The following is a 72089-nucleotide window of genomic DNA, read 5'->3' on the forward strand; positions in this document are numbered from 1 at the left end:
ATCAGGGAGAACATATCAACAATGAGTCTTCCAGTTTCAGTGAAGAAAGTCTACAGGTAAGGAGGAGGACCTTTGTGTTGGTGCTTTGGTAACATGAAGGTTTGACAAATACGGCTCACTTTTGATTGGGACAACGAAGATGCTTTCTCAAGTAAATATCCCATGGAAATGGGAGTGAGGGACTGACTGGAGTGGAATTGCAACATTTCATTGATGGATTTAGTAGTTATGGGAAAAAAGGACAGTTTGGCATGGGGAGATGACAACTCTATGGTTGGGATCATAATTAGCACAACAATGATGAATTATCTCTGGGAAAACATGGACTGAGGGGAGGAAATACATGGGAAGGTTAGATTCCCACAATCCAAAAATGTCAGGCTTATTTAGATAACTATCTCTGACTTTGCAGAAGACCTGAAGATGGTTTCTATCACCAGATAGGTCTTTTATTTGAAAATCTTTATCGGCCAGAGGTAGATAATCTAAGTATTTGTGAGGAGAATTCATGAGTGCGACATTAAGGGCTATAGGGGTTTCCATCATTGGTTCTTATGGATTCAAAGATGGAACTGGGGGGGAATTCTGTGAAAAATAGGCAAGACAGTAGGTTGGGAGGTTTGTATGGCCAACAAAAATGTGGAATAGACCTGAATTTGGCCCTTTCTTGTAGAATTTTAATTAGAAAACCAAAATTATAGGGCTTTAGTGCAGCTCGGATAAATACCTGTATCAAGAAGGTGAAAAGTGCCAAGATGGAAGGATGATAGGTTCTAGGTGGCATCATTGTAGGTTTCTTAACTAGGTGGTGGTCTAAAAACTCGAACAGTTTGACTTGGACGTTGTTTTTCGTGGGTGCATGGTTTACAACGTATGACAGTGAAAATGACGTTTTGTTTGTTTTATTTAACAGAACTGAGGTTGGCGGGTTCTTTTTTTTGTTTTATTGGGTGGATGATGTAAGCGGCGATGTGACATTTTGTTTTTTGTGGAGGGTGGTAAGCGGTAAGCGAACGCACCGCTTTTAAGGCTGGGCAGTTTTGGGCTAGGAGCGAGCGAGCATATGGGCTACACGATGGGTGGCAAAGGTACGAGCAGAAAACTGCCTGGTGATCGCGAGTTAAAGCGCGGTCACCAGGGGGGCCGCGATATCAATGTCCACCATTGGATGAAAAGGGATAGATCGGACGGCAGATGGGCGAGGGATATGGCGGAACTTTATATGTGGTGCGTCTGGTATAATTAACAATGTTTTAATCATATTGGGGTCAATGCAATTGGTCGAGGGTTGGTTCTTAATTAACGTAGAGGGTTAATTAATTCCATTTGGTGGGGTGGGGAACTTTGATTATTAACGAATTTCGGATAAATTCGTTAATCCCATTTAACTGTTGATTATGGTTGTATTCAACCGGGGGTGGTATATATAAATTGTCGGGGTTTTATATAGTTAAATAATACGGGAAAAGGGTTATATGGTGCGGGAGTTATATATTTATATATGTTAATAGTTAATATGACTATGAAGTGTAAAGCGCTAAGTTAAAACATTTCATGTATATATTCAAACTTAGGATAAAGATGAAAAGGGGTTTTTTCGGTGATATGGTGCATTATTCCTAAATAAAATAGGATTTTACTTGGGAAAAACTTTATGAAATAAAATGAATGGTTTATGGATGATTCTAAGTACTTAGGCTCTCAAATCATTGGGCCGAGGGTCCGGTCCCTCCAAAAGTCAGAGAAATGCTCTGAGCCCCTTTAATTTTTAAAGACCTTAATACTTTAAGGGGGAATTAGTGAAATCTTTAGGGAAAAATGTGAATAGAAGTTAATTATTTGACCTTGTCTTGCTTGAACTGCATCAAGTATAATGTCTGCCTTGCACTTGTGATAAAAGTAAAAGTTAACACATTTAGAAACATGATCCATCACAAGTATCAGTCTGCAACACCATTTACCTACCCTACCTACTTTAGCCTGGCATTGTTTCTTCTTTATTTGGGTGCACTTAGACTGGAAAACCCTTATTAATCCTCTTTTTCTTTTACATGGCAAATCTGCCTAAGTCTGCACTTATTACATCCAAGGGATTAGATTACATTGTTAAGCTATTTTTATTTACTCTACCTATCTACTTATCTGCCAAGTTTACATTTTTTGGTCTGATTTTTATTCTGTATTCTACAGCATGAAATTGAAAAATGAACGAGGCAAGTTTAAACAGTTTGACTCTTCATAAATTGTGGAAAAAGTTTAACAAGCTCCACACAATTGTTTATTGTACAAGAGTAAAAAGTAGTGGCATTTAGACTTGCACACTTTCCTCGTCTATTTTTGTTTGGGGTTCATTTCTTTCACTTTTTTTACCATTTTATTCTTTTCACCCTTTCATTCTTCTTTTAGGGTATACCCTCTTTACATTTTTTTTTTTAATTTTTTGATTTTTTGACAATATGGAAAACCTTTGCGACATGAAAAAGTATGAACATATTACAGAGCTCATCAAGTCAATCATAAAATATGACACCTTTTGGTATAGGAGCATAACATATTGAAAAGAAACTTACAATCTCTCCAACCTAGTTAAATTGGAGAAATTTGGCAAGGATCCCATCAAGTGATTATTGTCAAGTGACCTGCCAATTTAAACACATATTAGTAAATGTTGCAGAGAGATAATTATTATCTAATATAATATTCATCTACAAACCATGGCCCTTCGGGGCATCAAATGGGGCACTTATTAACGGCCAATCCTTTAGGTAAGAGGAATGATTCAACGACCAATTCTTTCTATAAGAGGAATAATCCAAAAGGAGATAGAAAGTTTTATAATAAGCATTGGTGTAATGATTAATATACAACATTTATGTATCATTCAGAAAATCTAATTAGGGGTAGGTCGAATTCTACTTACAGATTAACTAATGCAGTCAACAGTGCAATATCTTTAGGCAGCAATCCTGTGAGACTTCTTCCGGATAAATAGCTGGCAGCAACAAAGTATCATGAACTCTTACAAATTCAACTATACAATTTGACCTGGAAACAAATCAACGACTTAAGCTTACAGTTTCGAAATTCTTATGTCGGAAGAGTTATTATCACAGCCGATTCCTTCCCACTCGACCACATAACAAGGATCAGAAATCCAATCCTTCATGTGAAAACTCCTTTCGAGAGTGTCAAGAGTGTAAACTACAGTTTAAGAACTATAGGATTAGGCATTGAATGATAATTGATGTAAATTAAATATAAGAAGTTTTACTCGTTCAACTAACTATCTTGAGAATTTGTTGCCCGATTTGTGTAAAGATAGCCAGTGATACTCGAAAGTGTTGAGTATTGGAGGACGACTGAAGTTAGGGGATTTAATAGCTTTAAATCATATTGGATTTGATTGGGGTGGAATGGCTTCTCTAGAGTAGAATGATTTCACATGAGAGTAATGGTTTCAGAGCGCAGGAGATTAGTGCCTTGAAATTGTTCTTTACCAATTATGTCGAAGTAAAATTATTTGAATTCAGACGCATTGAGCATCTCAATATCTACAAAATATAGCTGTAACAATGATTTGGTCCCTTGGGGAGTTGATGCTACTATGGTTGAAATGGTGTCAGAACTATTTCCAACCGAAGCTGTTTGCATGACAATAGTACGAGCAAGGTCCTTCGTATCACTTGTTGAAATAGCGTTATGCGAACTTACACGTCGTAGATCTTTAATGTTTGTATTTAAAATTGAATCATCTACTTCCATGCGGTCAAATTGGTCCTGAGGATACCTGCATAATTATCCATACAAAGCTATTCAGCTTAATCTTTTGACAAAGACATATTCACAACTACTCCATAGCCGTAATCAAAACAGGTTTTTGCATATCATACTTTCTTTTCAGCATGTGGTAAGATATAAATTGACAAAGAGAGATTAAAACCTATTGCTATGAACTAGCTACTCGAGTATAACTAAATTTACATTTAAAGTTCAAAATGTTCACCCGACCGTAGAATTTCCACCAACATTATAAAAAAGTGTCCAAAACATTGTTCCTGGCTTAGCCTGTGCATACATACCATCTTGTAAACTCCTCAATTCGATAGCAGAGATAAAGGGATCATCACGCAAGGATGTTTTAATCAAGCAAATGTGAAGCACCTTGCCAGAACTGACCAATATTCTAATATAATAAAATGGAATATCTCCATGTGAGGCTGTGACGTTTTCACATTCAACATACCCAGTGTCTCAATAGAGACTTGGAAGCTTGACCCATTTTGGAATCCATCGTAAACTCCAATGTTGAACCACAATCTTAAGACATAAGGCACCTCGGGTGTCACAGGCATTTTATAGCAATACTTGATGAGGGGCATTGGAAAGAAGCGTAGAGAATGCAAGTAAGTACCATAAGAAGAGGCGTTCCCTATGTCTGTTGTTTGACCCACGTTTATGTAATCAACATTAGTAACCCATGTTATATTATTTTCTGCAGTGTGGTTTGTTTTCGCTCCACAACTGATGCTAAGAAATCATGCAACTACGCCAAAAAATAATTAATTAAAAGGTATCTTTCCTAAAAAATTCAACAAACATTTTTAAATAACAACCTATCAGATGACCACTATATAGATTAGAGAAAATGGAAGCACTCCACGCTCGCATTCATGATCCCCTTCTTTAATTTAGTCCTCCAATACTTGGTTCAACACTAATCGTTGTCAACAAACATAAGAGTAGTGCGAATGGTGCTAGCCAATTGCCCAATTTTCCGTGACAAATTTTGGCCATTGTTCCACCAATTTTTAAAAATTTCTAAGAGTAAATTGGAAGGTGCTTAATAAGAAGTGTCATTTATTTGATTTCCTGACAACGCTTCCTTTTCCTTCTCTGCCTTATTCTATCTGTAAATTGTGTAGAAGGTGCTTAAGCTTGTGTAGAAGGTGCTTAAGCTGCTTCTCTTAGAAGAGTGTTATTTTCATCTTGCCCAAATTTCCTCTCCCTATCTGCCTTCCCGTATTTTTCCATTGAGTGCATGTGTGACATGTTTGTAGAGGTGAATAATAAAGTGGAAGGATTCTTTCTTTTCTGTGTGACTTCTCATCTGCCTTCCCGTATTTTTCCATTGAGTGCATGTCATGTCTGTGTAGGTGAATAATAAAGTGGAAGGATGGATCCCTTCAGCCTTCGAATTTCCCACGTAAATTTTTTATCATGGCTAAATAATAGGTTAAATGATTTGACTAAGGTTCTGTGAAAATTTATGGCCACTAATTTTTTCGATTGCCCTTTTTGGGGCTAATTTTTTCGGGTGCCCTTCGGTGTCCAAGGTTGACTGTTATGAAACCAGCTCAAAAAAAGATAGGAAAGATAGATCAACGCCTTAGAATTCAGCCTCTTCGAGGGGGCAACCTCCTTTACATTACATAAATGAACAATTATTGGATGATTCAAATGACAAAACCTCTTTTCTATATATAGGAGTCTAAGGAGTCACAATATAATCCAGCCGACCTAACAATAATAATATAAAGCCACAAAAATAACAATATGGGGGCAATGGGGGCACAACAATATAAATAAGGGGTATAACTACAATGATAATGGGGTAATCACTAGTATTATAGGGACCCAACATGCCCCTCGCCTTCAAAAAGGTGTTGTCCTCAACGCTTGAGTAGTTCTGGATACTTCTGCATAAAATTCTCATCCTCCCATGTGGAATCTTCAGCGGATAAGTTCTTCCACTTGATAAGGTACTCTGAGATTGATCTATTTCGTAGTTGTCGAGTTCTTGTTACTATAACTACTTCCGGTTCCAATATAATTTTTACTTCCTCGTCAAGTTCTGGCAATATTGTTTGGACTGGGAGCTTGTCGCCTATAACCTTCTTTAAGCATGAAACATGGAAAACTGGGTGCAATAGAGAAGCTGCAGGAAGCTCCAATTTGTATGCCATAGTACCAATCTTTTGCAACACCTTGTACGAACCATAATACTTTGGTGATAATTTATTATCCTTCTTAGCTTGCTTGAGGGAGATTTGCTTATATGGTTGTAGCCATAGTAATACCCAATCACCTACATCAAAACTTCTTTCACTGCGATGTTGATCTGCCTGTTGTTTCATTCTATTCTGTGCCAACATGAGGTTATCCTTTAAGAGTTGGAGGACTTGTTGTAATAGACACGGTGTCTTAATTGTTTCAACTTTATTTTGTTGGCAAACCAAACATTCTGCCACAAACTTTTGAATATCTGATTTAAGGCCATCCCATAAAAATTCCTTCTTAACCCTGTGGTAAGTTTTTAAAAATCCTGAGTGCCCTCCTAAGGGAGAAGTGTGCAATTCCATAAGAATCTTTTGTTTTAGCTGGGAATTCTTACAGAGGTATAAGCGATCTTTGTACCATAACGAATCATTTTGCTAGCTAAATGTATCAGACGTACTGGAATCTTGTTGTAGGTTTCGAATAAGTGCCCACACTTCTTCTTCATTCTTCCATTCCTCCCTTGCTTCATTTATCCAATCTAGTTGGATGATAAAAATAGCGCACAACAATGCTTCCACATCCTCATCCTTTCTTGAGAGTGCATCTGCCACCACATTTTGCTTCCCTTTTTTGTAGATGATTTCAAAGTCATAACCCAACATATTTGTGAACCACTTTTGTTGCTCTTCAGAGGATAATCTTTGTTCTAAAAAGTATTTAAGGCTATCATGATCCGTTTTTACCTTGAAGTGTCTTCCCATTAAGTAGGGTCGCCATTTCTTAAGTGCATGGAGTATTGCCAACATTTCCTTCTCATAAATAGCGTTGCTTAAAAACTTTCCCTTGATTGGACGACTTTCAAAAGAAATGGGTCTTTCATCTTGCATTAGAACAACACCAATTCCATTTCCTGAAGCATCACATTCCACAATAAATGTTTTTGTGAAGTCCGGTGTAGCTAAGACTGGTGCTTGGCACATTTCCTCTTTAATATGTTCAAAGGCCTTTGTTGCTTTCGGAGTCCATGAAAATGCATCTTTCCTTAATAATGTCGTTATAGGTGCTGCTATTATCCCATAATTCTTAACAAACTTGCGATAATACCCTGTCAACCCAAGAAATCCGCGCAGATGCTTTATGGATGTGGGGATTTTCCATTCCTTAATGGCTTTAATTTTGCTAGGGTCTACCTTAAATCCTTCATGAGATACAATATGACCCAAATATTCCACCTCCTGGACTCCAAAGAAACATTTGGATCTTTTTGCATATAATTGTTTCTCCTCCAATAATTGTAGCACCCTGTCAACATGTTCAACATGATCCTTCCAAGACTTGTTGTAGATAAGTATATCATCAAAAAATACTAACACAAATTTTCTAAGGAATGGTTTGAAAATTGAATTCATCAAACCTTGAAATGTTGAAGGTGCATAGGTAAGGCCAAAAGGCATGACCAAAAATTCATAATGACCCTCATTAGTTCTAAATGCCATTTTCAGAATGTCTTCAATCTTCATTCTGATTTGATGATATCCTTAACGAAGATCCAACTTGGTAAAGTAAATTGATCCACACAATTCATCCAGTAATTCATCAATGACAGGAATGGGGAACTTATCTTTAATAGTGAGCTTGTTGAGCTCCCTATAATCCGGACACATGCGCCATGATCCATCCTTCTTGTGCACCAATACTACTGAAGCAGAGAAAGAACTTTGACTCAGTTGAATTATACCAACCTCTAGCATTTCTACAACCATACGTTCAATTTCACTTTTTTGGACATAGGGATATCTGTACGGCCTGATGTTTGGAGGAACACTTCCTGGAATCAGATGAATAGCATGATCATTATCATGCATAGGTGGGAGACCTTTGGGAGTCTCAAATACCTTGGAATGATTGTCCAGGACTTTTTGGAGATATGGAGAAATAGATGATTCTAATGTGGAAACATCTAGCAAACATAATTGTGCAATTACACCCCTTTGCTCCTTTTTTAGAAGCTTTGTCATACCATTAGAGCTGATTATCTTTCCTGGTTTCCCTGCAATACCCCTTAATTCAACTTCCTTTCCTTCTGTAGAAAATTTGATGAAAAGTTCTTGAAAATTAAAATCTATTGTACCCAAGGATTGTAGCCATTGGACTCTTAGTACAACATCAACACCTCCCATTGGAATGGAAAGCATTGGGCTAGTCAATACATATTCTACCATGGATAGCTTGATATTATAGCACTTTCCAGAGAAATTTATTGTTCCTCCATTTGCAATCATCACTTGACACTCTGGTGTATAGGAAGCAATTCAATTCTTTTGCTACCCTACAGTGAATAAAATTGTGGGTGCTTCCTGAAACAATCAACACTATTACCTTTTTCTTCTTGATTTGTCCTTCTATCTTGATGGTTTGAGGAGTGGTAATTCCCGCCAATGCATTACAAGATATGGTCGGATTTATTTGTTCTTCATCTAGGTTTTGTTTCTAGAGCATATCCTCTTCTTTTGACCTTTCTTGCTCCTTTTCTTCTTCCTCTTCACAATCTATGTAGAATAATTTCTTCTCAGCACACTTATGACCTTTAGTGTGTTTGCTATCACAACTATAACAAAGCCCTTTTGCTCTTTTTTCTTCCAATTGTTGTGGTTTCAACCTTATAGATTGTGGAAGACTAAGGGCAACTGCACTTCCGTCTTTATAGTTGTGAGTGGTATGCTTCCTGGTTGCCATAATTTTGCTTTCCATTTTTCTTGCTAACCTGAATGTCTTATCTAATGCATCAGGTTCCCAAAGGCGAACATCATGTTGGATATTATTCTTTAAAGACCCTATGAACACATCAATCCTATGCTCCTCTGGAATATCTTTTACCCTTATGTTCAATTTTTGGAACTCCTCAATGTGCTCCATTATTGAACCCTTTTGTTTGAGACTTATCAATTGGCTAAAAAAAGTGTTGCTTTTTGTATCCTCATAATGTGCTATCAATTCTTCCGTAAAAATTGCCCAAGTGATAAATTGTTTACAAGAGCAGAGCCATTGATACCATACAAACTGATTTGGTTCCAAATATAAAGTTGCCATACGTACCTTTTGTGTGTTTTGCACATCATTGAGATCGAAGAACTGCTCCATCTGTAATATCCATATGGCAGGATCCTTGCCATCAAACTTCCTCATATCATTTTTTGGAATATGGTGGGTCTTTGATCCAACATTAGAGTCTATGGAATCATGATTAACATTTATTTTGTTCACATCATGAGCTTCCTTTACAACCTTTTCATCATTAGTAAGTATTTCTTGTAGAAAATTTGTCAAATCTGTCTTCAAATCTGCCATGTCTGTCTTCACAATCTGTCCTCAAATCTGTCTTCAAATCATCCATCTTAGCTTCCATGCCCTTTATCTTAGATTCCACGCCATTTATCTTAGATTGCATGCCATTTATCTTAGCTTCTGTTAGCTTTTGTGAGCGTGACATTTGTTGCACTTGTTCTTGTAATTTTGATATATCATGTAGCATTTCTTCTTCTTCATGAGTCATGCTAGAGCTTTCAGGTTCCTTACTAGGTGTTTGCATTTTCTTTTCTCGGGGCATCAGTTACCGATAATAATGCTTTACTATGCCGTTTCAATTCCTTCAAACCAAGCTTATGCAAAAATTTAAAAAAAACTACAAACATTTTTTCACTTTGTAGAAGCCTGATATTGAATCTGATGTATCTCTGTAATTTCGTATCATCCAGTTCTGAAATTTTGACCTATAGTAGGCTTCTGAGTCCTCTTTTCAATGCCACAAGTCTGACCCAAATTGGTTTCTCCAAGGAAGAGTTATATGAAATCTCCCACAATGACTTGCTTATAGACTAGTTCAGTAGAGCAAACTTGTACGATGTGCCACGAGTCATTGTTTTGACCTATGGATCTGAAAAATGTATACATGAAACTACAGTCCGTCCTCTTTCTTTACCTTCTTACGAAATTTCAATCCAATCCTCAGAGAGAAAGTTATGACGATTTTCCCCAGGTCACCTGTTTTGAATGTAAATCAGGAGTCTGCAAAAAGACCAACTTCCTCAGATCATATCTCCGAAAATATCACGTGAAAAGCTCTGAAATTCGGACCCAAGGTTCAGCGCGATTTCTTCTCAAATGGGTTTTTTTGCGACTTTTGAAACGTCACAGAAAAAAATTTATAGCGAAAATGCCACGATGACCTGTTTGGAGCAGCGAAACCCTAGAATCCAAAGCTCTGATACCAAATGTTATGAAACCAGCTCAAGAAAAGATAGGAAAGATAGATCAACGCCTTAGAATTCAACCTATTCGAGGGAGCAACCTCCTTTACATTACATAAATGAACAATTCTTGGATGATTCAAATGACAAAACCTCCTTTCTATATATAGGAGTCTAAGGAGTCACAATATAATCCAGCTGACCTAACAATAATAATATAAAGCCACAAAAATAACAATAGAGGGATTCTATGGGAACATTAATAACAATATGGGGGCAATGGGGGCACAACAATATAAATAAGGGGTATAACTACAATAGTAATGGGGTAATCACTAGTATTATAGGGACCCAACATTAACCTTTTCCACTTTTTCCAATGTCCCCCGGTGTAAGCTTAAGCTTTACTACCTTATAGGAGGTAGAAATTCCCTCATATTTTTATAACTTTTTATTGAATGAAGCAGTTATTTTAACTAAGTACCCTACAACCTTTTTTATTGCACTTCATTTTATAGAATTCATAAATTCACGAGAATTTTAAAGAACCATTTATATAATGAGGAAATTAATTAACATTTTATAAATTATTTACTAGATAATGGTAGTTTTTTTAATTATAAACTATCAAACGATTGTTAAAAAACCTAAAACTCCATATATTCAAAGCTTCTCAATCATATCCAACTTTTGGAACTCATAAAACTCCACTATAATGTGTAAGTTAAAAATTTCTAAAACTCTTGTCTTCGCTCGATAGTCCTGGTTAGTGCATTTAACCGCTGTTACAAAGGTTCCTAAGGAAAGTGGTAAAATACATTACCTAACCTCTTGGCAAGTTTTTCATACCCTCAATATTATTTCTTCTACTTCATGTTGTCAGCTCGTACCACATTTAAAGTTTGGACACCAATAGTATTTCTTCTTCATCGTGTCAGCTCATGTACCGCTCATATACCACATTTAAACTCTGGAGCTGCAATGCTACTTTGAGAATATTCGATAAAATTAAAAAACCTTGTGCTCCGTCCAAACTATATTGTCAGCTTCCTTCACTTGTTTTATATTATCCTACGCCTTTTATAAAAGTTTCACAGTTTATAGAAATACACAGGCATCAAGTTGAAGTTATTAATTTGAACTCAACGTCATATCCTATGTTCTACACGTAAAACCAACTGTCAAATACATGAAGTGGAAGTACGTCCTATGGATGTCAAAATCCAATCTCGATAGAGACACAAGGAAAAACAGGATAGAGGTAACATGGCAGTATAAACATCAAGTGGAAATACTTCCCATGCGATGTCAAAATCCTTGTTTAGTGGGCATTCACTATCACAAGAAAAGCAGAATCCCATAGTTATATGGGCAAAAGCTATTCAGATCCATTTTGGGCAGTATTTTGTTTTTAATTTTCAAAATAGACCAATGACAAAGAACCAAAAGGAAAAAATTAATATGTAGAGCATTGAAGGGAGACAAAGTTACTCGAAGGAAAATTGACTTTATCACACTAACCCAAAAAATGGTTAACAAGGGCCTAAGTAGCTAAGAGGAAGGTTCATCACGACAAATTGTTATTATGAATATAATTTATATAAAATAATGTAAATAATGTAAATAATAATAATAATTACGCCGTAAGGCGTTCCCTTTGAAATCAACTCCCCTTCTTGCCCCTCTGTCATTCTTATGCACCGTCAGATTATATGTTAGACGATTGAGAAAAGCTGAACCGTTCGATCACAAAAAATAGTTATGAATTCATTGCAGGTAGCTTTTCAATGCGGTTGTCGAAAAGGGGAAACTGAAGGAAGCATACGTTTAGCCAGAGGTGATTACCAAGAAGGGATATGACGGAGCCAAGGCTGACATCTGGTCCTGCGGAGTCATATTGTTCGTGCTCCTGGCGGGCTACTTGCCTTTCCACGATGCGAATAAGGGGATTTCAAATGCTCGCCCTGGTTTTCCTCTGAAGTCCGGTGTCTGGTTGTCCGACTGCTAGACCCTAACCCTCTGATGAGGATCACCGTTCTGCAGGTCATGGAGGTTTCTTGGTTTCACCGGGGCTTCAAGCACCTGTAGGCTGACAACGATGTCGATGTCAGACAACTCGAAGATGTTGGCTCGACCTTCCCCTCCCCCAAGCCAACCTGCCAGAACGCCGACCTGCCTGAACACCTTCGACATAATTTCCCTCTCGCTAGGGTTCAATCCCTCTCGGGCCTGTTCAAGGATGATATGGATCAACGACTTACTAGAAAAAGGGAGAATGATCCAGATACGAAAATCCAACTCTCAAGAAAATTTCACGTCAATCAGAGTAAGGTACTTTCGTAACTCTTCTCAAGATTACATAAAATTGTGCTTTGGGGATGAATCCTGCTTCCTACTTGTAGAGTCCAAGGTGATGTAAAACATGGAAAGCATATAAAAAAAATTCATTCTTGCTTTGGTGCCACATGATGGACCAACATATTTTCTGCTTTAAAATGCATATGTTGTGGCTGGAAAATGGAATGATGCAGCAAAAATAAGGAGAACAACGAAAAACACGTCCCTGAAGAAGGAACCCACATGCAGTTGGATCGAAGTTAAGGATCAGGAGGAGTGTTGCCAATCAATTATATTCAGGAAAGTCACTGAAATCTAAATATTTATTATATTATTACATTGCAAATAAACATTTATTTCTTGCAAGGGAGTGTCGTTTTAAAAGTTGTTGAGATGGAAACTAATCACTGACTGGTAGGCATCAAACTTCTGTTGAATATGCGGCAACAATATATTCTACAAAGAATTCTGATGTATGTGTTTCCTTTCTCAGCAATGTTCACATGAATGTTTGATTTCATCTATGAGGACATTAGTGAATGTGGTTTTTGCTGATGCATCCAATTGGGCGTGGATGATATAGTTTGCTATGAGAAGCCTATGCTACAATCTGAAGTATAGAAAATTTCAAATTCAAATAGTCATTCAAAGTATTGTAAATTTTGTTATCACTCAGGTTGTCCTTAAGCTCCGGAAAAGGATACGGCCGAGGTAACCACAAACCAACTTTGGACTGCAGGTTCTAGCCCACCTGCAATCAGAGAGGGCTCTCTCTTTCAGATTTAGCTTTGTTTAAAATGATTTTAGGCTAGTTATTGAGTTCAGGGGTTTTTGTTTTGTTTTTGGTGGGAAGGATGATGTTTTCAGGTAGAGAGGCAAAGCATAGTCTAGTAAGTTTCAAACCATTGGGCGTGGAGTCAAGGAGTCGGACTGCTGATGCGTTTTCTTGGTCACAAGAGAAATAAGGAGCAAGGTAGCTGCTCATGAAACAACACTTAAGCTTAAAAGGATGGAATGAGGGATAAGGAATGAGAGGCAACAAAGAATCTCTCACTCAGCTTAAAAAGGGGGAAGGTGAATGAGCTCTATCTAGGAGCAATTAAGAATTCCTAGACAACTGTCAAAGATGAATGGATTAGGGGAAATATGAGCCAGAGGGAATTCATATTTATGACTGATCCAGAGGAAAACATAAAGAAACAGCAGAAAATGAGCATAGAGGGCAGTTAAACCAATTCTAGACTATTCTTTCTTTCTGCTATTTTAGATGGTATATCAATGGAAAAAACAGAGGTAGGAAAACTTATTGAGTCATGTTGCAGCACAAGAATTCCAAATTCACTTCTTCAAACCATTAGACACAGAGCAGACAGTCTTTCCTCCAAGCCTTTCAGCAGTCTTTGATTACAGAAAACATATCAGGTATACAGTGCGAGTCTCCACTGAAGACTATCAACCAACCGACCCTTTAAACAATACAGAGGGTGGTATATATAGGGAAGATTTATCCAAAATTATCTATTACAGCCGACCTAACAGGTCTGAAAGAAAACTGACTATTTTAACCTAATCTTATCCAGAAATAAATGCAAGAAAATATCTTTGAGCTATGCTGGGGGCAGCTGTATCAAAATGAGTTAATGTCTGTCCTGGTGGCTCTGTGTTGTTCATCTGTCATAACTGTGCATTGGTCTTTGCACCCTTGTTGTTCGGCGGTATTGAATGCTTTTGACGGTGATTTGAGAGCTCTGATGGGCTTACACCTCCTGATTTGACTTTCTGGGGAGCTCATCAATGTTCAGGTGCTTCGAGCCCCTAAAAAATCTTCGGCTAATACTCTTTGGCTTCTCTTATTCCTCTGATACTCTTTGGCAATAAATCGATGCTGTTCTGATGTGCTGTGGGTCTAATCACAAGTTAATGGCTGTTGTTCGACGTCCGTTTCCTTCAAAACTGCTTTCTGCTCTTTCCTGAGTGCCTCGCAAAGAAAAACGGCTCTTTTGGCGCCTTTCGGGCTTCCTGGGGGCTGCATAATGAAAAGATTCCCTGAAGATTCCCCATTCTGGCCCAAAAAAATCTAGCGATGAGCGCCTAATCGCTCATTAAAAACTGCCTGAGAAACTGATCCCGGGGCCCCGAAGTGCGATTTTCGCCTCTGCGCCAAAAAACTAATGATGATGTCAGCATGACATGATGTTGTACGGCGGGTGACGTCAGCGATGGCGTCAACATGATGACGTGGTGGGATGACATCAGCATGATGATGTCATCCTATAAGGACGGTGACGTGGCATGTACGGTGGCAGGGACACAGTGGCAGGACACGTGGCAGATGACTCGGCGGTACGATGGCGGGGCAAGGGGGGTGACACGGCGGATGACGTGGGGCTTACGTCATAGGGGAGAAGGCGGTAAACGGTTTTGTGGCGCACCACCTTTGGGGGGGGAGCAGTTTTGTCAGAGGGGGCTCCGCCACAGCCCAGGAGATAACGCATGGTGGGAGGTAGGCGGGAATACTGCCCATCTCCCGGACGCTAAAGCTCGGGCATTTTGGAGATGGGACGGCCCGTCAGCCGTGGATCTGCCGGGCGGATGATCTAATGGCTAGTGGCGCTAGTGAGTCGGCGGGGGTATACGGGCAGGGAATATTCAAGGAATATTCCGAATTTCATATGCGCGCGGTGGGGTTTAGACCTAGGGAATGGGGGTTTTTGGGTTAAAAATGCGCGGGGTTAATGTATTTATGCAAAAACTTTGGGTTAGGGGCGGAAAAAGGGGGTTTTGAGGGTTTTAGGGCTAGGGAAGAGGCTGTTAGCATGACCAGGTGTCATCTAACCCCTGTGATGACTCGGATGGGCTAAAAACAGCCCCGGATGGACCGTTTTTTCCCGGACTTATAAAAAATATGGCTATATTGCCAGGGAGGAAATATTCACATAGGGGAATTTTATATACAAAGTTTTAGTAGGGGAAGGGGGAAACTGATAGGGAGTTATATAATACTGTTAGTAGTTAATATGAAGGTGATCAACAAGCGCTAAGGTCGGGGACCTTAGGCTAAATTTGGGAAAAAGGACTTGTACAGAAATGGAGTCCTTGAGTGAAGCAGATCTTCACCAAGGCAACTGATATGGATGATGATGAAACTAAGAGGAATCAAGCAGATCTTGACCTCTTTGGGAAGTTAGTAAGTGACTCGGGGATTTAGAAGAAGGGGGAGTTAGTGATGTCCACCTTTGAGCCCTTTTGCATGAAAACTGCCTGCACTGTGATAAAACACTTTGTACCACAAAATTGATCACAAATTATCATTCTGCAACCACACAGCTACCTACCCAGCCTACTTTTCTAACATTTTTTCTTCTTTTTTGGGTGGGTGCACTTAGACTTGCAAACCCAGATTTACAATTTTTCTTTTGAATTTTTCCTATCTAAATCTACACTTATTTCTGCCAGGGCCCAGATTAAACAGTTGGGTCCCTTTGATTCTCTACCTATCTACAAAATCTGCCAAGATTAAACTATTTGGACAGATACATTCTCTATATTCTAAAACAGGAAATTGAAATCTAGGGAGGCCAAGATTAAACTGTTTGGCCTTCCCTTTAAAAATAACTCATCAAAAATGGAATACAGTAGTGGCCTTTGGACTAGCACACTTCATGGCTTCTTGTGGAAATATGGAACACTGCAGCCTGCAAAGTATGACATATTTGGCATGTAAAAATGACAATCATGAAAGATGAATACCTGCTGCAGCAGGAGGCTAACAAATTTGATGAGAGATTCTTGCATAAGATTTCACTTAAAAAGGCTTGGATTTCTTCTCTGAAACTGTGTGGGTGCTATTTTTTTGGGGTCGGGGGAAGGAGGGGGATTATATGCACCATGATTGTATAGCACTGAAAAATTAGTCTGGTTCAATTATCCTTTCACAATGAGAAAAGCTAGGAACCATTGTGATTCCATATGTGGAAATTTTGGTACTCTGTTCCATATTTGCTTATTTTTTGTACTCTATGCCTACCGAGTTGTGGTCTAGCCCAAGTAGTAAAGTGATTGATTTTATATTAAGTTAGATGATGCTAAGTGTAAATTTTGAGTGACTTTTACTATAGATGTGCCCCTCACAGCCTTGGAGGAGGCGCCTTCAAGGCATTCTTCTCCCTCAATCATGTAAATATTCCTTTTGCAAGAGAGTTCAGTTCTGTCTTTGGCTTAGTGGATTTTGTTTATTGTTAGGTGCCTTATTTCCTACAACCTCGATTGAAATTTTTTGGAAAATTATCTCGATAATAATTTCCATTTGAGAACTGAACTAGTGACAGAATGCCTATTTTTAATGTTGTTATAGATGCATGATAATATTTTTTGAGTTCTGATGTTTCTCATGAGCATTTGGATTCTTGAATTCTAAGTTTGGCATGCCTTTTATGGGAGACAATAAATTGAGAACTGTTTCATACCTTTGCTTGTGCATTACAATGCCTTGCGACTAATATATTTTAAAAGGTTATGATATTTGTCAAACCATGTACTTCTCCATTCTGCACTTGATGCTCATTTCTGTTATTGAGTCCTTCCCAAAGGAAATATGAATTTAAGTTGCTTTGTTTGATTTGGTGACTCATATCAATTTTGTTGAAAGGGAATTTTCCAGAGGCCAATCATGATTCCGACTACAAACTTAGTTACATTGCAAGGATCAAAGGATGACGCATTTGTTTTTTGTTTGTCTCAACTTGCTTAATTTTGAGAAGCTTGACAACATGTTATAGAAAGGATCAAGAGCATTTGCAGGCCTGCTAAAGTTTTTCTGTTACCAAGTCGCAACAAAAGGGAGCACATTTTTAGGTGGTAAGGCACCCATCAAATCGTTGTATTTAAGGGCCACAAAATGCCATTAATAGAGGCACGATTTCACTGGGGAAGCAACAAGCAAAACACAGTAAATTTTAGCAAAAATTAGACGTGGAAATTGGTATCATTTCGTTGGGTAAAAGGTTCATCGAATCTGCTGTTTGAGGGGCCATTAAATGGCAATCATTTTTGCAATGATTTGTAGAGAAAACTGGAAGAGACACAAATAAAAACTAAGTTCGAAAATAGATAAGAAAATGGCTAATCTAAGAGGATCAGAAATGTGCCAAAAATATGAAATTTTGTTCAAGTCAATTTGGCATATGGTTTATTTGGGTTTCAAGTCTATTAGGTGTATATTGTGCATTGGTGAAGCTCACCACCAGGGAACCACCCCCACGCAATTCCACTTTTGGTCTTTGTCATTCCACTTTTCGAATCTCAGCCAGCAGACTGAGAGAGCCAACAAGCACATATCCAGGTGTTGAAAAATCAAAGCATGTCACCAAGAATCAAACATTAAGTGCATGCCAAGAAAGAAGAAGTGCACCCACGAAGAGAAATCATGAATAGCAAATGTACATCGCATCCAATAAAGAGATGAACGCATTTCCATATATACGTTTTAAGAAATATTTTATTGTTGGAACTTGGTAGGTTCATGCTTCTTCATGAGACCAATATAAATGTATTGTTTCAACGTCATTGGTGGTAGATTTATGCAACATATTTGATCATTTAAGTTTAACAGATTTTCCTTTTCTTTTCCTACAAAGAATTTGCTCTTTATATGTGCTGGAGTTATCGGGATATTCTTTTGGAACTAGGAGGCATGCAAATTTATATTTTTAAATCCCTAATTATCCTCATCATTTGAAAATTGTTCCTCTACATCTATGCTCAGAGAAGACAACTTAGGTTCAGAATATTTGTAAGACAGAAAATGCAAATTTTATCAAATATGGAGGTAATAATAAACACCCTGTGGTGTCAGAACAATGTTTTCTTGGGTTTCTTTTGAACAATAGCATTAGAGAGCCGTATATTGGTGAGGGACCTTTAACCCAACGCATCAGTGGCTTCATATAGGTGTGATTGGGGGTGCTCATCTTTGTAGGCAGAAGAAAATAATGTCATTGATAGATTTGTGGTTATTGCTTTCAACAGAGCTCTCTAGAGTGTTATCGATCCCAGGTCTGACATTTACAAAATGTGACGCAGCTCTTAAAAATGAGGTAACATTCTCTGCATTTTTAGAAAATAAATAAAAATTGAACACTTGTTTCTGCAATGGCAGAGTATGGATATGTTGTTTGCATGATATCAAGGGAAATATCTTATTCATATGATGTATTCCTTACCTTGCCATGCTATTTGTAATCCTGTTGTTAAGATACTTAATAGTTTTCTTATGCATAACACTCATGTGTGAAATTTTCTAATAGTGATTTCTGGTCAAGTTTCCTAGTAGATCTATTTGTACCCTGAATGGCAGTCACTATTTTATCATAGAAATTTATACCTGAAAGGAGCTGATCTTACATTCATAATAAGGCCTCATGCTAATTGGAGATTAGTCTTGAATCCTTACAAATTTCACAATTTAATTTATGTCATAATGGAACCATTTTTACACCCAGTTTGATGATTTAATGCACTTGTTCGAGATATTCAACTTGTTTCTTCAGATTGAATGCGGTTGTGGAAAGTCATGCAGTCGTTGTCGATGATGGTCAGTGTAATAACTCTGTTGTATTTGGCAACAATGTTGAAGATCCAGTAGTTGCTCTTAATGTACAAGGCTGGAACAACTCTTGATTTCGTTTTTGGGAGGTATCATCTTTTCTTCTCCCCATAAAGATATAAGCTATGGAGGATGAGTGGATGGCTATAATGACTTTGAATGTGTAGTAATCCTCTGGATGGTATTTATTGCGAGAATTTCATGCGCTTGAAAAGGTTTCCAAATCAAAAGACAACGCAACTTGGATGTACACATTCTTAAGGAGAAGGCCATAATGAAGGGTTCATCTTCCTCATTATCTGTAGTAAAGATCCTCTACATACATGCCAACGAAGAATTTGTTGCTATTTTGTTGAACACATATCTAGCCTATCCTTTGGTAGCAATTAATGTTGGAACTTGGCAGGTTCATGCTTCTTCGTGAGACCAATATAAATGTATTGTTTCACTGTGGTTGGTGGCAGATTTATGCAACGTGTTTGATCATTTAAGTTTAACAGATTTGCCTTTTCTTTTCCTACAAAGAATTTGCTCTTTATATGTGCTAGAGTTATTGGGATATTATTTAGGAACTAGCAGGCATGCAAATTTATAATTTTAAATCTCTAATTCTCCTCATCACTTGCAAATTGTTCGTCTTCATCTATGCTTAAAGAAGACAACTTAGCTTCAGAACCTTTGTAAGATGGAAAATGCAAATTTTAGCAAATATGGAGGTAATAATAAACACCCTTTGGTGTTAGAACAATGTTTTCTTGGGTTTCTTTTGAGAAATAGCATTAGAGAGTTGTATATCGGCGAGGGACCTTTAACCCAATGCATCAGTGGCTTCAGAAAGGTGTGATTGGGGGTGCTCATCTTTGTATGCAGAAGAAATGAATGACATTGATACATTTGTGATTATTGCTTTCAATAGATCTCTCTGGAGTGTTATCGATCCAAGTCTAGTATCTAGAAAATGTGACTCAGCTCTTAAAAATGAGGTAACATTCTCTGCATTTTTAGGAAAGAAAGAAAAATTGAACACTTGTTTCTGCAATGGTAGAGTATGGATATGTTGTTTTGCATGATATCAAGGGAAATATCTTATTCAACTAATGTATTCCTTACCTTCCCATGCTATTTGTAATTGTGTTGTTAAGATACTTAATAGTTTTCTTATGCACAACACTTGTGTGAAATTTGCTAATAGTGATTTCTGGTCAAGTTTCCCAGTAGATCTATTTGTACCCTGAATGGCAGTCACTATTTTATCATAGAAATTTATACTTGAAAAGTGCTGATCTTACATTCATAATAAGGCCTCAGGCTAATTGGAAATTAGTCTTGTATCCCTACAAATTACACAATTTAATTTATGTCATAATGGAACCATTTTTACACCCAGTTTGATGATTTAATGCACCTGTTCGAGATATTCAACTCTGTTTCTTCAGATTGAATGCAGTTGTGGGAAGTCATGAAGTCATTGTCGATGATGGTTAGTGTAATAATTCTGTTGCATTTGGAAAAAATGTTGAATATCTAGTAGCTACTCTTAATGTACAAGGCTGGAACAATTCTTGATTTCGTTTTTGGGAGGTATCATCTTTTCTTCTCCCCATAAAGATATAAGTTATGGAGGATGAGTGGATGGCTATAACAACTTTGAATGTGCAGTAATCCTTTGGATGGTATTTATTGTGAAAATTTCATGCGCTTGAAAAGGTTTCCAAATCAAAAGACAACGCAGCTTGGACGTACACATTCTTAAGGAGAAGTCCATAATAAAGGGTTCGTCTTCCTCATTATCTGTACTAAAGATCCTCTGCATACATGCCAATGAAGAATTTGTTGTTGTTTCGTTGAAGACATATCTAGCCTGTCCTTTGGTAGCAATTCTTCATGCACCATTGAAAGAAGCTTCTAGATGTAGGGAATTGGTGATGTAACATATATTCATTATGTGAGTAATAAGGAGCGGAACATAGAGTTTACCCAAAGAAGTTGAGGAAGAGGAAGCCCTAGAAGAAATGATTATCAAGGCATTCATGGATTGGAGAAGCAGGTCAAAGATGGAAGCTTCTAGCTACTTAGGGTGTTTAAACTCCCATGAATGATTTATTGGATTGGGGATGTTGTAACATTTTCTTGGAAAAATGATACAGTTAAAATTTTTGAGCATTTCCAGAAATCCACCAGCTTTATTGGTTGTTCTTATTCTCATAACAATTGGTACATGGCCCAAAGATTTTTTCACTATATTCTTTGCATCATAGTCGAGCTATATTCAAGATATTATAGGGTTGTATTACTCAGCGATTATCAATGGCATACCTTAGTGTTAGTACTATGACAGGGGCATTATTACCTTTTGTTGCATCTATCACACAATGTTTTTAATTGCACCAACAAAAGTCATTGAATTGTAGTCATAACAATGCTAGGGTTCTGTAATGAATGTGAGGCATATATGTTCATAGAAATGAGATGGAACAATGAATGGATGGGAAAGCAATATTCTATTTGCACTTCGTTTTATGATTGTGATATTGTCAATGGAAACTAGATTAAACTTCCTCATTGGTCATATCAAAGATCTCCTAGGAATATGTTTTATTGCCAAATAGAAGTAGATATTCTATACTTCTAATTAATTAGTCATTCACCAGTGGAGAGAACTCAAGGATGGATCTTCTTACAATCCTTAGTTTTGGTATTGAATTCACTGGTTGAAAGGGCATTTTCTAGAGGCCAATCATGATTCCGACTGCCAACTTAGTTACATTGCAAGGATCAAAGGATGACACATTTGTTATTTGTTTGTCTCAATTTGCTTAATTTTGAGAAGCTTGACAACATGTTATAGAAAGGATCAAGAGATCTGCAGACCCACGTACCTTAGTAATTGTATATATGTTAATGCTGAATTGAGATATTGGGGCTGTGAAATTCAAGCTGGAGCTCACGTATATGGTACATTCTACCCAGCTTCCCCTTCCTATAGAATCTAGATCAATCAATATATCAAATGATGATACGTTTTTCCTATAGTGACTGCAAGTGTCTCTTTTCTGTCAATGGATTCTACAATAAGCTAGGACATTGCCTTGAAATATTTGAATGCAGATGCCAAAAATCTGCTTACAATGAACAATGACAATGGGAGAAACACATCACTGGTGATATTTGATCAAACCAATAATGAAAATATGGCTAAGTTGTGAGCAGAGGCAGATGTGTGGACAACCAGGGTCCGGTAAGATGAAATTAGTGAAGGTTGAAAAAAATGTAATATGCAAAGATAGAGAGGTAATATCACAAATTTACAATTGCATACATGGTTGATAGAGCCAAGAGGTTTGTTTTTGCTGGGTGTTTTGGTGACCAAAATGCAGTATAAAAAGAGGACGAATTCACTAGGATTAGATCCATGATTTTGTTGAGAATTTACCAACCAAGTCGCAACAAAAGGGAGCACATTTTTAGTTGGCAAGGCACACATCAAATCACTGTATTGAAGGGCCACGAAATGCCACTGACAGAGGCATGATTTCGCTGGGGAAGCAACAACCAAGACACAGTGAATTTTAGCACGAATTAGTTGTGGAAATTGGTATGATTTCGCTTTGTAAAAGGTTCATCGAATCTGCTGTTTGAGGGGCCATTAAATGGTAGTAGTTTGTGCAATGGTTTGCAGAGAAAAATGGAAGAGACACAAGTAAAAACTAAGTTCGAAAATAACCAAGAAAATGGCTAACCTAAGAGGATCATAAATGTGCCAGAAATATGAAATTTTGTTCAAGTCAATTTGGAGTATGGTTTATTTGGGTTTCAAGTAAACTATGTGTATATTGTGAATTGGTGAAGCTCACCACCAGGGAACCACCCTCACGCAATTCCACTTCTGGTTTTTGTCATCCCACTTTTCAAATCTCAGCAGCAGACTGAGAGTTCCAACAAGCAAATATCCATGTGTTTAAAAAACCAAGCATGTCACCAAGAATCAAACACAAGTGCATGCCAAGAAAGAGTAAGTTCGCCCAGGAAGAGAACTCATGAATATCAAATGCACAACGCATCCAATAAAGAGATGAACACATTTTCATATATATGTTTTAAAAAATATTTTATTGTTGGAACTTGGCAGGTTCATGCTTCTTCGTGAGACTAATATAAATGTACTATTTCAATGTCGTTGGGGGCAGATTTATGCAACATATTTGATCATTTAAGTTTAACAGATTTTCCTTTTCTTTTCCTACAAAGAATTTTCTCTTTATATGTGCTAGAGTTATCGGGATATTCTTTAGGAACTAGCAGGCATGCAAATTTATATTTTTAAATCCCTAATTCTCCTCATCATTTACAAATTGTTCGTCTACATCTATGCAAGAAGACAACTTAGCTTTAGAACGTTTGTAAGACAGAAAATGCAAATTTTAGCAAATATGGAGCTAATAATAAATGCCCTGTGGTGTTAGAACATTGCTTTCTTGGTTTCCTTTGAGCAATATCATTATAGAACCGTATATTCTTCAAATTGGTGAGGGAACTTCAACCCAACGCATCAGTGGCTTCATGGGATTAAATGTTCATTTTCCAATGGTGGCAGATTTATTCAACATATTTGATCATTGAAATTTAACAGATTTGCCTTGCCATCACATTCATCTCCTCCAAATTCAACTGAATTTCTTAATGTTGTCTCATTTTCTTCCTGCAATCCTTCAGGAAAGCTTCCTATTTCCACCACAATCTAAGTGAAGATGGAATGGTAGCATTAAGAATTTCTGAAGTGAGTTTGCCCTTATTTTCTTATCATTTTGGGAAATAAATTGGGGTTTATTAACATATTCCTAATTATTCACTGGATATCTTTGTACACAAAGCAAGTTCGTTTGGAAGGGCATCAGTCTGAATACAAAGAGCAGTTTGCCTTTATTTATTAACTCTTCGGTTAGGTTGGATAAAGAACTATCTAGAAGATGGAAGCAGAATATTGAAGAAACTAGTTCTGTTTGTAGATTTTGGGAAATCCTCTAAAGACCCAGGATTTGGCATGATATGGTTTATAAACAAATATATGCTTCTGCTAGCGTGAGAAGAGCAGGTGGAGGAGCCATGCTTTGGCAGCTGATGGCAGAAGGAATGAGCTCATATAGAGATGGTATGATATTGTCTTGGCTCAGAGTCCTTCCACAACATCTAACACCAATATGATGCATGTTCACTGAGGAGGATGCACAAAGACTTTATTTGTACAAATTAGTCCTCATGAAAATGACATGGGAGAAACTCTTTGCTCACTGAACTTTTCCAATAGAGTTCAAGGATTAGAGCTTGGTCCTACTCGGAGGTAGCAAGATGTAAGTTTTCACTGTAGCATGGTCCTTGCCTTTTCTTGATATTTTTCTGCCTTTCAAAAATTGTCAAAAAAACATTAATTAAGTTATATGCTATTGCCTTACGACGTTTCCATTGCAACATCTAGTGCAATTGATAGTTAATAATTAATTAATAAAAAGATATGTATTTAAAGATATGATTGTTGGTGAAGAGGTATTTGCCTCGATATATAAACAGATTTTTGCTCTTATTTTTAATCATGTTATTCATTTTTTTATAATATTTAATATATAATTATTTGTTTTACAATGAATGTTTTTCTTAGAAGTTTTCTAAAGATTATTGTTGTCTATACCAACTTTGTTCGTTACTCAGGAAAATTTTATGGAAAATTATTTTAAAGTTTAAAAACATTAGCGAATCTCATTAGTCCCTAATATGTAAACCAGGGAAAATTTTAAGAACCCCCCCTAAATTTATAAATATAATAAATGGGCGAATCTCCATGGTATATAGGAAAAATGGAAGGCGATTTTATCAATAATATAATATGTATATATAATTTTTTGGCGAATCTCTCACTAGGCATGGCGAATATTTACCTCAATTATAAAATCTTGTAAGATCTTGGCGAGTCTTTCACTAAATAATAAAACTTTGTAAAGTCCTAGTGAATCTTAGCATAGGCTACATGTTGGTTTAATTCCCCCATTTAAATAGGCTACATTCGAGGTGAATACCATGGGTCAATACCATGTGCCATTTTGGTGAATACCATGGGTTAATACCATGTGCCATTTTTATTTTTATTAATTCTAATATTAGGGTTAATAATGGTTTTTTGCATGGTATTAATAACAATCTAGTCCATGGTATTTGTCCCATAGTATTTTGGCCATAGGTTTCACCTAAATATAACCCATTTTTTGAGTGTTCTTAAATATAAGGTGACTTATGGAGTAAATATAAAAAATGTTTTATTTGTTTACCATACCTCTCGTTTATTTATATTTTTATTAATTTACCATACCTCTTTTACAAATATGGTATTTGGCCCATAGGATTCACTTAAATAAAACCTCTTTCTTGAGCCTTCATAAATAGAACGAGGGTTATGGAATAAATATAAAAAGAGGTTTTATTTATTTACGATACGTCTAGTTTATTTATATTTTTATTTATTTACCATACTTTTTGAGTAAGTATAAAAAGACATTTTATTTATTTACCATACCTCCACTTTACTTATATTTTTATTTGTTTACACCCTTACATGTATATAAGGTGACTTATGGAGTAAATATAAAAAATGTTTTATTTATTTACCATACCTCTCATTTATTTATATTTTTATTAATTTACAATACCTCTTTTATAAATATGGTATTTGGCCCATAGGATTCACTTAAATAGAAACTATTCTTGAAAATGGGCAAATGGATTCACTTAAATAAAACCTATTCTTGAAAATGGGCGAATGGAAGGTTGTAAGTCCTAATTTCAAGGGCTAAATTTACCTTTTTTACCCTCTCCCTTAAAATAAGGTGGCCTATTTGAGGTGATTTGTAAAAATGTACTATGATACAAAATATTCGCCCACTAAAAATTTAAAACCCCTTAATTTCGCCAAAGGGCGAACATTCGCCCCTAAAATTATCCTTGATGTAAACTATAAAATATTTATTGATATATTTGTAAATTTATTCAAATTTATAATGATTTTATATAGAGTCTCTCTATATTGTTGGCGATTATTAAGGTAAATTAATTTTATATTGTGAAATATGGGCAAATCCGTTTTAGAAAAAATGAAAATTGGTGAATCTTTCTTTTGAAAAATCATAGAAAAATAGCCTACCTGCAAATACTAGCCCCTAAATTTTTTGATGTTCATTAAATTGGTATTAGAGCATTTATTTGAGTATATGAACTTTGTTTTTTACATTGGTATCAGAGTATTCCCCTGAATATATGAACTATGTTTATTACATTGGTATCAGAGCCACATTCTCTAATCCTTGAACATTGCTCATTGAAGTTTTTGTCTATGCAGTGGTTGTGGTGATCAAACATTTCACTATAAAGCTTCTGGAATTTCTCTATTTGTAATTAGGCCTTTGGCCATTATTTAAGAAAAATAAAAAATAATTATATATTTAAATTAGAAAAAAAAAACGAAATTAAAAAATTAAAATATGTAATTTAAGAAAAATAATATATATATATATATATATATATATATATATATAATATTAAAAAAAAAATAAAAAACAAAATAACATAGTGACCTCCCGAAAGTTCATAGTGGGATTAATAGCAAATATTATATAAAAGAGCCTCGTCAGCCTCATATGCAGCCATCCAAATAACGACCATCTACCCGCCACCACTGTAAATTGATCGCTGCCCGTAACCATGTCACCACCTCTTTATATCGACAACCATCATCATTGGAGCCAAAGACAGACATTACACAGTCACCGCCATTGACCAGACAGAAAACACTAACCCTCTGTTAATAGATTTTGGTGTTGCTCACAGTCCGTTGATCCATTCATCCCTTTGCCAACCACTTGCTCTCTCTTCTAGCCACCACGGCGTTAACCCGTGGTGTTCTCTTCTTTTGCTCCCTGTCATCGAACAACCAACGGCCACCACTACAGCCATAACCTCTTATGTAACTTATTATCGCCTCGTGCTCCCCGCCCCAGTCCACCGTACATCATTCCTTCTATTATCGTTTCTGCTTGAGCCACCCTTTGAATGCTGATTTTTTTTATCACCACCATACAAATTTGATTAATTAAACAACCATACATATATTTATTTGTAATGGTGCATCCGTACATTTTCGACTTATTGGAGGTTATAATAAATTAAACAAATTATTTAGTATCATTAATTTGAGGTTATAACTCAAAGTTGAGGGACCACTATTCCAAGATTCTTGACCACAATTAGAATTAAACTAGCATTTGCACCAGATGTTGCAAAGAAAACGCCGTAAGGCATAAAGTGCAGAAATCCATTATCCATGTAGTGTGTGCATTATTCAACAAGGTGGATCTCTCTAAATTTGTTGCAAACATTTATGTTGTTGCATTGCTAATTTATTTAGAATCTACTACTACCTCCTCTTCTTGGAATATTAAATTTCTTATCACCCCATGATGACAATCCCTCTAATTATTGGAATCACAATTTTTTCCAGTTTAGTGGGTTTACCTTCAACCTAAAGAAACATGAATTTGAGTCACTCAATTAAAAAGAAATTGCTAAATTGCTATTTATCAGGTTTTGAGTAAAAACAATTAATAACTCATATTTACAACCCTTGAAATATTTACAACCTTTTAAGTCTTGTATTTATAACTCATATTTATAACCCTTTAAAATGAAACTAACTATCTATATTTAATAATAAAAAGAATCTTCTTTATAAAACTGACACTCACATGCTACTCCTATTGAAAAGGAATCAATACTCTTTGATAATCAAGGAAAGCATTATACTTGACCTGAGGGAACTCAGTGGGCAAAATTATCAATAACTAGTTAATATTGATTTGCATCAATTTCTTTTGGTCCAACCAGCAATTAAAATCCATCCCCTGTCACTGCAACAATAATACACCATATATCACCTTCCCATTAAAACTGAGAATGAGCTGCAAGTAAACTATGAGAACGTGGATGCCTCATAAGCATGGAGTTAAGTTTGATCCCTGAGCTTTTCTACAATCCTCAACTGTAGAAATATTGAAATTTTTAAATAGACTCTGGCCATTTCATAAGCAGCTGAGTTGAGAGCAGAGTTTGTCTGTTGCCCAATCATAGAGATGTCTATATGAGTTATGTCAATGTCTAAGTAGAGCTGTTGAATATGGAATGTTGGTGTAAGTCCTCATCTCTGTCCAACTTATGTCAAATCAAGGATGCTACATAGGAAGAAAGAATTGGTTAATCGATTGTGGATGATGGAATTTTTTCTAGAAAATGCAATATCTCCTTCATTGATTTCAAAACTCCATTGCTTCACTTGCACCTATCTTATCAGGCTTTCATATTGATAAAACAATGTAGAAATTTTCGGTTGAGTTAGTTTCAAACCATAAAATCTACCCCAACTTCATCTAATGGGCTTGTAATATATCCTTCTTTCCCACATTTTCTTGATTATAAAATAATGTCAAAGTAAAACGAGAGTTAGAAATATTTTTCAACAATAGTCACTTGCATCAGATGATTATTATCTCGCTTGGTTTTCATCCTTGTGACTTAATATGGATAGACCATTTTCTGCAAGATTAGGAAAGCCTACTGTGTCTTTGAAAGATCAATTTGATTAATGAAGGACATAAGTTAAAAATGCAGTGATCATCCTGTAAACAAATATATATACTCTATATATATCAAAGCAGCAGATTGAAGGCACTGAATTTGCCCATTTCAGACTCATATATGATATATCTATTCAAATGTTTACATAAACCAATATTTCATCCACAGTGGCTAAGCATAGTATATATCAAAGACTGAAGGCACTAAAATTGCCCAATTCACTCATATATCTACTCAAATGTCTACACAAACCAATATTTCATCCAGAGTGGCTAAGAGTATATATCAAAGTAGCAAACTAAAGGCACTGAACTTGCCCATTTGAGACTTATATATCTATTCAATTTTTTAAACAAACCAATTTGTGATCCACAGTGGCTAAGAGTATCTATCAAAGTAGCAGACTGAAGGCACTGAACATGCCCATTGCAAAATTCAGAGTCATATCTATTCAAACTTTTACACAAACCAATGTTCATCCACATAGGCTAAGAATATATATCGAAGTAGCAGACTAAAGGCACTGAACTTGCCCTTTTCAGATTCATATATCTATTCAAACTTTTACATAAACCACTGTTTCATCCATAGTGGCTCGTGATTTTCAAAATATTTATGTATGCCATAATAAGCACTTCACGAATCAACTAGGAATTGAAGGCACTTGCACAAAGAATATAATAACAGAAAACCAACGTATTCTTGCACAATAATATTATTGATGATAACACTATGCATAAATTGCTATTGCTTTGTTGTAAGCCAAAGCAGGATCTTGATCTTCCTTGGCACAGATGTTACTGTCAAATGGACTGAGATGAATTTTTGCAGCCCCATTCCTCAATCCAACTTTATTCCTTTTCAATTATGGGGCCATGAGAATCTGATAGCAGCCAACAGCTTTCTTCTTCTCCTTCTCAACCATCTCACCACCATCTTTATGCTTTTCTTGATCTTTTCCCTGTTCCTTGCATGCACTACTGTTGAAGGCTTGACAGTAAGATCACTGTTCTTGGGCATCAACAACATTATTAGGTTAAATGGATAGTAATTTTCCCACAAACGAAGGCCTGGGTTCGATAGGATCCCCATCAAATCTCTGAAACCCACAACCCCCCTAGTTGCAGGGATGAATCTGTTCATTTTGTGAAGATCTACTCCATCAAGAATCAGGGTGCCAAGGTTGAGAATGCCCTGTGGGTGACCAGAAGGACGACGGACCTGCAGTTCCAAGAAACTCATCCCACTGAAATCTGTGCTCCCGCAGCCCTTGAGGAGAGTGGAAAGCAAGACCCTCACAGTGCCTAACAGGGTATCCCTAAGGCAATATCTCCATCATCATAGCAGAGGTTTCACAGTGAAGAAAATTCTCTTCCACTCTGAATATGGCCTTGTCGTTCCAAGTAGGGTTTGCACCCCCTATTCTGTCACTTTGCGTCATCAGTTTTTTCTCAAAATTGATCCATACAACATAGTAGGTCTGCATCATGCCAAAAATATGCATCTCCCTCAAATCTTGAGCTGAGATGTTGTTAAGCTCCAGTTGTGTGTAAGCTTCCCCCATGATGTAGAGTGAATTTACTGCACAAGGAAACACAATATTCAAAGACCACCCTGATTGAAATTACAGGAGAAGAAACGCCATGAATGAAATCTTTTGAAATCTGAACATTGTACAGAACTGACTTATAAGACAAAACTCATCATAGACTCTCTAGCTCATGATGATGAAAGCAGATGGAAATCAGTGCAGAAGGACACCCCAAATGGTCATGATCAAAGCCAAGAAGCAGAAAAACCCATCCATAGATACAACAATAATGGAACAAACAAAAACAAATTTATACCAAATCCATTTGTTGTTTCATTTTAGAATTTTATTGTTGTGATTTCCATTTCAAAACTCCATTACTTCACCTACACCTATAGTCTCAGGCTCTCATATTCATAAAAACAATGTACAAAATTTTGCTTGAGTTAGTTTTAGATTATAAAATCTACCCATTTCAAAACTCCATTGCTTCACCTGCACCTATCTTCTCAGGCTCTCATATTGATAAAAGCAATGTAGAAAATTTTGGTTTTTAGTGTTAGACTATAAAATCTACCCATTTCAAAACTCCATTGCTTCACCTGCACCTATCTTCTCAGGCTTTCATATTGATAAAAACAATGTAGAAAATTTCGGTTGAGTTAGTTTCAAACCATAAAATCTAACCCAACTTCATCTAATGGGCTTGTAATATAGCCTTCTTTCCCACATTTTCTTGATTATAAAATAATGTCAAAGTAAAACGAGAGTCAGAAATATTTTTCAACAATAGTCACTTGCATCAGCTGATTATTATCTCGCTTGGTTTTCATCCTTATGGCTTAATATGGACAAACCATTTTCTGCAAGATTAGGAAAGCCTATTGTGTCTTTGAAAGATCGATTTGATTAATGAAGGACATAAGTTAAAAATGCAGTGATCATCCTGTAAACAAATATATATACTCTATATATATCAAAAGCAGCAGACTGAAGGCACTAAATTTGTCCATTTCAGACTCATATATGATATATCTATGTTTACATAAACCAATATTTCATCCACAGTGGCTAAGAGTAGTATATATCAAAGACTGAAGGCACTGAACTTGCCCATTTGAGACTTATATATCTATTCAAATTTTTAAACAAACCAATTTGTGATCCACAGTGGCTAAGAGTATCTATCAAAGTAGCAGACTGAAGGCACTGAACATGCCCATTGCAAAATTCAGACTCATATCTATTCAAACTTTTACACAAACCAATGTTTCATCCACATAGGCTAAGAATATATATTGAAGTAGCAGACTGAAGGCACTGAACTTGCCCTTTTCAGATTCATATATCTATTCAAACTTTTACATAAACCAGTGTTTCATCCACAGTGGCTCGTGATTTTCAAAATATTTATGTATGCCATAATAAGCACTTCAAGAATCAACTAGGAATTGAAGGCACTTGCACAAAGAATATAATAACAGAAAACCAACGTATTCTTGCACAATAATATTATTGATGATAACATTATGCATAAATTTCTATTGCTTTGTTGTAAGCCAAAGCAGGATCTTGATCTTCCTTGGCACAGATGGACTGAGATGAATTTTTGTAGCCCCATTCCTCAATCCAACTTTATTCCTTTTCAATTTTGGGGCCATGAGAACCTGATAGCAACCAACAGCTTTCTTATTCTCCTTCTCAACCATCTCACCACCATCGTTTTGCTTTTCTTGATCTTTGCCCTGTTCCTTGCATGCACTACTGTTGAAGTCTTAACATCGGGATTATTGTTCTTGGGCTTCAAAAACATTATTAGGTTTAATGGATAGTAATTTTCCCACAAACGAAGGCCTGGGTTCAACAGCATTCCCCATCAAATCTCTGAAACCCACAGCCCCCCAGTTGTAGGGATGAATCTGTTCATTCTGTGAAGATCTACTCCATCAAGAATCATGGTGCCAAGGTTGAGAATGCCCTGTGGGCGACTAGAAGGACGACGGACCTGCAGTGCCAAGAAACTCATCCCACTGAAATCTGTGCTCCCGTAGCCCTTTAGGAGAGTGGAAAGCAAGACCCTCACAGTGCCTAACAGGGTATCCCTGAGGCAACCCATGCAGTATATCTCCATCATCACAGCAGAGGTTTCACATCGGAGAAAACTCTCTTCCACTCTGAATATGGCCTTTTCGTTCCAAGTAGGGTTTGCGCCCCCTGTTCTGTCAATTTGTGTCGTCAGTGTTTTCTCGAAATTGATCCATACAACACAGTAGGTCATGCACAACAGATTGCATAGCATAAACGGGACACATTATTGCAGTAGTTAGTGGAATAGCACGAAAACATTATTGCAACAGGGCGTGGAAGAGAATAGGAAGAGCAGAAAGCGGAAACAAGAAGAACATAAATGGTCGTGGAAGAAAACAGGAAGAGGAGAAAAAGAAATGAAGTTGCACGACAGATGTCAACCATATGCCAGTTGAAGGTGAACACCAGCTGTCAAACATAGAAACAAAGTGTAAACGAAAAGCTCACTCAAAGGAAGGCCTATTGGCCTAAATATTGAAATTTTTAAGAAGACTCTGGCCATTTCATAAGCAGCTGAGTTGACAACAAAGTTTGTCTGTTGCTGAGTCCCAATCATAGAGGTGTCTATATGAGTTATGTCAATGTCTAAGTAGAGTTTTTGAATATGGAATGTGGGTGTAAGTCCTCATCTCTGTCCAACTTATGTCAAAGCAAGGATGCTACATAGGAATAAAGAATTGGTTATAATCGGTTGTGGATGATGGCATATTTTTCTAGAAAATGCAATACCTCCTTCATTGATGGTCTCTTTTGAGGGGAAGCAAAAGCACAATTCAATGCAATCCCCACAGACACTGAGATTTCTTCCCTTCCTTCAACCTCTGGTCGAAGAGTAGGATCTATGATGCGCAAAAGGTGATGCTTGTCATCAACAAAGTTTTGACCCCATGCTGCAAAATCCTTATCTGATGGTGGCTTCCCAGTAAGAATCTCCAGAAATATAACCCCAAAGGAATAAACATCCCACTTTTGGTTGTGTTTGAGAGTTTTCAATGCCTCTGGGGCCTGGTAAGGAGATACAAAGTTCTTGGATGTGCTTGGACTGCCCAGCAAATCAGGTGTTGTTTGCAGGCTATCGCGGGAGCCAGTGGAGCATTTGCTCCCTGAAAATATACCTTCAAGGTTCCTTAGGTGGATAGCAGAGCTACTATACTTGACACTGGCAGTGTCCAGTAGCTTTTCTAGCCCAAAATCTACTATGTATGGCTCCATGTCAAAGCCCAGAAGGATGTTGCTTGGCTTAACATTTCCATGAACAAACTTCCTTTCATGAAAACAGGGATAGACTCTGCACAGAATCTGAACAAGATTCACTGATTTGTTATCTTTAATAAATTATTATATGATGCAACAAAGATGAAGAATCCCAAATAATTTGAGACATCACAGAAAGTTGATTCCTATTCCTAAACTTCTCGTTTTCACTTTCAAAGTTATATTTCTTGAAGTTGGAACCAAACTCTATATTCTAGCTCTCCTTGCTTATATAGAGATGGGGATCTTGTATAATCGCTCTTTAGTTCTTTGATGTAACAACCTTCGTTCACATCTATGATGCTTCTGCCAAAAAAAACCTGCAACTTTCACTTTCCTTCATTTTCTTATTCCTGGTGTTTGTATCCTTCAGAAAATATAGAAAAGACTTTCAAGGTCTACAGTTCCATACACAGTCATTCTAAAAGGCATGGAGAAATCAGCCTCACTGGTGATGGCTTCAATTTTAGGGACTTGAGCAATTACCAAGCCAGTGGGATACTTCTGAATACGCCTGTAGAGTATTTGGAATAGTAGCAAATGAAAATTCACTATAATATCAAATGCCACCAAGGTTAGTTGATAACAATCTAGCAGAGATAGTCCCAAGGATTAGCTTGGTTAGAAGATGCTTTAGTGCAAATGCTCAAGGAATTCTCAATATCAAATGTAATTGAATATCTAGTGGTTACCAACAGTAGCTAAACATGGGAAAAGTGTGGAATCCATAAGGAACTCATTATATGCAGGCTTGTGATTACCAACAATAGCTAAACAGGGGAGATTGTGGAATCCATAAGAAACTCATAATATGCAAAACAATAACAATACAATGTAATTTTCCCATCAATTCAATCCATACTGTTATGATGCAACACAATATCCCAATATTGTAATGTAATTAATTGAGTCATTATGATGTGTTCAGTCTCCAAACTGAAGTAATTAATGCAGTCATCAATAAAATATGGCTTACAAGGAATATGGTATAACGGACCTGTTCAATATATAACAGAAGAAACATTCCATAGAAACTGATATAAATACTACAGCTAATTGTTCTCCAGCTAAGTAAGAAGATGTTATGTAGAATAAGATACAAATACAAGCACAGGGTCACTTGTCTTATTTCATGGTCTTCCTAAGAAGGCTTGTGAAGGAAGCTGTGTAGCATTCTCATGGTTTTGATAAATTATCATTTGTTGCTGAGATGAACATGTATATATAAATATTCTAACTTGAAAAAAGAGCAGTTTCTTCTTTGTATATGCAAAATATAGCGGAACCAATAAATCTAATTTTCAATATTGATTTGCATCAATTTCTTTTGGTCCAACCAGCAATTAAAATCCATCCCCTGCCACTGCAACAATAATACACCATATATCATCTTCCCATTAAAACTGAGAATGAGCTACAAGTAAACTGTGAGAACGCGTATGCCTCATAAGCATGGAGTTAAGTTTGATCCTTGAGCTTTGCTACAATCCTCAACTATAGAAATATTGAAATTTTTAAGAAGACTCTGGCCATTTCATAAGCAGATTAGTTGACAGCAGAGTTTGTATGTTGCTGAGTCCCAATCATAGAGGTGTCTATATCAGTTAGGTCAATGTCTAAGTAGAGCTGTTGAATATGGAATGTGGGTCTAAGTCCTCATCTTTGTCCAACTTATGTCAAAGCAAGGATGCCACATAGGAAGAAAGAATTGGTTAATGGATTGTGGATGATGGCATTTTTTCTAGAAAATGCAATACCTCCTTCATTGATGGTCTCTTTTGAGGGGAAGTAGAAGCACAATTCAATGCAATCCCAACAGACATTGATATTTCTTCCCTTCCTTCAACCTCTGGTCGAAGAGTAGGATCTACGATGCGCAAAAGGCAATGCTTGCCATCAACAAAGTTTTGACCCCATGTTGCAAAATCCATAAGGAACTCATAATATGCAGGGTTGTGATTACCAACAGTAGCTAAAGAGAGGAGATCATGAAATCCATAAGAAACTCATAATATGCAAGAGATTGAAGGGCTATCTTTGTAAAAAAAAAAAAAAACAACCATGCAGAAACGAATTGAACGACATTTCCTACAGATATACATGAAATGGAAAAAAGAGAACAAGACAACCCACCATAATAGGCATTTGCCAAGCTTCCATGTGGAATGTAGTCATAAACCAACAGTTTTTCCTCTATACCCCAATAGAAAGCCCGGAGGCGAACAATGTTGGGATGTTTAACCCTACTGATTGCTTTAGCCTCTGCTTCAAAATCCTTGTACCTTTCCAAACCACCATCACCAAGTCGCCTTATTGCAAAAGTCAGCCCATCTTCTAGAACTGCCTTATACAATATAGTATAACCACTCGCACCCAATATATATACAGAGGCTCTGCGTAGCTCATCTAATTCCATGTCAAGATCTCCATTTAATGTCACAATAGTTCCTTGTTGTTGATCTCCATTGTCCGAGACACTTCCATCTGAGCTCTCATCAACTTTTTTAAGTCAGAGACATCCAACTCTACCCGAATTGGAAGAACAATCTCCATTGTCATCCAACTGGATATTCCTCGTATTAGGCCCATCCTCTGACTCCTTCTTTCTTCTTATTCCCTAGTAACGGTACATAAAAACTGCACAAAGGAGGCTTATCCCTGCAAAATCACCAACTACAATGGCAGCTATGGTGCCTTTACTCAGACCTTTTCCCTTTTTGATAATAGGCATGGCTGCAATTGGTGAAGGTGAGCTAATTTTTGGAGGATCCGAGAGTGTTGAAGGAATTGAACATAAATTTGTCAGCATCATTTTTCTGACGCAAAAGAGCTCCAAACTATGGAATGGGTCCAGTCAAAGGCACAAGGTTACCCCTGGCGTAAAAATTGCAAACGAAAATTCGTAGGCGTCTTCAACAACACCCAACACGAATTTGAAGAAAAATTTAGACAACGGAAATGGATTTCTCAATGACTTTTCTTCCTCTGGGCGGATTCGCCCTCAACTCCTGCAGATTCAATCACAAAAACCATTTGGACGGCAGATTCAATCACGAAAACCATTTGGACGTAGCAGTCATCGTCAGATGATTCATCTCTGACCTTATTTGATCCGGATCTCATTTCTACATTCAGGAAAGCCATGGATAAAGTTTTCCCTAGAGATTCAATGGAGCCCGTTTCATAGGTCTGTTAGGCAGCATGGGAAGCAAGAGCAGAGAAGATGAAAAGGGTACCCCAAGAAAATCTTTTAGGCTCCGATCTAGAAGCATTTAGGCGAGGGTTTGCAACTATTTCAAATATCGTGAATAGTTGCAACCACTCAACTACCTTCCCTTGAACGAACGATTAACAATATTCTAATCGTCTAACACATAATCTAACGGGACACAGGAATGACAAGTGGATTTTAGGGAAGTTCACTTTAGAGGGAAACACCTTACGGCGTAAATATCTAAATATTGTCTTCGAAATAATATAAAGGGCAAGTAAAAAGAAAAAAGAAGAAGCAAAAAGTCATTAAAATATCAACATTAAATCACATTATAAAATATTTAAAATAAAATAAATATTTAATTCGAAATAATATAAAGGGAATGTAAAAAGAAAAAAGAAGAAAGAAGCATAAAAAAGTCATTAAAATATCATCATTAAATCACATTATCATATCAAACATAAATTAAAGAGTTAAAAAAAAAGAGATGAGAAAAATCGAAAAAAAGAAAAAAAGAAAAAATTAAAACCTATAAAACTTTAAAAACAAAATATTAACTAATTTCACTACATATATAACAAAATTTTAAAATTTCTCTTGAATATATAGATTTATAAGAAAAATAAATTAAAAATACAATAATAATAATAAATATTTACCACTTTACTTGGTTCCAATGTATTAACTAAAATTACTTTATCTTATCTAAGAATTTGTATTTCTTGGACATGAGGAAACATGTTAATAACCCCAAACGTAGAGATGTACCAATAATGAAACCCTAATCTTAGTTCAAGGGTCTCCAAGGTCCAGAACCAAAAATACCTTGAAAGTATTAACTAAAATTACTTCATCTTATCTAAGAATTTGTATTTCTAGGACATGAGGAAACATGTTAATAACCCCAAACCTAGAGATGTACCAATAATGAAACCCTACTCTTAGTTCAAGGGTCTCCAAGGTCGAGAACCAAAAATACTTTTCGTTCAAGGGTCTCCAAGAATTTGGTTTTTTTTTTGAAAGGTCTAAAAACACTTACGATTCCCATCTATCAAATCAGACACTTCGTCAAAATAATAAATAATAACAATTTTCTGGCAGTTAAGTGAACGGTAAATCTAGCTGATTGTTATGGAAATTTAGGTTATATTTAGAAAATATGTGGTAAAGATTTTTGTAAATCCAAGTTATAGTTGTTAAATTTCAAAATTTTAAGTGTCCTAGATGTTTTTGATGGTGCTGAATCTATTTCTACTGATGGTGCTGAATCTATTTCTACTATCAAAAATAAAATTCAAACATTGCATCTACAAGATTTTTTGAAATTATTTTGCCCAGATTCCTACCACTTTTTTCCATCCAAACAATTCCTCCGCATCCAATTCAAATGGAAAAAGGCACAGCAAGGCTATTTAAACAAAAGGATCAAATGGACAAAGGCACAACAAGGCTATTTAAACAAAAGGATCAACAATTCTAGGAACAATGTAATAAAATCAGTTTTTCTTCAAAGAATGTAATAAAGTCAGTTTTTCTTCAAAGCAATTTACATGCTTTTTCTTTGATTGCGGATTATCAGGAGGACAATCTTATTTTCTCTATATTATAAACTTTGTGACTGGTTTCTATATGTTCAACAGAACTGATAAATTATATATCTTTCATACACACAACTATGAACCTTTATAAGAGTTCTTATACCATATTATTATTTTGACATATGTCAGCTGGTACTATGGCCATATATACAACATAAACATGTTTTTAAGGTGGTAGGGTACTAATAACTGGGCAGAAATTATTGCATCTCCGGTTTTTTATACTTGTTTCAGTGGCTCAACATCAAAGATATTCAGGTATTTGGGGATTTAAAAGTTGCATTCATTGGATAAAAAGGCTCAATTGCTTTCGGCCTCTAGTGATGTCATACAGGTTTGATATAATCAAAATATCATTAAAAAATTCTTGTAGTGTCTAAAATGTTTCCAAGCCCCTCATCAGATTGTTGAGCATTCAGACGATAAACACATCTTTTACCTAAAATAGAATACTTTTGCACACCCTAATTTTCACCACAATGCAATTTGATTTCTTCTCTATTTGAAATCAGAAAGAAAAAGACAGAAAGATCTTCGGATGGTACCTTCACTGGTCATGGAACCCATTATCATCATGAACCTTTTAATACATGCTTGACATTCCTTTTTACAACCCTTGGGCATTAATTGGACACTAATTCCAAGAATCTTGAAAATATTAGCTAGAAACATTGTGAGTTTATTAGCCAGTGGTGAAATAGTGGCATAAAATCAGGAGAGGATAGAAAATTTCATTATCCAACACAATTGCACTTGCTGAATTTTACCAGCCACTGCAAACAATGTTTTATATCTGAAAACACATCATTATCATGCCAGTAAACTATATATGCATTAGTATAAATTCTCTTTTTAGCTGCTGCTTTTTCTTCAGATATGGTAGTATGATTTGTTGGTTACATACCCTTTTTCAGTTTTGTAGTGACAAGTTAGTAATACCTCTCTGTCATCAAACGCTCATGCATTGTAGAAAACAAGAGCCTATAATTTCTTGAATTTATTCCTGCTTCGGCTAACCAAAGTGTTCTGGACAAGGGACTGATATAAAAAAGTCACAAAAAAGCCAAAAATGACACAGGGAATGTTAGGCCATTAAAAGTGTTTTTGACCTGCTTCTTGGACAGCAAACTCCATGGGATGACTTTAAAATCTGTTGATCCAATTACTTCACTATTAAAGCACCATGGCCTGGCCCAACACCAATATAATCGATTGGTATTCCAAGTAAACTCTCAATCCTTTCCACATAGAGGCAAGCAGTAGATGGTAAGTCTTGATAGCTTCTCACTTTAGATATATCAGCCTGCCATCCAGGCAGATCTTCATAAATAACCTGCATGTGACCACGTTATATTAGAATTGGGTACCAGAGAAGAGAAAAATGCTTTTATCAAAATTTGAGTTTGAAATGAGAAACTTTCTCAAGGAAACAAGATTTCAAATAACCTTGACATGACATAATGTTAGAAACAAACTGCAAGGAAAAAGGAATATTACATATGCAGAATATTATCTACAAAGATACAAATAAAACTATATATTGAGAGAGACTCAAACTGGTATAAAATTAATAGTTAGATCCATGAAATTTATTATTCAAAAGAATGTAAAAATGTGTTGTCAAGAACAAATTGAGGGTCAAAGGTTCAAGAGGCAAAAATTATGGGGCCAAAGCCTCAATGCAAACAAGCTTTCTGTAAGTTTTAGCGAAATAATTCATACATATACAATGTAGAGTACTAAAATAGTGGATTTCTGATTTTTTGAAGGTAGAAATTGCAGCATAGAACTCGATATAATGATCATCGTAAATGAAGCTGTCTGATTAAACCTCACAAGGATTTGAAGCTTAAATAGACAGCATCAGATAGGGATGCTCAGACTGCTCCATTGTGCTTTTCTGAATCTGCAACATGGTCACTTCTTTGGTATTTGTTTTGAAAAGGTGTTGATTACATATATCCTTGTGTCACCATCAACCTCACAACAGGAGGCATTTTCTTTTGTTATTACAGATGTCACTGCTCAATTGTGTCTTCGGATTCTCCAATTGTTGATTATGGGTTTGAACCATATATGTATTCGTATAATCTAAATATCAAAACACAGGCCTGTAGATGCCGGCCTGACATCTAGTCACAGTACTTTTTCACTTATTATGCCTGACGTTCCCCTTTTTCAACTGTTATGCATCACAAAATGTTTTTCAAGATACTTGCAATACTCATACATAATAATTACAGAAGCATACTATTTTAAGTTGCCCGTTAAGTAATTGAGATCCATGGCTCTGAATTAAAAGGAAAGTACCTCTACTTTTTGTAGAAGGTCAAGGTCCGCAGGAACTAAAATAGTGGATTTGTGATTTTTTAAAGGTAGAAATTGCAGCATAGCACTCGATATAATGATCATCGTAAATGAAGCTGTCTGATTAAACCTCAAAAGTATGTGAAGCTTAAACAGACAGCATCAGATAGGGATGCTCAGACTGCTCCAATGTGCTTTTCTGAATCTGCAACATGGTCACTTCTTTGGTATTTGTTTTGAAAAGGTGCTGATTACATATATCCTTGTGTCACCATCAACCTCACAACAGGAGGCATTTTCTTTTGTTATTACGGATGTCACTGCTCAATTGTGTCTTCGGATTCTCCAATTGTTGATTATGGATTTGAACCATATATGTATTCGTATAATCTAAAGATCAAAACACAGGCCTGTAGATGCCGACCTGACATCTAGTCACAATATTTTTTCACTTATTATGCCTGACGTTCCCCTTTTTCAACTGTTATGCATCACAAAATGTTTTTCAAGATACTTGCAATACTCATACATAATAATTACAGAAGCATACTATTTTAAGTTGCCCATTAAGTAATTGAGATCCATGGCTTTGAATTAAAAGGAAAGTACCTCTACTTTTTGTAGAAGGTCAAGGTCCGCAGGAACTAAAATAATGGATTTCTGATTTTTTAAAGGTAGAAATTGCAGCATAGCACTCGATATAATGATCATCGTAAATGAAGCTGTCTGATTAAACCTCACAAGGATGTGAAGCTTAAACAAACAACATCAGATAGGGATGCTCAGACTGCTCCAATGTGCTTTTCTGAATCTGCAACATGGTCACTTCTTTGGTATTTGTTTTGAAAAGGTGCTGATTACATATATCCTTGTGTCACCATCAACCTCACAATAGGAGGCATTTTCTTTTGTTATTACGGATGTCACTGCTCAATTGTGTCTTCGGATTCTCCAATTGCTGATTATGGATTTGAACCATATATGTATTCATATAATCTAAAGATCAAAACACAGGCCTGTAGATGCCGGTCTGACATCTAGTCATAGTATTTTTTCACTTATTATGCCTGACGTTCCCCTTTTTCAACTGTTATGCATCACAAAATGTTTTTCAAGATACTTGCAATACTCATACATAATAATTGCAGAAGCATACTATTTTAAGTTGCCCATTAAGTAATTGAGATCCATGGCTCTGAATTAAAAGGAAAGTACCTCTACTTTTTGTGGAAGGTCAAGGTCCGCAGGAAAGGATTTCAACACATTTCCATCAGGCCCTTTATAGGCTATCCCAAGCCTAATTCGAGATAACCCAGAAAGTATGTCAAGCTTTGTCAGATTAAGTGCTGAGAAACCATTGATTTGATAAGAATATTTAAGTGCAACCAGATCTAGCCAACCACAACGACGAGGCTGGCCAGTTGTGGTGCCATATTCATGTCCAGCTGATCGAAGATCTTCACCCGCTTCATCCAAGAGTTCTGTCAGGTAAGGACCTGAACCAACTCTTGTTGTGTACGCTTTAGCCTGCAGATCAAAACCGTGGTTAGTCATCAGTAAATTTTTAAAACTTTCTTGATGAATCCAATTTTCATTAGAACTTTAACCTGCATGAATTTGCATATGCAAGTTAATAAAAAATCATCTCACATACCACACCAATCACCAATATATTTTGGAGCAATACCAAGTCCAGTACAGATTCCACCAGCAGATGGATTAGAAGAAGTGACAAATGGATAAGTTCCAAAATCGACATCTAACATGGTCGCCTGGCCGCCTTCAACCAAAATCTTCTTCCCGCCTCAAATCACTTACCCGAATACCATTCTGGATTGCCTTGCTTGCATAGCAAGGACCAATCCTTCTTTTTTTTCATTCCAATTAATGACCCTGCAAGTTCTGCTTCTCTCATTCCATTAATAGTTTGATGGAAATCAAATAGTAAATGAGCACGGTCAGAAATCAACGGTCTTCCTTTGCAAGAAACTCCATTAGACTTAAGCCAGTCTATATCTTCAAATAGTCCTGGAAGATGCACAACGACTCCATTCCCAATAACGCATAGGGCTTTCTCATTCACTATTCCAGAAGGGGCAAGGTGAAGAGCAAATTTCTTTCCCTCGCTATTGTATATGGTGTGACCTGCATTTGCCCATCCCTGCAATAAAGATGTAGTATAATAGGTAAATATACTTACCAGTTAAGATGGATTTAACGACAACGAAAAAAATGGAGGATGGGTGAGTACCTGAAAATGGGCCACAATATCATAGCGCTGTGCTAAAACTTCAACGAGCTTGCCCTTTCCTTCGTCACCCCACTGAGTTCCCAGCACTGCACACACTTGACTCAGGGATTTAAAAGGATTTTTCACTTTCTCTGCCTCAACAATGGCGTCGGCCTCCTCGACGCTGGCATTGCATTTTATCCTTCTACTCTGCAGTACAATTCGACCTTTAGCCTAATGCAAGTTCACAGAATGCGCAAACCCTGACTGCAACCCCTGCTGCCTCTTCTTCTTATCCTGTGAAAATCCATGCAAATTCGGAACACAGAGATCGTTAATCAGCGCAGATGCCATTTATTCCCACAGACCGCGGATTGAGCAACCTTCAAAACCCCAAATCCTTGGCTGATGCTATGATCCAGTGCAAGCAGATAGCTTTTTTTTATGTTTGAGGGTAATCCAAAATGGAAGGGGCTGAAACTGAAGGATTTGAACAGAAGGAAATAGCTAAACATTCAGGAAAGCCATGGATAAAATTTTCCCCAAAGATTCTATTGTGTCAGGCAGCACGGGAAGCAAGAGCTGAGAAGACGAAAAGGGTACAGGCAAATCTTTCAGGCTTTGATCTAGCAGCATCAGCATTCAGGCCAGGGTTCGTGAACAGTTGCAACCTCTCAATTACTTTTCTTTGATCCAACGATTAACAATCTTCTAATCGTCTAACACATAATCTAACGGCACACAAGAAGGACAAGTGGATTTTAAGGAAGTTCATTTCAGAGGGAAACGCCTTACGGCGTAATTATTTTTATAAAAGGGTTATCTTTTAATTAGAATATCCACTTAAAGTAATTAAGAAGATTTCTCTCTTGAATTTTTTATAGAAGGGAATTTTTATTTATAAAGTGAAACATGGATATAAGAGAAAAATTAAATGGACTCTAGTAAAATTAAGTGGATTCTAGTTATAAGTGAAATGACGACTAGTTTAAAATCAATAGAAAATATAAATAAAGTTTGAGTATTGTTTAAAATTAAGGCCAAAAAAGGAAAGAAATAAAATTATTAGGAAAAGAAAAAACAAAAAGGTTAAATATATGTCAAGAAATTATAAAAGTGATTTTGAAAAACAAATTCAAGAAAAAAACAAAATATGAGTTCCACATAACAACCATTATTTTGGATTAAATATATGTTTTGCATAGTATACATTGAATATCTATGAAGTCATAAAAATTGTGAATTATGTTGTTTAACATGTCGAAAAATATTTAATGTGGAAGAATGTTAAGATGTTGTATGGATGCAAATGATAGAATGAGAAGAAAAACTTGCAAAACAAGAACAAAAATTAACAGAAAAAGACAAGAAAATTTTGTGTCTAAAGGACCATAGCAAAAAATTACTTGTGAAGATCAAGAAGTCCAAGGAAAGAAAGAAAAAATTAGAAGAAGAAAAAGAATGTGTCGAGAAGAAATTTAACGAGATTGTATTAGAGAAGGAAGAAGAAAATTTTCGCTTAAAAGTCCCGAATCAAATGTTATTAGAACAAATCAGAGATCTAAAAGATGAAAGAATAAAAATCAAAATATCGAAAATAAGATTGATGAATCAAAAACCAAAAAACTTTTACTTCTAAGAAACCATAATCAAAGTCTACTTACTCAAAGTAAGAAACTTAAGAATGATAAGAAATCATTAAACAACAAATTAGAAGAATTTATCACGAAAGGAGTGTCGAAGCCTTTAGTCCACGTTGAAGAAAAAGATATGAACGTTGATCCAATCAATATCACAACTGAAGAAAATGACAAACCAGTTGAAGGAGAAACATATACAGATGTTGTATTTTAGACAATGGAAATTCCAAGTGAATATTTTATAACCAATTCAACAACATCAATAACTGAAGTAAATCAGGAAATTCCCACACACATGATAAGGGAAAGTCAAAACAGAAGAACTCCTTATTGACATATGAATCACAATACAAGGCCTTTAAATCAATCTATGTACAAGTATCACTTAGAACATAAATAACAAACTTATGTTCTGAAGAATATTGATGTCAGCACAATAAAAACTGATGATAACAACCTATCCTAGCTATCAGGTAATTGCCATGTTCCACAAAAGATTAATTTAGGATGGTTCAATCCATTTTCAATGCAAAAATTTTATTTATCAATTAGAAGATCCTATCATCTTGTATCAGTGAAGACGACAAATCCAAGAATTCATAGAAGGTACCAAAAAATTACAAGACAAGAAGCAAATGGCACACCTTAACAATGATAAGCTTTAAGGACAAAGTTTTTTTGAATTGGAAGGCAATGTTATGAATATGATTTATATAAAATAATACAAATAATGTAAACAACAATAACAATAAATAATGATTAATTAACTAGTAATTAGTTAATAAATAGGTATGTCCCTAGAGACATGACCATTGGTGAAGAGGTACCTTCCTAGGTATATAAGTAGGCCCTCACACTCATTTGTAATCATCCCATGAATTATTTTATAATATTTAATATGCAATTACTTGTCCTACAATGGATGTCTTTGTCTTCAAAGTATTCTGAAGATTATTACTGCATATATGAACTTTGTTTATTACATTGGTATCATAGCATTCCTTGAGTATATGAACTTTGTTCATTACAAAAGCATGTGTAAATTCTATTTTTTCTTGCAATTAACATTAGTCATTTGTGTTTGTAAGTAATCCTATATACTTTCAACTTCCAATTTCTCGTACTTTTATTTGAAATAATAATTGTTGTATTAGATTTAGGTTGTTTAGCGTGTTTGTGTTAAATTAGTAATACACAATTAAAATAATAACTGAAATATTGAGATGATGAAAGTGTTGGCATTATGACGTAGGTTTGGCACTATGGCACAGGTGTTGTCCTTGATGGAAACTCACTCTAGCGACAGATCACAGTTCAGGCACTCAAAAAGAAGAAAAAGTTATATACGTGGTTCACCTTGACGAAGCCGCATATACACGTGGGTTAGACGTTCCGAAGTCGCGTATGCGTATACATGCACTTTCACGCAAGGAAAAGCGCGTACATGTGGGAGAACTTATTTTTGGTCCGTGGTATTTAGTCCTTGGTATTTGAACCTATGGTTTTGGGCCATGGTATCTCGTCAGAAGTGTTGATCCTAAGTATTGAGTCCATGGTATTGTTTTGTTATGGTTTTGGACCGTGGTATTGTGAAAGGCCTAAAACTATAACAGGGGAAGGAGATCACTTAGCAAAGGATCATCTGAATTATTGAATATCTGATAGAAGTGCTAGATCTGGAATATTGGTGATTGTGTTATGGTGCAGATCTGGATCTGAATGAAGGAGGAACCTGAGCGCAAAGAGAAGGATAAGTTCTATTGATGGGTCATAATCTTAAGGCTTGAATAATAGTATCTTTGTATGATTTTGATCCGTTATATGAGGCACATGCTTGATCTATAAATATGGTAATCTGGGTGAACTAATGTCTGAATATTTGAAAGAGTGAATTATCCTTTATAGATCTGTATGCAAGTTTAGTAAAACAAAGGCACGTATACACGTTGGTTCTATGAGTAAAAACAATGTATACACAGGTTGGTCCAAACACAGAAGCGTATGCAGGCAAGTTTCTGGTTATTGAAGTAGCGTATATCTTTTGAGTTGTGTTCTAGCTGCTTCTGTTTATTGCTACAGTGTTCTAGGTTCAGAATTGGGTGTGTGGTTACTGTTACTGTGTTCTGGGTACAACTGTCAGAAAAGTGTCTACTTGTTTCAGTTCTAATTGGTGAAAAGGAGATTGTTTGATGCAGAAATTCTTGATGATTCATCGATGTTCATGGATCCAGTCTGAAAATTTATGAAACGTGGTCGCTGGAAGTAAAGAAAAGGTTGTAGCCTTCTGCAGGTAGTAGCCTGCGTATTAGTATCCCAGCTAGTACAAGAGCTAAGGGGGTTGTAGCTCCCTTCCAGGAGAAACTGGAGAACGAGAGAGGGTTGTAGCTCTCTGCAGGTAGCAGCTTGCAAACTGGTAAAAGACTACACCAGTACATAAACATTGTAAAAAGAAGTTTCTAATTAAAAGAAGATAGAGACGAATTGCAGCAGGTGGTTTTCACCCACATTGGGTTTCCACCTTATATCTTGTGTTCTTGTGTGTGATTGTCTTCTGCTCTGTTTCACTGTTTCTGGTTACTGTTTATTTGATTCTGATACACAGATTAATGATCAACATCTGTAAGATAAATTAAATTATAAGTTTGCATGGTATACGCGGGTTTCCTTATCTGTAGTTGCGTATATACACGATTTTCACTAACTGAAGTAGCGTATATGATCTGGGTTTGAAAAAGAAAATAATTGACTTGATAATACTAATTCACCCCCCTCTTAGTATTATTTCAAACAATTGGTATTGGAGTAGGTCCTTCTGAAGAAGCTTGATCGCTTGAAGGAAGATCTATCATCATGAGAAACTACGAGAGAGAAGCATCGATCAGGCAACCAATTTTTGATGGGACCAACTTTGTCTATTGGAAGGTAAGAGTCACAACCTATCTTCAATCTCTTGGTGCAGAAGTCTGGGATATCATAGATACAGGATACACCTTTCCATCAGCAACTCCTACAGATCCGGCTAGTAAGAAGCAATATGAAACAAATGCAAAGGTTGTCAATACTCTATTAGGATGTCTATCTCAATCAGAATTCGTCAAGGTTATGCAGTATAAATCCGCAAAAGAGATATGGGACAAGATTGTTCTGAGCTATGAAGGAGATGAACAGGTAAAATGAGCAAAACTTCAAACCCTCAGAATTTAGTACGAAAATCTCAGAATGCACAATGATGTAAGTGTGGCTAACTATTTCCTATGTGTAGATGATATTGTTAATTGTATTAAAAACTTGGGTGAAGAAATAAAAGAGGCTGTTGTGGTTGAAAAGGTTCTAAGATCTTTGTCCCCTAAGTTTGAATAAAAAGTTTCTGCAATAGAAGAAAAGGAGAATCTACGGAACCTTACCATGTCACAGCTGCACGGAATTCTAACTGCTTACGAAATGAGGAAAGGAGGACCATCAGACAGAAGAGAAGCAACATTCAAGGCTTCATTTAAAGGAGATTACTATGAGTCAGGACATATGTCAGAAGAAGAGGAAGAATCAAATTTTGTCAAGAACCTTCAACGAGGTGCTGGAATATTCAGAGGTAAGTTACCTTTCAAATGCTTTGCTTGTGGAAGAGTCCGTCACTATGTTGCCAAATGTCCTCATAAAGATAAGCTTGACAAGGGTAAGGAACCTGTTAGATGGAACAAGAAACAAAATGTAAATAAGAAAATCTATTACACTCATGAAGACAGTGATGTACTTTCAAATAGTGATGAGGATGAACAAGGTTATAAAATTTTAATGGCTTTTGAAAATGATGATTTTGAGGATGCTATAGATGAAGAAGGTCTTTATGAAGAGATTTCTAGACTCAAAATTTGTTTAGAAGAGAAGAATGTGATCATAGATACTTTACAATTCAAACTTGCTGAAAAGGAAAAACATCATGAAAAGATAGAATGTGAAATTGTGGGACTTAGAAAAGAGATTGAGAAAACAAAAGCTTTTAATCTTAGATTTGTTAAAGGATCTGACACTTTAGATGAGATTTTCAAAGTGCAATGTTCTCCACTAATCAAGACAGGTCTAGGATATAATGAAGAATCATCTCAAGCGGAGAAGCCATCCACCTCCAAAAGTTATCTTGATGCAGCAAGAAGAAGTGAAAAGGTCGATAATCAACAGCAAAGGCACAATGCTGCTCACCAGGTAAATCAAGGACAATTTACCTCAAGAATAAAAAAAGACTACCAGGTAAATCAAGGGCAATCTACCTTAAGGATGAGCAACAACCACAACCAGCCACAGGTAAAACCTTCTCAATTTTCCTCAAGAATGGATGTCAATAGAAACTACAATCATTTGGGTGGTAGATTTGATAATCGCAGGAACTTCTTCAATGGCCAATGTTTCTCTTGTCATAACTTTGGACACAAAGCAACTCAGTGTGTTGCCTACAAAACTATCATGACTAGAGAAGCTCACAAACAGAGGAGTATGACTGGGATCATGAAAAGGACCTACAATAGCTTTTCTGCTCTTGAAAATGAAATAGAATGTTCTATTTGTAATCATTTCAAACATGAAGATTCTGAATGCAGGAGCAGGTTTCGGCAGACAACTCAGAAGGAGCAAGCCTCAAGTGCCAAAACATGGAGAATGAAAGAACCGCAACCAAAAAGATGTGGTATAGCCTTATATGCGAAAGGGCAGGAAAATCAATGGTACATCGACAGTGGATGTTCAAAACATATGATGGGTGATAAAGAAAAACTTCAGTCATATTGTGCCTTAAAGAAGGAGAAGAAAGTATCATTTGGAACTGACACCCCTGCGTTCATAAAAGGTAAAGGTTCGGTTCAGTTGAAAGAAAAGGTCATTTCTGGAAATGTTATGTATGTTGATGGCTTAAAGCATAATCTATTGAGTGTCAGTCAAATGTGCGATCAAGGAACTGAGGTAATATTTCGATCAAATGGATGTAGTGTTCGTGATCTTGATACAGGAAAAACAGTAATCAAAGGCATAAGAACTCCAAATAATTTGTACATATTCAAAGAAGGACAACATCAATGCTATCTAAGCAAGAATGATGAACACTAGCTATGGCACAGAAGATTGGGGCATCTTAGCTTCTCACAGATAAGGAAAGCATGCAAATACCAGGCAGTTCATGGTCTTCCAGACATCAGAATCCCAGACAATACAATATGCAAATCATGTCAGTTTGGTAAGAAAACCAGAACAAAATTCCCTGAGAAGGAAAGATCAGCCAGTAGGCCGCTTGAACTTGTCCATACTGATGTATGTGGTCCATCTAGGAAAAGGTCACCTCGAGGAGAAGAATACTTTATATTATTCATTGATGACTTTTCTAGGATGTGTTGGATAGGACTTATGAAGCACAAAGACGAAGCCTTTGAAAAGTTCAAATCATTCAAAGCCTTGGTGGAGAATGAATCAAATCACAGAATCAAATACCTCAGGTCTGATCGAGGAGGAGAATTTTCCTCGAATGAATTTTTCGATTTTTGTGAAGAACATGGAATAAGAAGGGAATTCTCTACAGCTAGGACTCCTCAGCAAAATGGAGTAGTGGAAAGGATGAACAGAATGGTTCAACAAATGGCTCGTGCTATGCTTGATGAGCCTAGAACTCCCGCAACCTTCTGGGGTGAAGCCGCATTTGCTGCAGTTGTTATTCTCAATAAGATAAATGTCTGAGTGAACAACACTCAAACTCCTCATGAGCTATGGTATGGTGAGACTCCTACGATAAAACATTTCAAAATTTTTGGAAGCAAATGCTATATTAAAAATAATGATGAAAATCTTGGCAAGTTTGAACCTAGAGCAGATGAAGGCATTCTCCTTGGTTATTCTCCCGACAACAAAGAATATAAGTGTTACAATAAAAGACTTGGAAGAATTGTTGACAACATTGATGTAGTGGTTGATGAAGAAGGAAACATTCCTAGGCAAGTAAATTCTGAAGATTTCGAAGATGATGAGGACTATCCTTCAACATCAAATCAGACTTATGATGAAGAAGAAGCTCAAGAGGCACCAGAGGAACAGATAAGGATAGAAGAGAAGACTCCATCCAGATACGTTCAAAAGAATCATCTAGAAACTCAAATTCTGGGGCAGAAAGAGGCAGGTATACAAACAAGAAGAACAATTGCAAAAGCCTCAAGCTATTTGGCATTTCTCTCCTTCTCTGAACCACAAAATGTAAAAGATGCATGCAAAGATGAATGTGGGTCAAGGAAATGGATGAAGAACTTGAGCGGATCGAAAAGAATAACACTTGGGAGTTGGTTCCTAGACCAAAAGATAAGAATGTCATAGGGACAAAATGGATCTTTAAAAACAAGTTGAATGAAAATGGGGAAGTTATTAGAAACAAGGCCAGACTTGTTTGTAAAGGGTATGCTCAACAAGAAGGAATAGACTTTGAAGAAACTTTTTCTCCCGTTGCTAGACTTGAGGCCATCCAAATGTTCCTTGCTCTCTCAAGATTTCAGAAGTTCAAAGTATTTCAAATGGACGTGAAATCAACTTTTCTGAATGGAGACTTAGAAGAAGAAGTGTATATTGAGCAACCAGATGGATTCATCCTTGGAAATGATCCAAAACTTGTATGCAAACTTAAGAAGGCCCTCTATGGTATTAAGCAAGCTCCAAGGGCTTGGTATTATCGTCTGGACAAATATCTTCATCAACAACGTTTCTCAAAAGGATCAGCAGATAGAAATCTTTATATAAAAATTAAAAATAACAAATTGCTAATACTTGTTGTGTATGTTGATGATATAATTTTGGCAGCAATGAAGAAGCTATGATTCAAAGCTTTGCCTTGGTGATGCAGAAAGAATTCGAAATGTCTTTGCTTGGAGAATTGACATATTTTCTTTGACTACAAATCCAACAAAATGAAGGCGGTATATTTTTATCTCAAACCAAGTACCTTAAGCAGATTTTGAAGAAATATGGCATGGAAGATTCGAAACCAGTATGTACCCCTGTGGTTACAAGATGCAGCCTCAGTGCAAATGTTGAATCAGCAGCAGTACATCAACCAACTTATAGATCCATGATTGGAAGTCTGCTCTATTTAACAGGTACCCGACTAGACATCATGCATGCAGTGGGAATGGTTGGAATATTTCAGGCAAATCCTAAGGAAACTCATCTTCAGGCAGTAAAGAGAATTTTCAAGTATACTCAAGGAACTCAAAACTAGGGCCTATGGTATCCTAGAGATACAAATCTCACTCTTCATGCTTATACAGATGCAGATTGGGCTGGAAGAGTGGATGACAAGAAAAGCACTAGTGGTGGTGCATTCTTTATGGGTTCCAGATTAGTATCTTGGTTCAACAAGAAACAGAGTTCGATTGCTTTATCTACAACTGAAGCAGAATATGTAGCTACTGCATCTTGTTGCACACAACTCCTTTGGATGATGCAAACTTTGCAGGATTTTCAAATCACTTATACTCCACCTATCTCCATCTTTTGTGATAATACAAGTGTTATCAGTATCTAAAAGAATCATGTCATGCACTCAAAGACTAAACACATATCGATCAAGTGTCACTTTCTCCGGGAACAAGTGTTGGAACAAAAGGTCAAATTGGAGTATGTTCCCTCTAAGGAACAAGTTGCTGATATTCTCACCAAACCACTACCCAGAGAAACTTCTGAATACCTCAGACAGAAGCTGGGAGTAGTTGATGCATCATCTTGTTGTTGAAACTTGTCTGTTTAGAGAAAAATGGGTGTACGCGAGTTGCCTGAGGAGGATCCGCGTACATACACCGGTTTATGTAGAGATAGTGGCGTATATGGCAGTTTGAAAGAAATTAGTGGGGACAAACTCTGGTTGAAGAAAGTCTGATATGGGTCTGACAGAGACCATCTGGCACAGGTTCAGGGGGAGCAGATAAACTTCTGATAATGCATTGTTGGCATTTCATTAGAAGCTCTTGGTTCAGGTTCACAGCTGTTGATCTCAGGTGGAACAAATGTAAAGGGAGAACAGAAGGAAAACATGGTCGTTGATCAGAATAGTGATTGACAGATGCTGCTGATATGAGTTAGTGGTGAATTTCGTAAGTCTTGCTCTAGATATTTCGTCTCTATGTCATGTATCTCTTTTATGGTGTCAAGGTCATGTAACGACCTATTTTGGTTTCCCCACTATGCCTGGGATGAATGATGTAATATACTTGGTTGTCATATGTAAATTTCTGATGTATCCCCACTTGGTTGGGTGATGGATGTACGAATAGAGTCTTTTTTTTGTGATAGGAAGGTCATTTATGATGTATAAGTCATGGTCCTTCTTGAAGAACATCTTTTTGCAGATCTCGCCTACAGTCAGGGGGAGCATGTTCAGCACAGTAGAGCAGAGATTTCAACATGTTCTCAGGGGGAGCACAACCCTTTGCCCTTGATGACAAAGGGGGAGAATGGCTTTGAGGATCTTGGGGTTGCCATCAAGTCCAAAGGGGGGGATTGTTGGCATTATGACGTAGGTTTGGCGCTATGGCACAGGTGTTGTCCTTGATGGCAACTCACTCTGGCGACAGATCACAGTTCAGGCACTCAGAAAGAAGAAAAACATATATACGTAGGTTCACCTTGATGAAGCCGCATATACATGCGGGTTAGACGTTCCGAAGTCGCGTATGCATATACACGCACTTTCACACAAGGAAAAGCGTGTACATGTGGGAGAACTTATTTTTGGTCTGTGGTATTTAGTCTTTGGTATTCGAACCTATGGTTTTGGGCCATGGTATCTCATCAGAAGTGTTGATCCTAAGTATTGGGTTCATGGTATTGTTTTGTTATGGTTTTGGACCGTGGTATTATGAAAGGCCTAAAACTATAAAAGGGGAAGGAGATCATTAGGCAAAGGATCATATAAATTATTGAATATCTAATAGAAGTGCTAGATCTGGAATATTGGTGATTGTGTTATGGTGCAGATCTGGATCTGAATGAAGGAGGAACCTGAGCGCAAAGAGAAGGATAAGTTCTATTGATGGGTCATAATATTAAGGCTTGAATAATTGTATCTTTGTATGATTTTGATCCATTATATGAGGCACATGCTTGATCTATAAATCTGGTAATCTGGGTTAACTAATGTCTGAATATTTGAAAGAGTGAATTATCCTTTATAGATCTGTACGTAGGTTCAGTGAGGCGAAGGTGTGTATACACGCTGGCTCTGTGAGTAAAAACAACGTATACGCTTGGTCCAAACGCAGAAGCATATGCACGCAGGTTTCTGGTTATTGAAGTAGCGTATATCTTTTGAGTTGTGTTCTAGCTGCTTCTGTTTATTGCTATAGTGTTTTGGGTTCATAATTTGGTGTGTGGTTACTGTTACTGTGTTCTGGGTACAGCTGTCAGAAAAGTGTCTACTTGTTTCAGTTCTAATTGGTGAAAAGGAGATTGTTTGATGCAGAAATTCTTGATGATTAATTGATGTTCATGGATCCAGTCTGAACTTTTATGAAACGTGGTCCCTGGAAGTAAATAAAAGGTTGTAGCCTTCTGCAGGTAGTAGCCTGCGTACTAGTATCTGAGCTAGTACAAGAGATAAGGGGGTTGTATCTCCCTTCCACGAGAAACTGGAGAACGAGAGAGGGTTGTAGTTCTTTGCAAGTAGCAGCCTGCGTACTGGTAAAAGACTGCACCAGTACAGAAACATTGTAAAAAGAAGTTTCTAATTAAAAGAAGATAGAGACGAATTGTAGCAGGTGGTTTTCACCCACATTGGGTTTCCACCTTATATCTTGTGTTCTTGTGTGTGACTGTCTTCTGCTCTGTTTCACTGTTTCTGGTTACTATTTATTTGATTCTGATACACAGATTAATGATCAACATCTGTAAGATAATTTAAATTATAAGTTTGCATGGTATACGCAGGTTTCCTTATCTGTAGTTGTGTATATATGCGGTTTTCACTAACTGAGTAGCGTATATGATCTGGGTTTGAAAAAGAAAATAATTGACTTGATAATGCTGATTCACCCCCCTCTCAGTATTATTTCCAACAGAAAGTTGACTAGGATATAATTTACCACTTCTTTTACCAATGAAATATTTAAAACCATTTTGAAGAAATATTGATTTTCTAAAATGGGCAATTTCTACTAAGAGGAAACGATAGGTAAAAATCACTTTTGTCTCATTTTAGGTGTTCTATGTTGTTTTATGGAGGGCATTTAATATAAAAAAATTGCCTATGTCTGATATGGTGGCATTCAAAATGTATGTTGTATTCTTATTCTCATTTCTATTCCCTATTATTGATGATTATCCCATTTAGGAAATTATCTATAATTTTTGTAAATCAAGACAATGTATTATTACTCTACATCAAGTTGAACTAAACCCAAAGGATGACAAATTAGAAGAATCCTACTGTTGTTGTATAGTGGTTGCTTCAATAGTAGTTTTTTGATGACATTGTTTGCTTAAAGAAATATTTGTTTAATGGACCACAACTAGTTGGCATAGGTTCTTTCATGGTGCATAACATTCTACATATGCATTTGTGGAGTCACTTAGAAACAATACATTTCCCCATCTCAATGGAGTCCCATAGTTTGTCTAGAGATATCAAACAAGCTTGGTGCCATACGCACACTTTTCTTAGTAATGAGAAATGAGATCTTCTTGTCACCTACAAACCCTCCAAGTGCTCTTTACAAACCCTAGTTCATTTATGTAGCAAAACAACACAAAAAAATCCAATCCATGAGTTGAATAATCTTCTCGATATCTAATACAATATTAATTTGGCTTCCCAAGAAAGTGTCAATGTACTAATTATAATTATTGAGAAAACAAGAAGTTTTTCCACATCACGTAAATTTAGTTTCTAAATTTGTCCCTGCAACAAATTTTATAGCTCACAAAATTCTAAGAAGTATCTTACCATTGATAAATAAAAAAGGGAGAGTAACCATTTATTGCATAGGAATAAATTCATGGAAAACTATTAATTTAATCTATAAAATTACATTTATTAAACATGCATATATGAAAAATAATGTTAAACTATAAAAATAACTAAAATAATTATAGAGAATATGTTAAAATTAAGTTCTAAATGGTAAAAAATGAAAAACCAAAAACTTATTATATTAAAGATACTCTGCTCCTTTAAATGAAAATGCATTTATATTAAAAATAATTTTCTTTCTAAAATAAAAATGCATGGCATTCAACAAATCCAAAAGAAAAATATATTTATCTTATTATTACTTTAATACAAATATTTTCATAATTTTTTTTATTAATTATATATTTGAAATATAATTTTAAAAACTTATAATTATACAAAAATAAATAAATAAATCACCTAAGCTCACAATTATCATTAAAATGTACTTATATGAAAAAGGCTTTAGATAAATTTTTTTAAGGTTAAGCGGGACTTTATATTAATAGAATACAGTAAAATACAAAATGCAGCGTGGGAGTCGAGGGGACCTCCTTGTGTCTGCTTTTACAAAACTGCCTGGGCCTGGTCTGAGAACCCAGCGAATACTCTGTGTCTATTTTCTAACAGTACAGTTACATCCGGTAGAATTATCAATATAGATGCATACATAGAAGAAACAAGGAAAAATAGTGATAGTCATGCTCTGCATGTTTACATGGCCCGAAGGTCCGAGTTGTTAATGGTATTGGACGTAGCCTTGATTTCCCCATCCTCCAAATCTTTCCAAAGGATGTGATAGTCTTCAAGATTGGACTGAATGCTAGCATTGGCCAAGGCATCGACCAACTTGTTGGCTGTTCTTCGAACCATTTTAAAGGTGACACCTTCAATATTGTTGAGGTGGCCTTGTAGGTCCCTCAGTATTGTCGAGAGCCTCCAGCTTGGGTTATCTTGTTCACCTGGGTGAAAGTTTGGAGTTTTCACAACAACCTGATGACAATCTTCGAATCTCCTTCCGCCACCAGAGGTAGAAGTCTGTAGCGATCAGCCAGGGTGATGGCTTGGATGAAAGCAATTAGCTCTGTAGTGTTATCGATGTTCACGCCAAGATTGCCATGATAGATGAGATGGATGGTACTGGCATGATCCTTGAATGCTACACTGTAACCGGCGTTTCCCGAGTTTTTCTTTGATGCCCCATCGAAATTCAGCTTGAATGTTTGAAATGGAGGAGGACACCACTTATCTTGTGACATAGCAACTGAAGCTTGGTTCCTTCCAGTAGGAATGGTCGTGGCTTTGAGATTTAGGATCTGGATTATTCTTTGGTCACTCGGAGATGTGCTTCTCTCTGGCTGCAATATACTCATGACATTGATCGACTCCGTGATGGGCTGTTGTATCTTTCCTTTTAACATGTCCACTACCATCGCCGAATTCTTGAATATTCTTGCATTTTGCTCTTTCCAAAGGATCCATGCTATGGCTCCTGGAATGAGATTCCAAGCTTTGTTGACCATAGGGTTGGAGGATATGGAGGATCTCCAGTTGCTTAGTGAATGACAGATAGAGTTCCTCCTTCTGTCAGATTGTCTGAAGACGATGGCCATGTCATCCCAAAGAGAGCAGGTAGTGGGCAAGTATTAAGAATATGATTGAGAGTTTCCTGATCATTCTCACAGAGGACACAGCATGAAGACTCTACGAAACCCCGTTTCTGAAGATTGTCCCATGTGAGTGCTCTGTTATGCAAGACCGGCCAAGAGAAAAGGGTGATTTTGGGCCAGGTTCCTCTATTCCAAAAAGTGTGCGATTTGGGGTCCGGTTGCGAGTAAGGAGAGGCAACCATGATCTTGTAGACTTCTTTGAGGTTGAAGGTTCCTTTCGGATTACTTCCCCACTGAAGGATATCCTCTTTATTTGATGTGAGGATTCTTTGGTGATTTAGGTCTTGTAAAAGAGGGTCTATATTCACATGGCTGTCTTGGGTGAGCCATTGCTCTTTTGATTGCCATTTTTTCCATGTAGTAGCCGTGTTCATAGGTTGCCAGTAGTCTGCTACAGTTACCAACCCTGCTTCTTTCATGGCCCTTTTAAGAGTAGTCCAATCTAGGTGGTCCAGGGGGCAGAGTTGCTGCCAGGCATCCTCCCAGAAGAGGGTGATGTTTCCTTGGTGCACTTCCCAGAAGCTGTACCTCTGAACAATATGTCGATTTTCCCATGCTTTGTTCTAGAGTTGGATCCTTGAGTGTTGCCAGCGAGCTTGATGAGGTCTTTGTCCCTGACTTGATTCGTGTACTTTGCTTTCCACAAGGTGCCATAGAGGGAATTATGATTTTCCACCCATCTCCACCAGATTTTTGTTGCTACGACCTTGCTTAGGATTTCAAGATCTCTTAGGCCCAGTCCTCCCACCAATTTTGGTTTACAAATGTCTGTCCACTTGAGGAGAGCCCACTTTGATTTCTTAGAAGCTCCATTCCAGAGGAAGGACCACTGGATGTTTCGAATGGATTTATAAACAGCTTTAGGAGCTGCTAGGGCCGAGAACAGATAACTTGGCATAGATTGAAGAACTGATTTGACCGAAACAAGTCTAGTAGCCATGTTTACGGCTCTTTGAGTCCAACTACTTAACCTGGCCTTCATTTTGTTAAGGAGGGCTTCCCAGTTTGTAGATTTGGGGGCATATTCTAAGAGTGGAATGCCAAGGTATTTGGTTGGAAGGGAGTTCTTCTGAATATTAAGAATTCTGCTAATATTTCTCTGCATGGGAACAAAAGTTTTGAAGAAAAACAGTTTGAATTTTGTGAGATTGATTTCCATACCTAAGGCCTCCGAGAAGGTCTTTAGCACCTTGCTGATGGTTCGAGCTTCCTGTACTATGGGGGAGCCCATGAGAATTATATCATCTACAAATTGTTGATGTGTTACTGTGGGGTTGTGTGGTGTAGGTTTGATGCCTTTGAGTTGATTCTTCTAGTTTGCATTGGATAGAGATCTTTCCAAACCCTCTGCCATAATAACAAAGAGAAAAGGAGACATGGGATCTCCTTGTCTTATACCTCTAGATGGAAGGAAGGGTTGTAGGGGCCCTTCATTCAAAATGATTGAAAAGAATGCTCCCAAGACCAATTCCATTATCCAATTTATCCAAATCTGACTGAATCCGAAAGCCTGGAGGATTGCTCTTATGTAGAGCCAACTGATTTTATCACAGGCCTTTGAAAGGTCAAGCTGGATGAGCATACCTGGAATCCTCTGTGTTTTGATAGAATGCAGAACCTCCTGAGTGAGGATTATGCTGTCAGTGATCTGCCTGCCTTCAACATATCCTGATTGCTCTGGAGATATGATTGAGGGGAGGATGGGTTTAAGTTTGTTAGCCATCAGTTTGGATAGGATTTTATATATGACATTGCAAAGGGCTATGGGCCGGAACTTTTCGGGTGAGTCAGCTTGATCAAATTTTGGAATTAGGGTGAGGAAGGTGGCATTGATTGTAGGCAACACTCTCTTGGTTCTGTGAAAGTTCTTTATAAGGTTGAAAACGTCGGCCTTGATAATGGGCTAGCAATCTTTAAAGAATTCAATTGTAAAGCCGCCTGGTCCGGGAGCTTTGTCAATAGCCATGGTGAAGATGGATGCTTCAATCTCCTGCTCAGCGAACTCTCTTAAAACAAGGGATTTTTGCTCCTTCGTAACTAGGGGGGGATAGCACCGATGACTTCACTAATGGCTTGGGTTCTATCATGAATGGGATATTTGAGAAGTGAATTGAAGTATGAGTTAAGTTCAGTTCCTATTTTCTCCCTGGTATAAACTTTAGCGCCATCAGCTTTTTTGAGGGATAGAATACGATTGTTGGCGATGTGCTGAATGGTTGACTTATGAAAGAAACTTGTGTTGCGTTCTCCATGTTTTAACCACTGCACCCTCGATTTTTGTTTCCAAAGCAGCTTTTCTTGTCTTAGCCTTTCTTCCCATTACCTTTGTAGGTTTGATTTCTGAGCCAACCTTTCATCAATGGGCCCTTCCTTGATCATTGTTTGTTAGAGGCTTGCCATTTTTTCCTCGAGCTCTCTTTTGGCTTGAAAAATGTTGCCAAAGGTGTTCTTGTTCCAGCGTTTGAGATTGGCTTTGATGATCTTGAGCTTTTGCTAGAAGATGTACATGATATTATCGCCCTCTATGGTGGTTTGAGTCCACCAACTCTGTATATTTTGCATGAATGTTGGGTGATCTGTCCAAAAAGCCTCAAATCTGAAAGGTCTATTTTGAGGCCTGTCCATATTGGTGAAGTGAATCTGCACTAGCCAGTGATCAGATCCCCCAATAGGCAGAATTTTGGCCTCCATATCTAGATTTTGGAGCATGATGGATTCCAAGATAAGGAAATTGTCGAACCTTGATGCAATTTTCCTATTTCCCCCTTGCTTATTGTTCCAAGTATGCAGACCATTGATTGTGGGGACATCAATTGGTTTAGATGTAGCTATGAGGGTGTTGAATGCTTTCGTTTCTTTATCCAGTCTTCTTAAGCCTCCCTTCTTTTCCTCTAGGGTGGTGATCATGTTGAAGTCACCACCTAAGATCCAGTGATTTGCCCCATGGTGTTCTTGGACCTCGTCCAGGTCTTCCGGCATCTTGAACTTTTCTTGGATCCGCTGAGGTCTATACACATTAGTGATGCATATCGTATGCCTTGATTCTGACATGTTGAAGATCACTGATAATGGATGCTTAGTGGACAGAGCATTCTGCATAAAGAACTTGCTTTTATTCCAAAACATGAGTAGCCCTCCTGCTTGCCCAATGGATTTTGCAATGATAGCCTTTTGAAAAGAGTTTTTTTAGCATCTCTAAGCCGTTGGATGAGCATTTGGATTCTTGAAGAAGAATAAGGTATGGGGATTGAAAGAAAAGATATGTTTTTAGGATTCATCTTTTGGAGGTACCGTTTAGCCCCCTAATGTTCCAGGTTGTGATCTTCATTGAGTAACCTTTGGAGTGGATAGGACCAAGGCCCTGATTTTTCCTTCATTGATTAAGTGCCTGCCGAGTTCTTGTATTTGTCATTTTGTGGATTTTTGCCCCCTCTTTCTTCTCGAAAATTTCGGCATGTATTGGTCCAGATCTAGGTTGGCTTGAATGCTCGATTAACTGTTGTTTCCCCATTTCTTTTTGGTTTCATTCTGGTTGGGATATTCCAACTGCAGGTATGCCATTTCTGTTTTCTCCAAATTCTCCTGGGGAATGGCATCCACTCCCAGTTTGGACCATTTCTCATTGACCTTTTAGAGATCTAGGTCACCTATGATCTCCTCCAGAGGATTAGTGGGAGTGGTTGAGGATGGCTGGTCTGAATGGGATTTTGTGCAGGGAGGGGGTTGCAATATGGCAGGGCTTGTATTGTTCTGGATAGGAAGGAGCTATGGGTTTTGTTGCTGTGGTTGGGCTTGGTGTGAGTCAGGGTTTGGGATGGAAGTGTTTGATGGGTTTGATAACTAAACAATCATGGATAGATCTTACACAATGGGGGCAGGAGATTCCAGAGGGTTTTGATTTGGATCAAGGTTGCCAAGTGCTTCAAAGCTATTTTGATGGGTGGGGGTCGGGTTAGTGGAGGGTTTCAGAGGATTTTTGCCCTTCTGCCCTTCGTTCTTCATTGATACTGGGATGACTCTTAGGGGTGGATTATCCACCTTTTCTGCTTGGGGTTGTGGTGGGGGTTGATTAAGGGGGAAACCATGACTAAGATGTCCATGCTGTCGGCATGTCCGACATTTGAATGGGATGTTTTCACAGTCAATGGATTTCTTCCAATGAACTCCCCTATGGACCAGATCAATATGGCCTGGGAGGGGTCCTGATATATCCATGTAAACACAAATTCTAGCATAGGCAATGTGCTTACCTTGAGATGTGAGATCTGAGGTTTTGACGAAGACTCCCAGCTGATTCCTGATGGCTTCCAGGATGCGCTTATTCCAGTAGTCAACAGGTAGGGAGTAGAGTTTGATCCATACTGGAACTTTTTTGAAATATCCCCATTCTAGAGCAAAGTTGGGTCTCCAGTACGTCATGTAGAGTCCTGCAGAGTTGTAAAAGTATGGGCCTCCTTCGAAAATGAAATCTTTGTCATCCCTGTGAGCAAAGATGATAGTGAAAAAGCTCCTTGACCCCAACTGAAGTTCATAGTCCCCTTTAGGCTTCCATTGCTAGTTTATCCACCAGCAGAGAGCCTTTTCATTGAGTCGAACTCCCATGAATCGACATATTAGGGCATGTTTACTCATGTAATCTCTGTATTCATCGATCCAAGGATCTTCGATGATCAATGTGGGTGTTTTCTTCGAGAGGGGTTTGCAAGGGGATGGGCTTGTCGCACTGTTCTGACTGGGTATGTTCTCCACCGACATAGAGCCATTGGCTCTAGGGTTGTGGTTTGCAGCTGAGGCTTAGCTATTGACCCTAGATCGGGACCTGGATGGGGTGTTGGAGGGATTAGAAGGAAGGCTACCAAAGACAAAAGGGCCAAAGGCTGGGGGGGACGAACCACCCACCCTCCCTGAGGTGGTCATAAAGTGATACAGATGGGGTTTGCTCAAGGTTTGGGAGTTCTTCGTGCCCTCAGTCCACCTCTTGATGATTTTTTCATCCCCAAAAGGTAATAAGAGGTTGACATGTGAGAGGAAGCCAATTATTTTAGTGTGTGGTCATTTATTTTTTATTTTTACAATTTACAATAATTTTTTGATAAAATTAGTTACTATTTTTTTCTTAATAATAATAAATTATGCATTTGTGAACCATATAACCTCACATTTCTGTGCACCATATGAAATCACATTTTATGACTAACCTCACATTTTAATACCAAAAATATCATTGTGGAACTCCACAATCTCGGATGATTAACCCAGGAATCTCATTATGGAACTCCACAATAATTACCCCAGGAATCTCATTATGGAACTCCACAATGGCAGATGACTGGAACTTGCAAATATTTTGCATATTGGTTAAAGCAAAATTTATACATTATATTTTGCAAAAAAAAAAAAAAAAATCAATTTTTATGTATGTGATAGACAATATTGATTTTTGGATGTTATTATTGAATTTTTCATCAGGCCAACCTTACTTTTTGTTGTAGATCTGATTTCAACTAATTTATTTACATTTTATGAATAAAGTCAATAATAGAAATTCATAATTTAATAATAATAATAATATATTTTTAGGCTGATAATAATAAAATTAATATTTTTAGTTAGGCTGATAAGCCTTTCTTTTAAATCAGTTCATCTCATTTTCTTCTACATTTTTAGTCTACATGTTTCTTTTGAATCAATTCATCTCTAATTTTCTTCTACCTTTTTAGTCTATATGTTTCTTTTGATTCAATTCATCTCATACTTTCTTCTACCTTTTTAGTTACTCCATAAATGCATATGTAGAATGCTATGCACTATGATAGAACCTATGACAACTAATTGTGGTACATTAAGCAAAGATCTCTTTAAGCAAACAATATCATCCAAAAACTACTATTGAAGCAACCAATATACAACTATAATAAGATTCTTCTAATTTGTCATCCTTCAGAGTTCAACTTGATGTAGAGTAATTATACATTGTCTTGATTTACAAGAATTATAGATAATTTCCTAAATGAGATAATCACCAAAAATAGAAAATATAATTAAGAAAAGAATACAAAACACATTTTGAATGCCACCATATGAGACATCTACAAAAAAAAAAAATCCAAAATCACTCAAAAGTAATATTTATCTACCGTTTCCTCTTAGTAGAAATTGCCCATTCTACAAAATCAATATTTCTTCATAACGATTTTAAATCTTTCATTGATAAAATAAGTGATAAATTATATCTCAATCAACTTTCATCATCTTTATATTTTAATTATTATTTTTATTGTGTATTACCAACTTAACACAAATATAACAATTATTATTTCAAAACAAAGTACATATTTTCCAGTTCAACAATTCCAATTTAACAATCTTATCGGTCTCTCTTTACACCTTTCGGAGCAATTGCTAATTTTATAAGCGAAACCATATAAACCATGCCTTCGCTGAATTGGTATGAACAACACGCTCCAATTAAAAGGCCACAATAAATTTTGTGATTTTTTGATAAATATACACTGGAATAACCAAAAAAAAAGAAATGTATGATGTTCAACCTCGATTATTTTATGGAACATCGTAAAAAAATTTGTACCATTGTCCACCTTTTCTCGCTTTCTTCTAAATGGTTAAGATTATCTATAGGATCGTTATTTCATTTTAACATGCTTGCCTACAGACTTACTCCATATACTTGGAGAATTTTTACTTAAATTTTCCAATTGAACTTAAATACACGTTATTGTATAGGAATAAATATTAAAAATTACACATATTTGGTATTTATTGGTTTAATTTTATCAATGTTATTTTTATATTTGATTATTATTATAAATTGTAGAAAATAACCTCTATTTGAATTCCATAACAGTAATTGTTCAGTTATATTTTTTTAAATATCGAATTTACCTTATTTCAAATTCTGTAATATATAAATTTTTATTTTTTGATGTGTTTTAGATTTTTTTAAATGTTTTTAAATATAAAATTTACTTTACTTACTGTAGTATAGAAATTTCATTTTTTTACCTGATAGATCGCTTTCTTTTTGAGTGGGACGTTCTCAAAATAAAGAGAGGAGGGTAGCTTAAGCGGCAAGGGCCGTGGAAATGAAGTCTCACCGAACCGGAAGTCTTGGGTTCAAATCTTGGGCTACCCTGCCCCCATAGAGGGGTACATAATGGACATGTAAATCGGAGAGTCCCACCCCAGCCTTACAAAAAAAAAAAAAATACTGTTCATAGGGAAAGATGCCTCCTTCCTACCTGATCCTTAACCCCTGGTTGGTAGTCGGTTTGGAAGAACTTCAAAAAGCAGCAAATCCAATCCTATCAAGGTTCTCTTGATCCAATCCTTAATTCGTGGATAAAGAGGAATAGTTGGCCACCAAATCATTCTTTCCAAGATTGACGAAACTGAGCAATAGCGATCGGGTTCAGAGCGATAGGGAGAGAAGCTAAACTTGTACTGTATTGCACTTCACAAATTAGTAGACAAATCGAACTAAATCCACGAATAATCGAATTTTTTGGGCCATTTGCCCAAATTTGATAACTATGCTTTAAATTTGAATTGCACTGATGTTATTGCCTACTTTTTCCTTTATCTGCATTTACTGTAAGCTACACTATCTCAGTTCAATGTTAATTTATTAAATAGTAAGTTCCAAGAATCTAGCAGAGGATTATGATCATAATAAATCCACAAATTATATTGTAACCATGTCTTTAGCGGATGAAATATTTAGAAAATGGTACATTTAATATTATTTAATGCATGTTTTAGAAAAAGGTGACCTATTGGGCTTAAATCTTTGTGTGTCCATGGACATGTGTCGTCGGGGTCTGCGATATATTATTTGTCACACATGAATATCATATCGCTCTAGTCTTCTTTTTTGTTTCAGCCAGAAAAACGACGGTTTTGTATTATATAAACCAGTATATAATTCAGGAAATTGGGCATCTGTAGCCACTTTTTTCGAGATCCTATCTATATTTAGCATGCATAATATCTAGCCCCATATTCCTAATACAGTTTACAACACTATAATACTAACATATATACAAGAAAGTGTAAGTATCTAAAATTATCAACTATGTGCAGCTGCATGATGTGTCATTGTTTATATACATACCATATACAAAAAAAAAAAAAGAGTAGAGTAAAACATATAGATGTATACTTATTTCTTATTGTAGTGTTTTTCAATTTGATTCAGTAGAATGTGCTCACTACCCAGGGAAGTGGAGGCATCCAACATCTATAGTAAATGTTTATTTGGATGTGTAGTCCTTCTAATGTATCCAATAGACCCTTCATGGACATCCTATCTGCATTCTGGTTATAGTATCAGCTAATCTGTTGTAGAGTGGATCCCTGAAATGTGGCCCATAGCTTTTCAATCTAACATAGCCAGCGTTGAAGTGTGTTTTGTTGAATCTTGATTTTTCGAGTGATATGATCAATGATGTTCCGGGAATCCCCAAAAATATGCATGTGAGGGATGTCCATGTATTTTGTGAACCATAGTAATCCCCAAAATTCCATGGCTTCAACTTTGATGCTCGATCCCCATCCCGCATACCAATGTACCCAGTACTCTTGATCTTTAGAGATCTTAATCCAAAAACCACATCCACACCTCCCTCCTTGAGGTGCCCCATAAAAAATCCCCGCAATATATTTAGTTTGTGGAGCTGCCCCCTTAACAGCCTTGTCCTTATGCAAGCTACAGTTATCATTATCAACAATGATCCATTGATTTATGCGAGAAAGTACCATATCTTATTTTACCTTAACATTTTCAAAAATAATTTGATTGCGCCATCTCCAAATCTCCCAGAAAACAACCAAAGAAAGCATCCTCCATCTGGTACATTGTATGCTCCACCAATTTAAACAGTCAGAAATATTATTGTATTGCACATATGGAATGTTCATATTAGTAGAAAAATGTTGCCATATGCGGACAGAGCAAGGAAATTTCAGAAATAGATGACTGTTATCTTCCCCCTCATTCCAACATAGGTAGCAGATCCCCGACCCTTGTCGATTTCTCTTTTGTAGGTTGTCCCAGGTAAGGATTTTATTTTTCCATGTCAGCCACAGGAACATGATGAGCTTGGTAGGCACTTTCATACGCCAAAATTTGTAAAACCAACATTTTTCAGTGAGTTGTAACTCTAGTGTGCAAAGGTTGAAATAAGTATCCGCTACCTCGATCTCCCCATTTTTTTCTTGCCAGCCCATGTGACCTGGTCGCCCCTTCCGTCATGGCATATACCAACACTTTTCATCATTTTTGTGATTTGTTCCCATTCCAGTGCCAATTTTCCGGACAATTCCAATGGATTGGGCTTCTTCCAATTGGTATGCTACCAAGCCATTCCTGGATGACTTGGTTCCAGAAGAAGATGCCTCTGATATTGAAAAACTTTAATAAGTCTATAGAGGTAGCTGATTCTAAGAAAATACCCAAGATCCGATCGCCTCCTATCATAATCCGGTGTCCAGTATCGAATTTCTAGCATAAATTTTGCAAAAAAATATTTTTAATCCTGTTAAAACTACGCCATATAGTCGATCCCATTGTGATACCAATGGATCCCTGGCGCATCCAATATATAAAGTCTTTGTTCTTGAGGTATTTGTAACATATCACTTTACCCCATATACCCTCTCCAAAGATACCACACCATAATGACTTCAGCAGCAACGCCCAACCAAAACGTCTGAGATTTATTATGCCCCATCCTCCAAGATTTTTTGGTCTGGTAATTTTCTCCATTTTGACCAGATGGTATTTATAGTTTTGTGCAGCCCCAGACCAAATATAGTGTGCCATAATGCGATTAAGAGAGTTAATAATGAGTTGAGGGAGTCGAAATAAGTGAACCCAATAGACACCCAGTTGGGTGAGCACAGACTAGGTGAGGGTAATACGACCCCCCAAAGAGAGGCACCAGAATTCCCAACCCCTGATTCTCTTATGAAATCGATCGACCAGCCACATCTAGTTGATGTTCTTGTACTTACATGGCTTTAAGTGATATCCTAGATATTTCATGCCCACAGCCAGTGGATCTGCACCCACCCCAAAATTTCTTTGTATATATGCAATGTCCTCCAAATTACATGTGCCATATAAAATAGAGGATTTAAGAACATTCATAATGAGTCCTGTGGCCCATCCAAAATTTTTGAAAATTTGTGATAATGTGAGCCATTTATATCTATTAATCATGCCCATAATCAGAATATCGTCCACAAAAAACTATGGGATATAGAGATTTGTCTACCTATGTGCAATGCATCAAAATGACCCTCCGCCACCACTTTTTTGATGTGTAAACTTAGACCATCCATAGAAAGAATAAATAAAAGGGTGAAAGGGAACAACCCTGTCTAAGTCCCCTCCCAGCCCCGAAAAAACGAGATGGATATCCATTTATAACAACAACGTACTTGACATTAGTGACGCATGCCATAATCCATTCTGTTGCATTGGACCGTATCCCAATTTTGTGAAGAACCATCCGAAGATATCCCCAATCTAAACAGTCGTATGCCTTTTTTAGATCAACCTTCATAACAACTACATTCATTTTTTTTACATGAATAGAGTGTAGGCATTCTTGAGCTATGGCCACAACATCATGAATTTGTCTGTTTTGTAAGAAACCATACTGTTCCAGGGAGATATACTTTGATAATATTAACTTCATCCTGGTGGCAATTGTCTTTGAGATAATCTTATAAATAAGATTGCAGAGTGAGATAGGACGGAAGTCAGAGAAGGTGGACGTCGTTGCCTTCTTAGGGATGAGAGAAATGTATGTAGAATTAATGTGAGGATGAATAAACCCTCGAAGTCTTGTCTCTTCCACCATGTTTAGAAGATCCTCCTGAAAGATGTCATAAAAATGTACAAACAATTCGACCATCCAGCCATCTGGTCCCGAGATTTTGTCCCCCTTCAGCGTTTTTAGAACTTGTTGTATCTCCTCCACCATGACAGCCTTATATAGCTCCAAGTTTGCCTCCTCATCAAACATCCTTGGGTATTCACTTACTCCCCAAAATTGTTCCTCCCTGCAGTCAAGTTCCCTACAACTGTAGGCTTGTTCAAAGTGTGTAACCGCAAGATTAGTGATCTCCTGTTGTGAGTGGTAACAATTTCCTTCAGCATTTGATATCTCCCAAATGGTATTGACCTTCCTTCTATGATTAGTATAGCAATGGAAGAACTTAGTATTATTATCTCCCTCCCATATCGATACAATGCAACTATTTAGACCCCAAGTAATTTCCATTTGTTGTAGGATATTCTTATTTTTAAGTTCTAGTGCATGAATTTCATTTTACACCTCAACTGACAGGGAGTGTGAAGCCATATAATAATGGAGAGGCTCTAGGGCCTTATTAATATCAATCAGCTCCTATTTCTGTAGTGCCTTCTTCCTACATTCCCAACCCTTAACCACTACTTTTAAGGCATGTAGTCTATTCAAGATATCCGCCATGGGAGATAAGTTGACTACTCTGTCCTGTTTCTAGTGAGATCGAATCAGGTCCTTGAATTTAGGGTCTTCTAGCCATACCCTATTAAATTTAAAAGGCATACCAAATCTAGTATCCCCACGATGCCATGTGAGGATAATAGGACGATGGTCCGATGTGTAATTATTAACAATACAGGATTGCACAGAGCCGAGTTTCTCCACCATTTGTTCGTGAATAAGAAAACGATCTAGTCTCTTTGCTATGTAATCCATGCCATCCCTCCCATTGTCCCAGGTAGGTGCGATCCTTGTAGGACATATGTCAACCAAATTGTGTTCAAAGATAATTTATTTAAACTTTTCCACCATATGATCAATACAATGGGTCTGGCCCCAAACTTCATCTAGCCCAATAGTGCAGTTTAAATATCGAGCCACTATTTCAAAAAAAGTGGAATCAATACCTCTATTATTTTGTCTTATGCTTCAATATATAATTTTAGTCAAAGACTCAATACCAATATTCTTTTGCCTTGGACTCAAATACAATACAATGTTAATTTTTTTATTAAAAAAAATGATGTGGGGCCATTTTTGAATTTAAGTGCAATGTAGTATATACTAATACAATGTTAGTCGTGTAATGTAGTATATACCAATACAGTGTCAGTCTGTAAAAAAAAGAGATGGATATTTATGAATTTAAGTGCAATCAAATAGAGATTGAGATTTATGAATTTAACAAACCATATAGTTTAAATTTAACTTAATTGAGTATAGAAATAACTATAACTCACAATTTGAGAATAAGTAACAAATCTGCATAATTCAAATATCAATGATAGTCTAGACATTTTTTTTACCAGGTGAACACTTTTCCCTCCTATGAGATTTCCCATGTATTTGAACTCTAAGGGGACAAACCCACTTCTGAAATAATTTAAAAGGCTTTCTTCATAAAATCCAACCAATCTTGGCTTTACATTCTTATGGTTAGCAGGTCATTCTTGCAAACAAGAAGGTTGTATGTTGATAATGGTTTCATTATGATTTGTGTAGATAGAAATCGCCAGTTCCCTTCCCCACCGTCATGTTATTTCTAGATGAATCTTAAATTCAACCAATGAGAAAACCTAAGGAAAACTGCCAGTGAAAAAGTTTCAGCATGGTCAATGATATTTCAAACAGTGACATACACTCTGCCTGCAAAAAATGCACCCTTCAATGTGAATCAATATCTCTGAAAACAATATGAACTAAATTTTGTATTTATATATATATATATATATATATATATATATAGAGAGAGAGAGAGAGAGAGAGAAATAGAGAGAGAGAGAGAGAGAGAGATTGAAAATATATTAACACTTTAAAGTTTATTCAACTGCTTCAAAAGGGCCATGATGGGATAGAAAACATAAGTTTCTCAACACAATAAATTGGAAATCTTGAGCCAGGACTAGCCTCTCTTTTGATATACATCACTGTGCTATTTATTTTCCTTTAGATAGGGATACTTCTAGAGAGTCATTTGGGTGATACGATGCAACTTTGAAACATGTGTTCTCAAAGAAATAAATATATATTTATCTCTTTTAATATGTAACTGTGGTGATTCACATTTTTTTTTCTTTTTGTCTCTAGCTATTTCAACTTTCAAAAAGGTTTATAGGTAAATTTTTGTATAAAGGTGAGTGAAAAATAGCAATCAAGTTGTTTGCTTTTCCTCTTTGCAAACTATATATTGAAAGGATATGGCATTCTCAGTGCAATCATCACTTTGCTATGATTGTTTTATCTTCAAACTTTTAAACAGATGCTTACCTTTTCTTTCAATAAAAAAAATCAATTGGGAACTAAACATCATCTCCCCTTCACATGTATTCTACGAGAAGCACTTACTTTGTCAAGCCAAATTTCCAAAAAATCATATACTATTCACCTTAAAATACCTCGTTGATTAGAAGGAGACATTTCTCAGCCTATCAAACACATATATCTCAATAAATGAAATGGATTAGAAAACCTAGTTCCATCACCCATCAAATCTACCAGAAGCAAATTCTCAGCATATCAAATAATAATGAATGTTAAAGACCCTGTAGTGAAAGGAAAATCACAAAAAATAACTAAGAACTCAATTATTCATAATACCCAAGTTCAATTTACCCTTGTAGAAGTCCCCACACAGTTGGACATCATATAATAACCTCCAAAAATAATAACTCAAATGACCTGAATAAAACATCCCATGTAAGACCAATGGTAAAACACCCCAGAGTTCACAAGGACATTTTCAATTCATTTGGAGACCGATTTCTAGAGTCTCATGAAAGAAAAAACGTTTTGCAGCTGAAACCCATTTCTAACATTTAACACAACTGGAGATCTATAGCCAAAAGAGTGCAACTCAATACACCCTTTGAAATTTTCACTTTGCTTTCATTTTTTCTACATTATATTATATAGGCATGTTATGCTCAATTGAAAAGAAATTATTCATCACCAACACAGTAAAATTTCACTCTTTCAATCCACTCCAAACTTATCTCATCAACTACATAGGTTTACACACACCTGCATCTTATGACAGAAGAGAAAAAGGCTCTGGTAAGTTCTAGAGACTTTAGGTTCAACCTCAAAGAGATAAATTAGAATGGAAAAAATAAATCCAAAGTTGCAACGTCATTATATAAGTGGGGAAAGGGAAAACAAAAGTGATACAATGAATCTGGCTCTTCCTGAATGTGAATGAAACTATGAAATTACAAATAAGTAATGTAGGAATTCTCTTCTTGTCATCTGGAATCTAACTTAAACTATATTCCAATAATTCCTCTAATAAAGCTTTCCAGCAACTAATAAAAAAACTAATATAATAATAATCCAACTTTCAACAATGATCTAGGTAAGGTAGACCTACTTTTCCCTAAGGACAGGTGCCTAATAGAATTATGATATTTTACCATTAAACCCAACAACCTTGTTGGATCCTTTGGTGTAGTGACTTAGTTGAGAGTACCCCAAGTGACCAGGCCACTATGACTTTATCATAAACATGCAGACTGCAATTGATCTCAAAAGGGATTTAGGAGTACAACATACTACATGGAGAGAGCCCCAGGTCACTGGGTCAATATGAACCTAATTGTAAACATGCATAGTGTAACTGTTCAAGAACTATTTCTCAAGATGTTACATTTGCTTAACCATTAGTGTTACTGCTGCACAATATTTTGTCACAC

The 72089-nt window shown here is 36.6% G+C and overlaps 2 pseudogenes across 1 annotated transcript; both read right to left on the bottom strand.

Annotated features, from left to right (window-relative positions):
- Positions 1–28473: 28473 nt before the first annotated feature.
- Positions 28474–36539, bottom strand: LOC149188576 (putative LRR receptor-like serine/threonine-protein kinase At4g37250 pseudogene; annotated as a pseudogene).
- Positions 36540–39492: 2953 nt separating this feature from the next.
- Positions 39493–57109, bottom strand: LOC149188577 (adenylosuccinate synthetase 2, chloroplastic-like; annotated as a pseudogene). Its single transcript, XR_016255591.1, has 6 exons — positions 56670–57109; positions 43445–43583; positions 43098–43310; positions 42497–43007; positions 42062–42374; positions 39493–39872 (listed from the first exon to the last, which is right to left on the bottom strand). The product of XR_016255591.1 is annotated as an adenylosuccinate synthetase 2, chloroplastic-like (transcript).
- Positions 57110–72089: the final 14980 nt, after the last annotated feature.

The sequence above is a fragment of the Pinus tabuliformis genome, chromosome 3_1 (assembly GCF_031772625.1).
Source record: "Pinus tabuliformis cultivar Carrire ecotype Pingquan chromosome 3_1, CPIR1, whole genome shotgun sequence".
NCBI lineage: Eukaryota > Viridiplantae > Streptophyta > Pinopsida > Pinales > Pinaceae > Pinus > Pinus tabuliformis.